At 46.4% G+C, this 72,089-nt stretch overlaps 1 protein-coding gene and 1 non-coding gene across 2 annotated transcripts; both read right to left on the reverse strand.

The window, feature by feature from the left end:
* Positions 1-526: 526 nt before the first annotated feature.
* On the reverse strand, positions 527-46,195 carry TENT2 (terminal nucleotidyltransferase 2). Its single transcript, XM_056541596.1, has 14 exons — positions 45,844-46,195; positions 42,360-42,488; positions 38,601-38,844; positions 32,743-32,857; positions 32,440-32,531; positions 30,258-30,324; positions 27,758-27,824; positions 26,160-26,236; positions 22,193-22,321; positions 18,459-18,502; positions 15,974-16,110; positions 9,034-9,125; positions 3,663-3,742; positions 527-2,739 (listed from the first exon to the last, which is right to left on the reverse strand). Exons 1-14 carry the CDS (start codon positions 45,975-45,977, stop codon positions 2,662-2,664), a joined length of 1,485 nt encoding a protein of 494 aa, XP_056397571.1. The 5' UTR covers positions 45,978-46,195; the 3' UTR covers positions 527-2,661.
* LOC130343291 (U2 spliceosomal RNA) lies at positions 12,857-13,046 on the reverse strand. Its single transcript, XR_008882644.1, has one exon. It is a non-coding gene; the product is annotated as a U2 spliceosomal RNA (small nuclear RNA).
* Positions 46,196-72,089: the final 25,894 nt, after the last annotated feature.

A 72,089-nucleotide genomic window follows, 5' to 3' on the forward strand; every position in this document is an offset into this window, starting at 1 on the left:
ACTGTTAGGGGAAAGTCCCTCATGTGAACATAGCCTTAGAAGAAGTTCACTAAGATTCTTCCTCATGTGGTCATCCTTTATTTCAGCTCACACTAACCACAATAAGCCCTAACAATTTTCAATTCACTGTCTGGCATATGAAACAGCAGCTATTTAGTACAGTAGAATGCCCATTCCATTTACTTTGATGCACCTTAGAGCAGTGTTTCCCAACCAGGGTGCCTCCAGCTGTTGCAAAACTACAACTCCCAGCATGCTCGGACAGCCTTCGGCGGTCCAGGCATGCTGGGAGTTGTAATTTTGCAATAGCTGGAGGCAGCCCAGTTGAGAAAGACTGCCTTAGAGGGTTACAATGCTGTTGGCTTTTTATGAACACAAGAATAACACCTGTAATTTTGGCTGTGAATAGTGTTATACTTTCATTTCTTGGAAATGTACACTGTATATATCAGGCTTATATATTTCACTTTGCACTGCCTTTTTTTTCTCAAAGACTAAAAAGAAAAAAAAAATACATTGTTTTTATTTTAATTTATACATAAACTTTATTCGGAGTGACAATGTACAAAAGAAAACAAAGAACAAGTTTACATAACTCTGCAACAAAATTAAAAGTTATCCCGGTCAACAAATTGACAACAAGCACCATCCGTGCTATAATGGGTCTGAAGGAACATGCTTGGGACCGAACAATTTCTGGTAATCCTTCTCCTAGGCAGGATAAGCCAGTGCCTAGGGACAACCACCCCCAATAGAGAAATTTTATATGTCATTAAGAATATCAGTAACATTACCATTATTTTCCCATCATTTAAGGGTATGCTCACACGTTGATAAATCCCCTGCAAATTTTGTTACCATTCACTTCAATGGGCGCATGGAAAATCAGCAATAGTACCAGATTTGCAGATTGCTGGCAGACTCATTGAAATAGTAGTGAAACTTGTAGCGGGAGCTCAGTTATCAACGTGTGAACGTAACGTTAGGGTAGGTTCACACGTAGCGCAGTGTATTTGAGGCAGCGGGAAAAATGCTGCATATTCTCCAATAAGCAGACAGACAGGGCTTCCCCGCCCTGCACGTCACAGTCAGCACGCTGGCCCTGTCTCCAAACCTTACTGCACAAACAGGCCGACAGCGGGTAGCCCGATGTGTCTGCTTATAGAAAAATCTACACTGTTATTTCCTGCAGTGCAGCGGATGTCCCGCAGCGTTAAATACGTTGCTGTTGCACTACGCGTGACCGTACCCAATCTGCGCTGATCGGTGTGGAGAGGCACAGCTGATCTTAGGTGTCCAGTTGCTGATGCAGCCGTACAACAACCAGCAAGTTCTGTGCATGAGTCTCGCTCATCATAAAAGGGCTTGTGTTAGGAACTCTATTGGCATCTCACACGGGTTACTTAGCAACTGTGCCACCCCGAGTCAGCTGTACCTCTCCACACCGATCTATGATGGGGCAGGAGAACAGCCTAGGGTCCTACATTTTAAATTTATATTATGGAATACATACAAGTATATATAACATAACATAAGGGGGATGGGAACACAATTTTAGCAGCAATATTATACTACTACATGTTTGGGTGGGAACTGGTGCTTTAATGATTAAAAGGACCATCAAGATAATGGATAAAGCTTTTATGCAAAAATAATTGTCAGTAAACACAAAGGTCTTCTTCTCAGGATCTGTTTGGTCTCCTGTCAGTTTTAGGAAATCTTTGTATAGTTCATGAAATAACGTGAGATTATCATTCCTTGAAACTTTGCATTGTGCTGTTCCTCTGTTATTTCTTTTAGAAACTTATTAATAAATTGACAAAACTGGACGCTTACCATTCTGCTTGTCTCTACATTTCCTGACACATAGTACTGAATGCAAAGAATAATCATCAATTGTTCATTTTATAGAGAATTGGCGTTTTTACTAAAACATATGTCAGGAGAGCACACAGGTCCTCTATAAATGAAATCCAATAAAATAGTGATCGAATTTACAATGTTTTATTTCATGATATAGGCACAGAATCTGTATGTCTGAACTCTGTTCTCATAGAACAGTGCAGTTTCTCTCTTAGCACTCTTACTAGATTTTCTATAATCTATATAAAAAAAAAATCAGTACCTACCCATGCAGATAGAAACATCTCACAAAATTTTTAAACTTTTTTTTATTTTTTAAACCTGAACGGAGATAAGGGATTCAAAACAAAGTAAAGGTTCCAGTCAAAAAAAAAATCCCCTGGAACAAAAACTGAAACGGCAGCAGCTACTGAGGTAAACATATTCAAGCTTATATGTACTCTTTTACATTGACGTGTAGTACACTGCCAAAGGAAAGCCGCAGATTGACTCTAGGAGAAGAACATGTTATCAGTGTGTAGTGCAATTCTAGAATTTCTCACAAGGAAAAGACAGCAACGGTCTCACGCTCACAAATATATTAAATCAAGGTCCAGCAAACACCCCCAGATACATACAACAGCAAAATGTACAATAAAAAAGGAACATACTGTGCACACAAAAAATTTAACTTTTTCTAAAAGTTTTTCTTTTTTTATACAGTTTATATTGATGGTTAAAAGTCAAATTCTTGAGGTGTAAGCATATTGCAGAGGAAAAGTAAATTTTTATTTTTATAGGTCCATCTATAAGAGGCTATCATTTCTGCTTTCCAACAACTCTTTGAAGAGGCAGCACACTGTTGAGATCTTTGTTGTCTCTTAATCTCACCCAAGCCTAAAAAGGAGGGAAAATAGAATTTTATTTTACATATCAACTGTATTAAATTATTACGGAAAGAGCAGGATGGCAGCAAAATTTATATATGACTTTTCAGGACTTTTATATTGATGGCAAACTATGATGATAGGACATAAATATCTGATTTGTGCGGGTCCAACTCCTAGCACCCCACAGATCACCAAAGTAAAGGGATTACAGTGGTCGTGAGGGCGCCTCAGGCACAGTTTTGTAAATCCAGTATAGGCTGTCCCTGGTATTGCAGCTTGTCCTGTAAGTAAACGGGATGAGATACAATACAAGGTACAGCTGCTACTTGTGCAGCAGTTGCACAAACTCCAGCAATTCCAAAAAAAAAACTTTTGTCATATCTTGATGGTGGTGCATTAATAAAAAAACGAATTTACCTTGGAACCCCCCCCAGCACCCATTCCAGCAACTTCCAGTCCTCCGATTGTCACTATGGGCTAAGTGTGCTGCAGTAAAGCCTTTTCTAGCAACCTAAAATGGCCCACTATTATTACACACACAGATCTATAATCAGACAAATTGACTGGTGCAGGTGGAATGGCAGCTTGCTTGTAAGTTTGGAAAACCATGGCATGCCTTGTAAAAGGGCTAGGTTCAAGCACTTGCAAAAATACATGCAACGCAAAAAGCTACAGCTAAACATTAGGCCCAGTTCTGCATTGCGAAAAGAATTCGCAAAACCCAAGCAAACTGGGGGAGATTTATCAAGACCTGTGCTGAGGAAAAAGGCTGACCAGTTGCCCATAGCAACCATATTGCTTTTTTTTTTAAATAGGCCTCTGAAAAATAAAATAAGCTATCAGATTGGTTGTTTTGGGTAACTGGTCACATTTTCCTTTGCACAAGTCCCCCCCCCCCCCCCCCAATGTGTCATATTCAACAGCCCTTACCTTCAAGAATTCTTCCTGAATCATGTCAAATTTGTGTTTTTCATGTACAGCTCTAGCAGTGTTTGTTCTGTCAAATGGCTCTACAAAAGAAAAAACACAAAATGGTTTATACAGAATAGACTGTTATAGCAACTATCATGACGAGTGCTTTAAACCTTTGTTTCGTCACATGAGCACAGGTCCAAGACAAAATTGTGTCATAAAACTAGCCTCTTTTTAGGTGCAAATTAAAATGAAAAAGTGTGTGTTTATGGTAACAGATTACAGACAAACCCCATGTGGTCTGATCCTATGCTCATACTACCATGCATCATTTACGTCTTGCAATACACATTTGGTAGATTGAAAAGATACAAAGAGAGGGGGGGGGGGGGGGGGCGAGGCCTGGACGCGCATGCCGGAGGACTCTTGATATGTGAGCGCTGTCTGTCTCTGGCCTTTTAGCAGCCCATACCGGCCACTTTCTACCCTACTTAACATTCCCAGCACTGTCAGCTGTTCCTGATTGCGGTGCACTATGGCCTGGACGAAGAAAGGGAAGAAAAGCCAGCTTAAACTCTCAGTTCTTCCTAGTCGTGGAAGATGGCACCGGCGGCCTGCCAGCTGCTGGCATGGTAGAGTCTCGCGCTCCTAGCGACTCCCCAGCTTCCTGGGGTGCTCGTTAACCGGGGGAGCCTCCTCACAGAGCTCTGCTAGCTCCGCACCTGCAGACTCCCCTTTCCATTATCCTCACGCCTCGCCGGTGGACCTGTACCCCGGTCTCTCAGGGGCCTGCTGCAGCCCACGGAACCTCACCGAAGGGCCTATCTCCAGCTCTCATGGAAGCAGCACTGCTAGCTGTGGCTGCGGATCTTACCTCCATCATCCGGAGCAAAATACGGTCAGCGGTGTCCAGCATACAGCTGCACTCCCTTGGTACCCGCACTTCCCACGTGTAGACCAAAATGGGAGAGCTCACCTCTGCCCACAATACTGTAGTGGACAGTGTAAATGCCACGGAGGATGAAATAACTGCTCTCAAGGCTACAATTGCTGACATGGAGGACCTTTCCAGGAGGAACAACCTCCGGATCCGCGGTATTCCAGAGGTTAAGCTGAAGACGTCACAGGGTTTGTTACAGATTACTTCGCTGCCTTTGGCCTCCCACGCAGGATTTGTTGCTAGATAGGGTGCACTGTCTCCCTAAACCGAAATCGATCCCTGCCGCCTCCCCTCGTGATGTTATAATGAGGGTACATTTCTACCACGTGAAAGAAAAGATTGTCCTGGCTGCTCGCCAACCCTCGACATTACCGGACCGGTTCTCCCGCTTGTCCATTTTCAATGACCTCTTCGCCGCAACATTGGCTCGTCGCCGAGAATTTACCACTATCCTGCGGGCTCATGGCATCCCCTATAAATGGGGATTCCCGACCAAGATTGTCGCCACCTAGGAAGGATCTAAACATGTTCACCGGAGGACTTCTTGGATCTCTGCCATGCCTGGCATCTTTCCTTTCCTTCATCTGCAGAGCATGAGGTCCCCACCCTCCTCGTAAGCGGTCCAATGACTGGACTGTGGTACAGTATGGGAAATGTAAATCAGCTTAAGATTATTTTTTATATGGGTTAATACATACCTAGCCGGATAGGCACACGATAGTATATGGTTTAGTCCTTTTCTCCATATTCCCTCGACAGTGGCTCTCTCCAGGGGTCACTATGGGTACAGCTCTTGTGCATTGCACTATTGTTTAGCACCAGGTTGGTGGAACCTTTTCTTTATGTTATTATTGTTTCGGTGAGTTCACCTGGTGAGATGTTTATTGCTATGCTATTGGAATGTCTAATTATTTGCTCCTAAGAATGTGAATCTAGAGGTATGCTGCTGCCGTGGTTCTCTCCCCCCCACAATGGTTATACAAATTGCTTCACTGAATGACCGGGGACTGAACTCCCCGTATAATCGCTCGCTAGTGTGGGCAGAGGCCAAATGTCTAGGTGCGGATATTATGTGTCTGCAAGAAACGCATCTGTTGGAACTGGATACCGTTAGACTGCGTCACAAAGCCTTTCCTCACATTTTTTTTCGCGGACGCCCGTCACAAAAAGAGGGGTGGCACTGGCCATTAAAAATACCATTGCGGTCTCTGATGTGGTGGTGGATGCGGACAGCAGCAGTAGATCCCTTATTGTACATTGTTCTCTCAATACGGTTGCATACACAATAGTAGTAGTTTATGCCCCTAACAGAAAAAAACATGTCTTTGTGAAACACATATTGAACAGGGTGGCATGCTCCGTAGCAGCACCCCTTCTTGTGGTGGGCGATTTCAACGCTACTTTGTGGCCGTCTATGGAAACCATATCCCCGTCGCCATGCCCTGAACCTACTCCCATCTTCAACACAGTTTCGGGTAGAGAATTATTTGATTTGGAGGATCCATCATCCTAGCGATGATTTTTCTCTCGCATCCTACCAGAACAGACTTTTTTTTAGCAAACATTTACTTGGCGCGATTTCTAAATCCCAAATTCACACCATCACCTGGTCGGACCATGCACCCATCACTATCAGCATAACAGAGGGTCCTTCTCAACTGAGGGCATCGCTGTGGCGTGCCAGCCCATATGTTCAACACCTGACTTACCAACCTAAATTGCAGGACACCATAGCATCCTTTTTTGCTCAAAATAAAGGTTTAGTGGCTAGCGAAGAGACGCTGTGGAGTGCCTTTAAGGCCCCCATTAGGGGGGGGTGATTGTTAGCCAATCTGCCCACCAGACTGCAGGTGAGGAAAAAAACAGCTTTCTTTGCAAACGGAGCTCGCTGACCTACAGACAGAATAAAATGTCTTTCTCATCTGCCACCGCATCCCGCATAGCCACTCTGACCGCTGACTTACACTCCCTGGACCTCTACAAATTTGATCTCGCGCTCAGACGCCTCAGACTAAACTCCTACCGGCATGCTAGTGAACCTGGGAAGGCGTTGGCTAGGCAGGTCCATTTTCAGGAAGCTAAAAGCAGCATAGCCCATCTCTCCCTTCCAGAGGGATCTAGGGCCTTTGACCACCCCCCCCCCCCCCCAAGGCATAGCCAACGCCTTTGCAGCATACTATGAATCCCTGTATAACCTCTCTTCCACAGAATCTCCTACACTACCTACATCTAGCTCTATATCTGACTTTCTCAACTCTGTTTCTCTCCCTACCCTCTCCATAGAAGCTATCACGTCTTTTCCTTTCCCTATCCTGTCCAGATGGACTTGTGGATGAGTTGTACAAACTCCATGCATCTCCTCTTACTCTTCAACTTACTGACCTCTTCAACCATATAGCTAGCAGGGGCACTATTCTAGCCGAGATGCTGGAAGTAGTAATTGTCACACTCTCTAAACCTGGAAAGCCACCCACTGAACCCCCCCCCCCTCCCCCCAATTTTCGTCCCATTTCCCTGTTGAATTCGGACATTAAACTATACTCTAAATCAGTGATGGCGAACCTTTTTGAACAAGAGTGCCCAAACTATAATGCACGCCAACTTTTTTCCCCTCACATGCCAGCACAGCAATTTAATCAGAATACTGAGGTTTAAGTTTAGAAAAAACTCATACCATTGCCATAACTAATTAACATCTTTTGGGGGTGTGTGTGTTTGAGGGGTGCTGTGTGTGAGGTGCTGTGTTTGAGGGGTGCTGTGTGTGGGGGTGCAGTGTGTCCCCCCCCCCCCTCCTTATCCCAAGCTCGTGCAGTATGTCCCCCTTCACACACAGAAATCACCCCTAGTCTTTGATGTAACCCCCCTCCTTATCCCCCGCCCATGCAGTATGTCCCCCTTCACACATAGAAATCATCCCCAGTCTGATGTCACGTTGGTACTAGGGGAGGGGTATCGGTCTCCTACCGCCATTTGCAACACATGTTGGTCCCTAATGTACGCCTTTTTAAAACACAATGGGAACAGGATTTAGGTCTACTAATTAGAGAGGATCAATGGTCGTATATGTATTCACTGCCTTTTAGACTCTGCAAGTGTACTAACCATGTGGAGTCTTCGAGAAAGTTATTGTATCGATGGTACTACACTCCCAACCATTTGTCTAAAATGTACCCGGCAGCTAACCCAGCATGTTGGAGGTGTGATGTTCAAGTGGGGACCTTCTACCATGTCTGGTGGTCATGCACCAAAATCGCTCCATTCTGGCATGTAGTCTTTGACCTACTCTCCAAAGTTCTACACCTTCCTGTGACATGGGATCATAGTATGGCTTTGCTTTCTTCAGCTGCAAGATTTCCCTGCGGACTGCTGCACTATAATTTTTCATGTGCTCACTACTGCACGTACTCTCATTGCTTCCCTATGGAAATCTCAGAACTCTACGGACATTTCTGTCTTAATTGCTAAAGTAAATTTTTCATGCTACATGGAAAGACTCATAGCAGGACGTACTGGGAGAGAACTAGCCTTTATTCAAAACTGGGACAAATGGCTGCACTCTGGACTTAGGGGAACACTTTAACCCGCTACATCTGTGATCCCTGGATTGGGAGTTTCTTTATGATTTCGTACTGAATGTGCTAGGGTTTCAGATGACCTTTTAGGTACTTTGGTTACCAAAGTATATGCATGCCTAGACCGACTCCGCTGCAGAATTGCAAATGGATGTACTACTGTTTTTTTTCCTTTTCTTTGTTTTTTTTTCCTTTTATTATATCTTATTTTATTTCATTGTTATAATGAATGAGGGCATTGCTATGCTCGTTTCTATGTTTTGTATCTCTTAAAACTCAAATAGAACTTGAAAAAAAAAAAGAAAAGAAAACAAACAAGGGGTAGATAGAGTATGACTACAGGATCAGACTACAGAGGGTTTGTTTGTAGTCTGTCTTCATGGAGTTGTATAGGTCTGCAAAGGAACTGTAGACCCAAAGTGATAGGAAGCTTAAATAGGCAATGTCAGTCAGATACAAAAACTTTTGATATGTTGTAAAGCATGCAAAACCAATAGGTTTTACAATTGCTTTCATTAGAAAATTTTCAGTATTTCATACTGAAAAAGCCAGTCAAACAACTGCCCCCCTGCCTGCTTGGACACATACTAGTCCTGCTGTGTCCATGCATCATCACCTATGCCATGGACACACTTCCTTGATGGACAGCTGTGAGCGCAGGTGCTAGACACATAAAAATTACATGTACATGGTCAGGATTAGGTACTGAATGATATTTAAAAAAATATTTTGTTGGATCTGACGGGTACGCTTTAAAGAATATTAGTTTACTTTCCATTAGTTTCCATTGTAAATACCTATGAGCAATTTAAAAAAATTTCAAAATTAGATATAAAAGTAACTTCTGATTTACTGTTTGGCGGAACCGATTTCTTACCTTCCACACAGATGTATTTGTTCCTCCATTCAATGCCATCTGTTCTCTGCAAAGCTTTGCCTTCACGAACAGAAATCATCTTGTTTTTCCAGCTAAGAGAGAAATGCAGCATTACTATGGGTGTACAGAGTGTACCTTCTTCAGAGTACAAGATCAGTCCTAATAGTATTGGAGAAAGTCAAGCAGTGAAGGATACAATACAGAGTATGACAGATCTACAAAAAGGGGATTTTTTTGTACTCACCATAAAATCTCTCTCTCGTAGTCTTCATAGTGGAACACAGATGCTCACACTAGGCAAAAAAAGTCTGCTCCTCCCAGCAGGATATAACCCCCCCCCCCCCAGGCACAGAGATAATCAGTTGTGTCACAAAGCAGTAGGAGGACACTAGAAAGTAACAACAGGCAACAACCTGAGCAGGTAACCAAAAATGGGTGGTTGTTGTTTTCCCCAATGAATGCTACGAGAAAGATTTTACAGAGAGTGCAAAAAAAAAAAAAAAAAAAAAAAAAACTTTTCTCGGTTGCCTCACAGAGACCATGGGACGTCCCAAAGCAGTTCCTTTGGTGGGAAAAAACAACCACCAGAGAAGTAAAGGTCAGACCAGAGACTGAGCCCTATCCTTTCCAAGAAGAAAGTTGTCGAGACCCATAGGAAACCGGGATTCAACCACCCGGAAGCCCCCACAAAACATGAAGGGGAGCTAGGACAGAAAAGTGAGACTGGGGTCCGAGAGCTTACCAAAAACAGCAAGAAACGGATGTCCCAGGGGCCTGCCGAACCGAACTCGTCCTGGTAGGGAGGAAAACACCCCGAAGACAAGACAGAAGATGCTGGACCACATAGGCCTGGCCAAAATTGGGAAGAGAACAAGTCGGAGAGGCTCAAGGGAAAGTCCTGTAAGAAGGCCAGTTGCAACTGAAGGACAGAGGCTGAGGAGGGAGAATGACAAGCAAAAGGCAGCTGAGCACAGCCAGCAAGAAGACAAGACTCAGAAGGTGGAAACCAGAGTCGCCAGAAGGGGACGAAGACAGACTTGTCCGGGTCCGAGCGCACAAGGAAAACTGACCGGAAGGCGGCAAGGAGCACCCGTTGACCACCAAAACTGAGAGGCCAGACAAACACCCACAGCCCCAAGGTCACCTGCGAAAAACCGGATGGAAGAGAGAATTCAAAGAGTACGCTCCATAGTCAAGAAGGCGGAGAAGGGCAAGCGACAAGGTGAACCACGCCCGGCAAGGTGCCCAAATCGACCAAACAGGGCAACCCGGACTACCGGCAGGTCAACTACCCCGAGGCCCTATGCCTCGGGCCCGTCACTCCAGAAAGAGAAGGAGAAATGCAAGCAGGTCGGCAGGGAGGAACAGAACCATCCAGAAAACGGGAGCAGCCACTCGGAGAAACAGAGGATCCCAGATCCAGTAAGAAATGGAGGGACCCAGGAGCCCCAAACCAGGAGAGGCGGACAACCTCAAGCCGAAGAAACACACTCCGGCTGCAGAGCACCTAGACTTGGGCAAGGCGTGACGCAGCGAACAGAGACTGTCTTCCGCAGAAAAGGGCGGAGATGAGAGGGGCCGGAACCCGGCCAGGGCCAGAGACAAGAGTCACTGGAAAGGCAGAAGCTTCAGTAAAACCACCCTGGAAATCAAGGCATGGAAAGGCCACTTGGAAGAGAGAGCCCAAGGCAAGGAGAACCTGAAAAGGCCGAATACCGAGGGAGAAGGACCTGAACGAATCTGGGGAAACAGTGAAATACTCTAGGGAAGAATAGTAGCCAAGAGAAAAAAAGGCACCACTTCCCCTGATATCACCATGCTGCCCAGCACTCGCATACACAAAAGGCTAGGGGATAGAAAAGGCCAATAAAGCAGGGGATCCCAAAGGCCAGAACGGACTGGATGACTGATGGAGTAATATCCCAGAACAAGTCACCGACAGAGGGCACCAAGCGAGAAGTCAACCCAGCCGAAGTGACAAGGCGAGGTAACGTAAGACACCTCCAAGGCGCCCACTCAGTCAGGCAAGCATGGCACAATTCCCACTCCAAAAAGGGAGGGTGACCTGCCACAGCTGAGACTGTCGTGGAACCCTGGGGAGCCAAAGGCAGCCCAAACAGAAGGACCACAAGGAGGAAGGCCTCGAGACACTCCAAGCAGAAGGATCGCTGGAGAGTAAGAGCAGAGATCAACAGAGAGCATGCTCATGCATAAGGAAGCCCAAGGACTGCCAGGACAACTCCCAAGTAAGACCTACCCAGGCAGGGAAAGAGGGCATAGCAAGGGGCTGGAGAAGCTAAGGCATGGACCTGACCAGAATCCACAGTACCCCACCCAGAGGAAGAGGGGGAGAAAACAGAAACCGCCCTAACAGGACCAACAAGTGCCCAAGAGGGTCAAGTGAAAGCTAGGACGGCAACATCTGCAACTAAGTCAAATGCCACAAAGAAAAGAGAGAAGAAGAGAATGAGGGCAGAGAGAGGAAGAGGAGGAACAAAAGGTAACCCTCCGATACGGGGAGGCCGACGGACAACGGCTGCAAAAGCACTAATTGTACAAGGGCCACACAACCACTTGAAGAGGAAGCGTAAGGGCTGAAATTCCGATAGACCCCTCAATAAGCGGAAGGGATCAACGAGATGGCTGAATCAGCCACAGGAGGGAGTATAGAAGACTGGCAGTACTTCACCTAGAACAGGAGAAATGCAAGACCACCGTGAACAAGCGGCCAACGTAACAAACTCTGCCCCAACTCCAGAGGGGCGAGCAAAGAGGGTATGAGCAATGATAGGCATTTTATAGTAGGCAATAGTAGGGTGTAGCCAGACCACTAATACACCCTGTCCCTGGAAAGAAGAATGAGTGATAAATTAGCCGAAGCAGAAGGCCAACTAAGCACGCCATAGCGCCTCCCCTGGGGTGGGGAATGAAAACGCTGGACGAGCCAGTCAGAACCAAGCAAACCCAGACAGGAATACATCTCAGTGATCGCAGAGACACTGACAACTCCCCCGTGGAAGGGGGTAAGAAACTGCACTACTAGCCATAATAGGCTCACCACCACGACCCCTCGTATAGGGGGAGAGCGCTGTGTAGGCTACCGCAGGTAACATGCAAGTGACTAGAAGGCCAGTGATACCCCACCCATGGAGGGGAAAGGTGGATGCCAGTACCATTGAACACTGGACCCCTCGTACTAGAAGCCAAGGCTACATCAAACCCCTTTGACAATGTCCATGTTAGTGAATGCTAGAAGGTTCAGTGCCCCGTAGGGACACCAATGTTGGTTGGCTCCCCCCGGTAACAGGAAACCAGGAGTCAGCATCGGATGAGGGGGAAAGTGAGCTCCCATGGATGCAGGGAGACCTGTGAGCATGCAGGAACACCCACCCGGCAACACCCACATGCCGAGGAGCACTAGGGCTGCAGCTGTGGCAAGTATCACGTCCTCCATGGGCGATTCAAAAGGGCCCAACAAACAGTCAACCCCGACATAGCAGGGTACCAGAGCTACAAGCGCGGATGCGGCAGACCTCCCAACCTCTATGGATAGTGAAGAGGGTCCATCGTACCCCAGTCAACTGTCACTCACAGCAGAGTACCGGAATAGCAGCTGCCTGTCCCCACTGAACCTGCTGCAAAACACAGTAAAAATAGCCAACGGGAGCAAGGAAAAGCAGCGAAAAACCAGAACAAGGTTACTCAGGAACTGGAGCTAGAAGCACCTAGTGCTGACTAAGTCTGCAGCTCATGTGCACATAATGGGACAATGCCCAAGGGCATGGGGCACGATACTTGGAGCAAAAACCAAGCATTCCAACCTGTGGGATGCGCTGAACCTGTTGAAACTGCCCTATCGGTCATGCAGATAAGGTGACGGTGGCAGGCTTAGGATTCGGCCTCCGTCCTCCAAAAATCTATCTAATATAAGGTCCCCAGATATGAGACGTATCAGATGAGAAACTAAGAACAGATACTACACTTGATCCTACTCAAAAAGCCCGAGAAGTGAGCTTCGAAGAGTACTCCAGTAAAAAAACACCCGCAGACTGCCCTACAGATAGGGGCACGGAGAAAGCCACATTATACAGTAAGGCTGCAGTAACAACTTTTGGCCACCAGAGGGGGGCCAAGCACAAGAATGGAAACAGAAGAGCTTTCTCACTTTGCAGAGCAGCTCGCTGGTGCAGAATGCCGCCCCCAGGAGATGCTTGAGACGGCCCAACAAAGTAAAGAGGAGGCTGGGCTAAGAAGAGCGGGGGGAAAAAAAAAAAAAAAAAAAGACAGTGACCTGGCCTGGGCTATAGTGTGAAGAGGCCGATCCCGCCATCACCTGGCCGCATGAACAGAGGTGCCAGCCGCACGATCATGCGGCTGATTCAAGGACTGGGCCAGGGGACTGGTAGTTTGACGCGGCTGGCTCCTCCCCCGCTGGGGAATCATCCTGTCGGGTGAGAAAGCTGCCCCCGAAAGCCTAACACCGGGCAGCAGTAGCGGCTCTCCGGTCAGAGGGTGGAAGAATGGGGCCAGGACTCCGGCAAGTGGGCTGGTTGCGCCCCCACTAGGGAAGTGGTCAGCCACTTGGCACCAGAGACCAGCTGCCCCAGAAGACTGACCCTGGGGCAGCAAAGAATAAAAAAGTGGCCAGGGGGGACATTTAGTGGAGGGAACCCATTAATCCTGTAACTGGCAGAGGGGATGCGGTGGTTCAGCCCACCGTGTTGTCCCCTCCAGAATGGTGCCGAAGGCCATGAGGGGTCCAGCCCAGCACAGCCATGTGTAATGGCGGCTGAGGAGCTGTGCACTACAGAACCAGGGGGACCCCTGATGAACATTAGGAAGGGAGAGGAGGGATATAGTACATACTCCCCCACAGCTCCATCTTCTCATACTCACCCTGGAGTCTTCAGTCAGCTAAATGCTGCGCTGCATCGCGGTAAGCTGCCGTAGCAAGGCAGGCAGGGGCCAGTGGGGGACCCGAACCCAGGGAACTACCGCCAGGAGCTGATCGTTGACGAGAAGGGGTTGGCGGCCCCTTTGTCGCATGTGGGCGATCAGGTAGCGCCATGCTCCTGTCACCAAAACCTAGATAAATAACGAAAAAAAAATGCTAACTAGACGTCCCTAGCTAGAAAATAAGAGCTAAAAGAACAGGTCTGAAGAGCTCCAGACCTGTGTCTGCCTCCTACTGACACTAAGCTAAAACTGATTAGCTGTTCCTGTGGGCAGGTATCTCCTGCCGGGAGGAGCAGACTTTTTTTTTGCCATGTGTCAGCCTCCTAGTGGTCAGCAGAAGAATACCCATGGTCTCTGTGTTCCCCAATGAGGCGACCGAGAAATTACATCTCCACTGGTTATTTTCACCTTTTAAACAAACAGGATCTAAGCGTTTGTTTTGCACTGGTGCATTAAGTTCTATAGGCACACAGCCTTCTCTGAAATCTCTTTACCTTATTCATTGATGGCCTATTAATTAATTAGCAATTAATTACCAGCCCAGAGCTGCGCTGCCCCCATCGGGGAACTAATCACATGTCGCCCGCAATAGATGCCCACCTCGTCCTCCTGTTTGTTGCGGGCCGCCGGCACTGGAACTCTGTACTGTACGCTGTATCCCTTTGCCCGGGCTGTAAAGGATAAACAAAATAAACTTTAACTCACCTTCGGTACCGGCCTCGCCTGCTTCCTGGGGACGGGAACGTTGGAGAGCCGTCAGCCTATCACCGGCCGCAGGGATGTTCCACCTTGGCCGGTGATAGGTTGAGTGCACTGTCATGTAAGAAGCCAGCTTAAATGATAGTGCGCTCAACCTATAACCGGCCGGGAACAAACAGGAGGACGAGGAGGGCATCACTTTCGGGTGACATGTGATTAGTTCCCCGATGTGGGGACAGCGCAGCGCTGGGTTGATAATTCATTCCCGAGGGGGAGGGGTCCAACCGGTATTGCGGTATGGGAAAAATTCATATTGTGCAGGACAAAAATTTTGGTATTCGGTATGAACCGGCATACCGCCCAGCACTAAAAGAATGTACTGTAAGTAGCTGTGCACCATAGGGGGCTCTATAGCAGTGAGCTCTAAAATCATTGTTATCGCTCTGAAGGGTTAATCTGAAAATCATGCAAGTTTTAAATATTTGTATTGTAAGAGTTGCGCTTTAATTGGAAGAAATTACCCCAGCGTCCAAATCCCCCCCCCCCCCCGGCAATCAGACACTTATCCTCTATCCGAAGATTTCCTTTAAGCTCTGGAGGCCTTCCCTTTCTTTTTGAAATGAAACATGGCAGACCACACATTTTATTCCAAATCAAAGGACGGCTATGCTCAGAAAACAACCTAAGCGGGTCTGTGCGGGCCAAAGGAATAAATGGCGTCCGTGCACAGAAACAATTGCAGCAGATTTGTGGTTCTAAAACCTTATCTGTGCCACAGAAGCACTAATCGTGATGTGAACTTAGCATAAAGTCTCCAAGCGGATAATGCATAGAGCACAAAAAAGTCATAAAATAGAAAACTGCCTGTAGACCTCAGAGACAGGATCGGAGGCACAATTTCTGCAGAGTCCCTCCTTCATGTGCACAATGAAAAAGACACTGTAATAACAGCTCCTGGCCTTGCAGAGCAGGCACATCTTTGCATTAAATACTTATCCATTTATTTATATGGCTGGCACATACTGTTGCAACACAGTAAATGAAGCATTAACAGTGAAAATGTTAGGATGGAGAAAAGCCCGATATGTTGGTTTCCGTTTTTTAAAATATGTTTTACTCAAAAGAACACCCCTTTAATTGAGCTGTTACTGTTTATTCATGCCCAGCCATAAATGAACACTTCCCATATGTAGTAAGTGATTGTTTCACATTGAAATTCCCTTGTTTTCCAACATCGCGTGTGCCTGGCATAGTGAAGCTTTACTCTATCATAGCAGCCACTTACTCAAACTCAATGGCATAATATTTCAAGAATCCCACAAGAAGGTCACCCAAGCTTGATCCATTTTTGGAGACATATTTAGGGATATTGCGAGGAGCATGATGGACAAGGTGCAACTGCATAGCAGGGTTAAAACATTCCTGTTAATGAAGAGGGGAAAAAAATAAAAATCAAAAACCGTTTTACTACATTGCACAGATTTTATATTCTGGAACTAACAGATACTGAAACAGCAGTTATTTAACATCAAGATAAATGTGTAATAAAATGAAGGAAACAGAGCTTTTCATTATGGAAAAGAAAAACCGATATCTAAAAAAAGGTCTCTCTCCGTTCTGTACTACCCTTCAGAATTTAGAAGCTGTGACCCTTATGTGTAATGTCAAGGAGCAACATTTGTACTAAGTTCTGTATCTTCCCCTATGGTCACCAGATGGTGTAAAGGGAAGGGAAGACCGTAAGAGTTTTCTTCCTAATGTCACCTGCAGTTTTCTCCCTGCCTGACAGAAAACGGAAGTAAAACCTTTTGTGGTGAACCACATACATAAGCTAAATCTAAGATTCTGTGCTTCAAAGGGGTACTCCGCCCCTAGACATCTTATCCCCTATCCAAAGGATAGGGGATAAGATGTCTGATCGCGGGGTCTCGACCGCCACGCCCCCTTCCATAGACCTGCATCGAGGGGGCGGGGTTGTGACATCACGGGGGCGGGGTTGTGACATCACGATACGCCAACCCCTAAATCGCCCACCAGACACTTAGCAAACTTTGCTCTGTGCAGCAGATGACACGGTGCTACAGGGGAGATTGCAGGGGTCCCCAGTGGCAGGACCCCCGGGATAAGATGTCTAGGGGCGAAGTACCCCTTTATGTCTAGGGACGTGACCCCGCGTTATATACCGGGATTGGGCGCAGGGCGTACAGGTATGCCCTGCGTCCTTAAGAGGTTAAACGCTAATAAATGAAACTATGTAAGAAGTAGTAAATTGATCGCACCCACTGCTCTGTAGCATATTTATTCAAACATATTAGCCCTGATTTACTATTGTAAACCAGACATGTTTTGTTGGGTTGTGCACCAGATTCTCTGTGCCAGAATAGAAAAAAAAACTTGACTAACTCTCCATTTTACTGAGAAAACCCGAAAAGGGGGCATGGCCGCTGTGGAAAGTGAGCGTGGCCCTGAAATTTTCACAAAAACCCAACATATTTACAAAGGTTTCCACAGAAAATGTGGTGAATTTCAGCTGAGGAAATCATTACAGATCAGAGGATGTGGAAAAAGAGAAAAAAAATGTAGGGAAAAGTGCAAAATGTACAGAAACCTTTGTAAATACCGTGGAAAAAAAAAAGTTGTAGGGGATTAAAACCCACAAAGAAAAGTACACTCCACTCTTTGTACCCGCTGAATGGCCCTGATTTACTGGCATGCAGGGGCACCTCCATGGGACGGGTCCGTTACCAGTGACAGGTACGCTTCGTCTAGCCAACGCAAAGCGTTGGCTAGACGAAGCGTGCCTGTCACGGGAAACTGACCCGTCCCATGGAGGCGCCCCTGCATGACTGTACCCACTGAATATGTTTGAATAAATAAGCTGCTACCGAATGCGATCAACTTACTACTTCTTACATAGTTTTGTGGACTTGCCTCTATACGAATCTGCACCACTAGCTGACAGCCTTCGGCCACGATTCACACTGCTGAGAATTGCTATATCGAGTTTACTGACTCAGATCTGAAGTGCCAGACTAGTCCTTCTACATAGCTAATAAATGAAAGTCCAATCCTGATGGTGGAATCTTTAGTTAGTACAAAGAAAATAGGTGGCTCCTGGAATAAAGGATGTGCACTCTTTCTATAAAACAATTGAGTAGGTCAGCCTGCAAACTGTTATGTATGTAAAACCAAATAGTTAGCTATGCTCAGCTATGTATACAATAGCTGAGCTTAGCTGTACATCAGTCCTCACACTGTCATATAATCAGATTTCTGACCCGCTAGTCAACAGTAACTTGTGAAGTGGGGGCATCAATGAGTAACAATAGCTCAGTCATGAACTCCTAAGTAATTTGGGCCCACAATCCCTCTCAGCTATGCAACAGGATCCTTCACTGTTTTTTTTTTTTTTCCCCCATAATAAAAGAAACCTAGTATATATGATCTATCTAGGTTATAGTGTAAGAGGCTCATGTTAAAATCTGGGCTTTTAAGATGCAGAAGAATAGTTTAGGAAAAAATCTTTTTTTACCTTATGTCAATATGACACTTTCAGGGAAAAACAAAATGAGAGCCCTTTTTTGGTTAATCTCATTAAATATCTTTGGAATAAATTACAATTGCAGCTACAAGCCAACATCAGCGCCTGCCCATTACTTAGGCTAAAAGGATGTGAACACAATGTTGTTTAACAAGCCTGTATCTAAATGTATAGGTACAGTATATGTGTGTATATATAAGAATTCACTGGTATTAACAATTTGACTTACTGGGTAATTTTTCTGTAGAGATGGAAGAATGGGTTCAGGTAGCACTAAAAAAAAAAAAAAAAAAAAAAAAATCATCTATACAATGTACATGATTTACAGTGTAAGTGTATCCAATACAGTCCTATTTTGCTGTCTCACAGAGTACCAGAAACCTTTAAGGTATCATCAGAGAAAGGATTAAGGGGTGACACTTGACAGATAAAAAGTTACGCAGGAACCACACAAAAAAAATTCTTGTAAATCTGCATGTATTGAAGCTATGTTCATACTTGCAGAGTCTGTTTGTAGCCTCTGTTGCAAATGCTATCAGATTTGACGAGCAGCATAGTCCTGGTGTCAATATGCATCTTAAGGGCCTTTATAGACTGGGTGATCCCTGCTTGTAAACAAGCACCATTCTAGCAGAGCAGCACTTGTTTAACCCCTTCCCTCTTTGGCGATTTTTCATTTTTGCACTTTTGTTTTTTCCTCCATACCTTTTAAAAATCAGAACACTCAATTTTGCACCTAAAAATTCATATGATTGTTTATTTTTTGCGCCACCAATTCCACTTTGTAATGACATCAGTCATTTTACCCAAAAATCTACAGCGAAACAGGAAAAAAAAAAAATCATTGTGGGACAAAATGGAAGAAAAAACACCATTTTGTAACTTTTGGGGGCTACGGTTTCTACACAGTACATTTTTCGGTAAAAAATGACCCCTTATCTTTATTCTGTATCTCCATACGATCAAAATGATACCCTACTTATATAGGTTTGATTTTGTATTACTTCTGAAATAAATCATAACTACATGTAGGAAAATGTATACGTTTAAAAAATTGTCATCTTCTGATCCCTATAACTTATTTTTCCATGTACGGATCTGAAGTTTTTATCGGTACCATTTTTGTTTTGATCTGACTTTTTGATAGCTTTTTATTCATTTTATTTATGATAATATGAGTAAAAATTAGTTTATTAACGTAAAATATAGTAGTCCTAGCAGGGCCCTTGCTATGGATCTACTAAATATATTAACAAAGAATTTGTACAAAAACAGTTAAAAATAATATTACGTTGTGCAAAAAATAATATTAAAATATAAAATAAAATAATGGGGCAGTCACCAATGGTATAGGAAATTTTGGACAGTTATAATGCTTTGTAATCCATAGAATTGCTTTGTAATCCACAGAGACATAAAGCTAGACGCGTTTCGGGAGTGATCCCTTTTTCAATAGCTATTGAAAAAGGGGTCACTCCCAAAACGCATCTAGCTTATCCACCCCCAGCATTAAGATCACCATTGGAAGCCTAACACCATTTGCAACAGCTGGAATCCCTTGCTTTTGGGACCACTGTGCATATGTGCGCTCTCAAACACAAGGACGACCCCTTCAGTATTGCTAACCTGCACCTGCATCCACTGACCAGCCACACACCGCATCCTTGTTGCCATCAGAATTGGGAAATCCTCGGACTTATCACGCAGACATCCACACTGAGCCGGCCACCAAGCCGAGCCAGTCTGCGATACGGAGCCCAGCAAAATAGGGGCTTCCATCTTAGGTTTCCTGCACACAGCGGAGCGGTGAGTGGTGCAGAAGCACCGGCATATACTTTATTTGATACTCTATTTGTTACTATTTTGCTAAAACTTCAGTGAACTGCAACCATACTTGAAGTATACTCTAAAAGTATCTCTGTGGATTACAAAGCAATTCTATGGATTACAAAGCATTATAACTGTCCAAAATTTCCTATACCATTGGTGACTGCCACATTCATTTTATTTTATATTTAAACTTTTTATTATTTTTTGCACAACGTAATATTTTTAACTGTTTTTGTAAAAATGTGTTGTTAACATATTTAGTAGATCCATAGCAAGGGCCCTGCTAGGACTAATATTTTACATTAATAAAACTAATTTTTACTCATCTACTGGCAGTCTATTTGCACATAGACACCTACCTCACATCTCAATTCTAATATTTATCTAATACAATTTATTTAATATATACCTAGAGGTCTGTATACCACTATATTCTTTATTCCCTTTCTGGCACGTAGGGTTACGTGTAACACAGAAACCTCGGTACATATTAGCAGTGTGAGCCCCCAAAACTCTTTTTTTTTTTATATACAATGTAGCTAATACCATTACATGTAGATTTGTAATATACATTGATTACATTTTTTTTTTATATTTTTGGGTAAAAAAATATGGTTCATGCAGCTATTGCCTGTGTGTCTCTGTGAGGAGACCAAATACAGGAATTGAAGGCAGGACAAGCAGGGCTCTGTGCTGGATCCTGGTTTGTCAATCATCCTGTTGTGTGAGCCGGGGGCATGTCATAGATCCTCGGGGGCACAGAGCCCTGCTCGTCGTTCTCAGGGGCACAGAGCCCTGCCTGTCGCCCTCAGGGGCACAGAACCTGCATTTTTCACCTACACTTCCTGTATTTAATCTCCTCAAAGAGACACACAGACAATAGTTGTAGGGACAAAAATATAAAAAAATATTTTTAACCGATGTAGATTACAAATATACATAATGGTATCTGCGTTATATAAAAAGTTTGTTAACGACAGGTACACTTTAGGGACATCGCGGCCGCTCCATCTGCTCCCTGAGCTAGGCCGAGAGCAGACGCGATGTCTGGACCACACTGCACATGCATGTGCGCCACTGGCAGCTCCCTCTGTGTCTGCTCATAGCAGCAGATTGCTGCAGAGTGCAGGAGACACGAGCAAAACTGGAGGTACAAATTTTTTAAGTCTGTATCAAAAACCCGATAAGCTGAGGAATGAGTTTTCTCATTCGTTGCCTGATCCCTTTTATATGGGTCAGTTATAACTAAACATTCATGTAAACCATTAATTTGGCCGATAATCGTATTGTTTAAAAGGCTGTTCATTCACTTAAGATGTGTGGCTAATTCAACCAAAAACGAACATAGAAACGTAATTAGCTTTAGCTGACCAACAATAGGCCGTCATCTGGAAGGAAGTTAGCTGTATTTGATATTTTTAGATGACAGAGCTTGGGAAAGATGCTTCATTCACAACCGATTCTGCATGGAAGAATGTTCTAAGAACATTCCAATAAGATTATTCATGCAGGTTTAGTCATAGGTTTCGACATTTACAAAGTGTGTTCTTAGCAGAAAAAGCCACAATGGACGGATTCTATAATGTACTTCTATTCAGTATATGTGTACATAGAAATCAGGCCAGTTGTACACAAAAATAAATATATATATACTGCTATGTTCACAAGGAATGCACATCTGGCTGTGTGAATGCACCTTTAAAGCTAGATAGTAAGATGCTGGATGAATATAGGCATTCTGCTCATTTATACTGGTCCAGTTGTTGACTAAGCAGTGACTTGCATAGCTGTAGGCTCAGAGTACTCTGCAAGGCAGCTCAGGCCTCTGCAGAGATTTCTTCCCCCTCACTCGAGCCCACTCCCTTTTCTCTCCACAAAGCCTTCTTGCCTCCTTTGTATGGTTAATCATGCGAGCTGAGTCTTTCTTCACTAATGATGACTGTTCTGCAGAGTCAGTGAACAGCTGTGAGTAACAGGCAGGCCCACAGGGAGAACAGGAACTCTGCATAACACTCAGCCCCCACAAGACCCGGCACACTCTTCACTTTCCAGTCTGAGATCTCAGCACTGTGCCTGTGTGCTGCTCTTATACGTAATAGAACATTTCTGTATATTATACAGCTTTTTACTTACTTTGTAAATAGTGCAAAACCATTAAAACGAGACTATAGCTGCTTAAGGTTCCTCGGCTGGCATCATTTATACCATGGTGACCAGCCCATCGCTTAACAACCAGTACTAATGGACGAACACGGTTCTCTGCTGTGGGATGAGAAAAAAAATAAAATTAAAATAAAACCTGAAACGCACACTCAGCAGTGACATGACACTTGCAACATATCATTACTGTCTTCAATTACTGTTTGTATCAAATGCATAAGGAAAAAAAAATAAAAATGTTCATTTATTTTAGTTTGGAATAGCCATATTAGTCTAGATCAGTGGTCTCCAACCTGTGGACCTCCAGATGTTTCAAAACTACAACTCCCAATATGCCTGGAAAGCCGTTGGCTGTCCGGGCATGCTGGGAGTTGTAGTTTTGCAACATCTGGAGGCCCGCAGGTTGGAGACCACTGATCTAGATCATAGACATCATAGCATGTTGCATAATCTTGTAATACCATACTTATTTGACTGATAGTATTTGTAGAGATAAGCTTTCGGAAGTCCTCCCTCTTTCAAGTCAAAATTTGTTGACAATTCGTGAACAAGTTGGTTGGTTTATACCAGAAATCTTCAACCTGCGGACCGCCAGATGTTTCAAAACTACAACTCCCCGCATGCCCGGACAGCCATCGGCTGTCCGGGCATGCTGGGATTTGTAGTTTTGAAACATCTGGAGGTCCGCAGGTTGAAGACCACAGGGAGGGAGAATTTCTTAACAAGCTCAAATAAGGATATATTCATGTGAGATGGCATTTTATAGGACCAGACATTCCCTATGCAATGTTATAAAGTCTACACCGTTAAAGGGGTATTCCAGCGTAGAACTTTTTTTAAGCCATTATTCCCCAGCTGCCTTCACATAAAACCACCACCTTAACTGCTGCCCCTCCCAAGATGCCCCAGCATTGCCGCTCCATTCCTCCAGTGCCACCTGGTTGCTGGTGGTCGGTGAAGGATATTGCTGATCAGCTAATCACCAGCAACCAGCTGATCAAAAGTGTGACCACCATCAACCAGAAAGAAGACTCCACCAGGGGAACCATACCGGGGCCCCAGGGGAAGGCAGCAGGTAAGTCCAGGTGGTTGTGCTATATGCCAGCTGCCGGGAATGATGATTCAAAAAAGTTCTACCCCTTTAATAAAAAAATTAAAACTCGGCTATGGAAGAACAACATTTCTCTCTATGACAATACATGTTTCATTGTTACCCAATGGTTTCATTTTAGCAGAGAAGCCAGTTTTCCATGTGAACACCTGGAAGAGTGCTCTGGTGAGTAAACACCTAGGTTTACCAATTCGAAGCTTAAACAGCACAACTACATCATTACATTTGTCACTTATTTGTACTATTTGATACAAGGTGGTGTCTGGTTTAGGATCACAGTGATTGATGAGATGTTAAAGAGTTTATACCAAAATTTAAAGTCTCCTATTCACAGGAATGTGTTAGAAAGAGACTATTGTTTTAAAATCACATTTCTATGTTAAACCCAACCCTCCTTTTTTTTCAGGTTAATATCTATATAAAAAATAATCCTGATATTTTTGCAGCTCTCACAGCTTCACAATAGGCGGAATTCTAGTTCTGTAGATCATCTAATTACAATGAAAAGATGACACCTCTGTAAGGCTCTGCTCACACAATTATGTAAATGCAAAAGAGAAGTAGCAGCGGCTGATCGGGCACGGCTATATAAACACTATTCCCAACAAAGTGATCCATGACACTGGATTTAGCTGTTCGGGATATGCTCGTAGGTGCAGAGCAAAAGCAGCATCAGCGTGACTTTGCGATCTGCTCACATAATGCTATTGTTATATGTTTCAGTCTGCGCTTTCCTATACAGAAAAAAATGTAATACATATAAAAATAGTAGAGGTGCACCGAAATGGAAATTTCATAACCGAAACAAAACCGAAATAAAAAAAAAAAAAATGTCCGGCCGAAACCGATACCGAAAATGACTTCTCCCCGTCCTCTGGTAAAATGCAGCGCTCCGCTCATTAGATTAGATTCCCCCGCAATAGTAGGCAGCTCCCCCGCAATAGTAGGCAGCTCCCCCGCAATAGTAGGCAGCTCCCCCCAACAATAGTAGGCAGTTCCCACACAATATTAGGCAGCTCCCCCCAACAATATTAGGTATACTAACATATACTGGCCCAACAGAGCTCAAAAGGACTATTTCCTCAGTTAGGAGGATGGGGGTCCTATGGATACTTCTGGTGTTTGACTGCCCCCCAAAACACACATTATAAAAAAAAAAAAAAAAAAAAAAAAAAAAAAAAACACCACAATTAGAAAACAAAAACAGATACAAAAAGGATATGTGGGTTTAACTAGTAAAACAACATAGGTAATACATTACCTTTAAAAGGGTAGTCCCGCAATTTGTACAATTCTTTTTCAGCTCCACATGCCCGGGGCTGCAGCAATTAAAAAGCATAAGCCTTGACATCCCTTGTGCCGCTCCAGTGTCACGGTCCCATCCTCCATTGAGGCCTTTTTCATGCTTGAGGCCCAACAGATAACACTGCAGTTTAGCCGTTTATCGCTGTTCGCAGCAGTGTGCCACCTCGGCCAGTAATAGGCTGAATGGCAGTATGGTGTATTGAGCCCTAGTCATCGTCCTGATGCCTGTGCCCAAAACACCACACTGCCGCTCAGTCTATCACCTGCCGAGGTGGGACACTGCTGCAGACCACAACTAGCTGAACTATAGCGTTACCTGTTGGGCCCCAGAAGCATGAAAAATACTGCACCGGAGGATGGGACAGTGATACCTGCAGTACAGGAGGAGCTGCAACAGTTAAAGGAGAACTCCAGAACATAAAAATTGTCCCCCATACAGCCGGCAGTAAAAAAAATAAAAAATAAAATGTACATACCTTCCTCCGCTCCCCCGGGGCCTTCAGTAACCGGCTCCGGCCTCCGCCGTGATCCTCTTCCTGGTTGCCGGTGGTCGGAGAGTCTTACTGCGCACCGCCCGCAGCGAAGTCCCGACTCGGCCGGCGATAGGCTGAGCGGCAGTGTGACTTTTTGGCCCCGGCCGCAGGTGCTGGTGTAGTGAAGAATTGTGTGTCCTGAAGAGTTTTCACACTGCCGCTCAGCCTATCGCCGGCCGAGTCGGGACTTCGCTGCGGGCGGTGATTGGCTGAGCGCAGTAAGACTCTCCGACCACCGGCAACTAGGAAGAGGATCACGGCAGAGACCCCGGGGGAGTGGAGGAAGGTATGTACATCTTTATTTATTTTATTTTTTTTACTGCCGGCAGTATGGGTGACAATTTTTATATTCCGGAGTTCTCCTTTAAGCGGAGTTTTTTTTTTTTTTTTTTTTTAAAGGAAAACTGTAAGCTTTACCCCCCCCCCCCACACTAACCAGCGGTACTGGCTGGTAGTGCGGAGGATGCTGATCAGTTTGATGCTTACAGTGCCTGGATGCTCCGATCGGCCCTAATCCTCTATTTTCTGGATATGCTAATGAGGTGCTAACCGGCACCGGACGGGCTAACTGGCACTCTGACGTCAGTGCCGCCCCACTCATCAATATTCCTCCCCACCCTCCGCCTCTCCCTCTTCTCCCCACTCTAATGGAGAGAGGGGAGGAATATTGATGAGCTGGGCGGTGCTGCGGCGAGTGGCACTGACGTCAGAGTGCCAATTAGCCCGCCCGGTGCCAGTTAGCACCTCATTAGCATATCCCGAAAATAGAAGATTAGGGCCGAATGGCGCTGCGGATCCGGGAACAGTAAGCAAACTGATCAGCGTTCCCCGCACTACCAGCAAGTACCGCTGGTTAGTGCAGGGGGAGAAAGCTGACAGTTTTCTTTTAATTACTGCAGCCTGGGCATATGGAGTTCAAATTTTTTTCACCCCTTTAAGCCAGCTTCTAGATATTGCTACCTAACCAGAGAGACATGGATAAGTAACTTACTGTGTGCATAGGTTCTTAGAAGGAATGTATTTCTGATTCCCACGACATTGTTTACATTCAAGTCAAACTCCACACCACTAACAGAAGAGAAAAGAGGTGATGTATGATAATATTCAGCAACATTAGGACCACCAAATAAAACCATGTACAAAAAGCAATCATATTCTGATCTCATGTGACTGCATCATAATCGGCACTGTATTCTAATGAACAAAGTAAAACAATACCAACATAAGAAGCAGAATGTCTATACTGACCAGATCACTACAGGATGACTGCACTTTCCCTACATTACATAGGGGAAGAGGAAAAAAAAAAGCAAGAGATAACTGATCAATATCTTCCTGTGTTGAACTAAAATTATTGGCACTGGCTATAGCTTGCCAACCATTGGTACACAAACCATGCGGCTCAACTCAGCATGCGCTCCCGCATTTACAGGCCTATGGCTTAAAGGGGTAGCCCACTTCATAAAAACATACCCATGGTGCTCCGGTCTCTACCTTAGGAGACACTCTCTTGCTAAACAGAAGTGAAGGCCTGCTCAACCAATCACTGGCTAAAAGGGGGTCCCAGGGGTTTGGTAAAGTAGAAGTATAAAGTATTGGGATGCTTAAAGGGAACCCATGACATTGAAAATGCAGCCAATCCTAAAGGAATCATGTTCTAGGAGCTGGTCAGATTAATATATAGTTAAGTGGAAAAGTACCCAGCCTTTCAAATACACTCAATGCAGAACACATGAACAGGTCTGTAGGCCTCTTACAGCCAATATATACCAAAAGAGTTTCCTTTGGCATATACTGGACCATGTTTTGTCTGCAACACTTTCTATGCTGTTCTTTTCAATAGAAGACCTTGCATGTTGTCTACCACTGTGTGCCTGTCTAGCAGCATGTGTGGTCCCAATATATGGATTCAATGGAAGCATAAGACAACATGTGAACAGAGCCTTACTGGGTTTGGACAGGTGTAGAGCTGTAGTACATGTCCAAAAAGTGCTCTCCATTGTGCAGCCTGTCCAGATCTTTTTCAAGGACTACTTATAAAGTGTTTTTTTTTTCTTTTTTAAAAGTAGTATATCAGTTACTTCTGAATGCTCTGTTCTGATAGCTTTTATTAACTTAAAAAAAAAAGTGCAGCTCTCACTAAGGGCATGTTCATGTGTGCATATTTGGCAGCTGATTGTGTTACTATTGAAAAATATAAGAAAAATCAGCAACAAAATATGCATGTGAACGTACCCTAAGGTTTTTCTGCTTTTAGAATTGGGCAAAAAGCATTAGGCAACAGTGTTATGCAGGATCAGAAAAATAAACTGCTGCTTTTGTGCTCACATAAGCCTGGTATTGCAACTCAGCTCTATTGAAGTGACTAAAGCAGAGTTGTAACACCACACAACCTGAGAACTGGTGCAGCACTGAAAGCAGATATTTATTTTATTTTTATTTAAACCTGGATAACCTCTTCATGGAGCGCTATACCATGTATCACTAGATCTAAGGTGCCTCTTTAAAGCTATTATACCATAAGACTAGCTTTGATAAATTAGGAAACCTATTACATTAATGGATTTCACACAAAAACAAGCAACTTACCTGACTTTGTCCCTGAATTTTACAATTGGCACTTTTGCTCTGATTAGCTGAGGTCTCTCAATATATCCTGGTGGTGGGAAAATAAAATAAAAATATCTTAAATCTTAAGACAATCTACAATGAAATATAAACAGGCAGATTTTTTATTTAAAAACAAAAGAACAATTATGGATCTTCACATGCCTGCTTAGCCAATCCCTGCATGCAGCGGTATCCTGCCAAGTCAGTGAGTGGACACTTCCTTGTGCCAAGACCAGGCAGTGTTTTCTATTTTTTTCAGCCAACTCTAAGCACATTTGCAAATAAAAGTAATACCAAGACAACCCTTCAATACAAGCAGAACGCAGGGAGAGCATTGGTAGATTCACATGATTTAACCCACATAAGTCTACCTGCAATTCCCACACAGCAGCTCTGTGGAGAAGATCAGTGTCACCACCTACATGTAACGGAAAGACAATAGCCTTCATTTATCAATTAGCATGAGACAAAAATGTGTCTTCTTTGGCCATAGTAACCAGAGCTCAGGTTTCATTGTCTGGTAAAATTAAAGCTGAGCTCCAATTGGTTGCTATTAGTAAAGCAGGCGCATTTTTGTCTCATGCAGATTGATTAATCTGGGCCCATACGTCAGAGAGAGACCCAGAAAAATACAAAGTAAGGGAGTCCAGACATGCTACAGACCTACTGAAAAATCCAAAATACATGTGGCTTTACTGTCAAATTTAAAGCAGTGTTTTCAAAGCAATGTGCCTTCAGCTGTTGCAAAACTGCAACTATCAGCCAAAGGCTGTTTGGGCATGCTTAGAGTTGCAATTTTGCAAGAGCTGGAGACACACTATTTAGAAAGCACTGATCTAAAGCAAGTCTGCTTCAAGAATTTATTCTTTAAACCTTTAGCATGGGAAGTGCATTATGAAGATTTTCCATGTCAGTAACAGGGAACCACTTCTGAAAGGCAAGCCTCTGTCAGAGTTGTCTGGTAGCAGACTGTCACTCTCCCCTATTAACCCCTTAAGGACTCAGGGTTTTTCAGTTTTTGCACTTTCGTTTTTTCCTCCTTACCTTTTAAAAATCATAACCCTTTAAATTTTCCACCTAAAAATCCATATTATAGCTTATTTTTTGCGTCGCCAATTCTACTTTGCAGTGACATTAGTCATTTTACCAAAAAAATGCACGGCGAAACGGAAAAAAAAAATCATTGTGCAACAAAATCGAAGAAAAAACGCCATTTTATAACTTTTGGGGGCTTTTGTTTCTACGCAGTGCATATTTCAGTAAAAAATACATCTTATCATTATTCTGTAGGTCCATACGGTTAAAATGATACCCTACTTATATAGGTTTGATTTTGTCGCACTTCTGGAAAAAATCATAACTATATGCAGGAAAATTTATACGTTTAAAAATGTCATCTTCTGACCCCTATAACTTTTATTTTTCGTACAGGGCGGTATGAGGACTCATTTTTTGCGCCGTGATCTGAAGTTTTTATCGGTATGATTTTTGTTTTGATCGGACTTTTTGATCACTTTTTATTCATTTTTTAATGGTATAAAAAGTGACCAAAAATGACTTTGGAATTTTTTTGCGCGTACGCCATTGACCGTGCGGTTTAATTAATGATATATTTTTATAGTTCGGACATTTACGTACGCGGCGATACCACATGTTTATTTTTACTTTTTTTTTTACACTTATTTTTTTTATGGGAAAAGGGGGGTGATTCAAACTTTTATTAGGGAAGGGGTTAAATGACCTTTATTAACACTTTTTTTTTTGCAGTGTTATAGGTCCCATAGGGACCTATAACACTGCACACACTGATCTTTTACACAGATCACAGGCGTGTATTAACACGCCTGTGATCAGTGTTATCGGCGCTTGACTGCTCCTGCCTGGATCTCAGGCACGGAGCAGTCATTCGCCGATCGGACACCGAGGAGGCAGGTAAGGGCCCTCCCGGTGTCCTGCAAGCTGTTCGGGACGCCGCGATTTCACCGCGGCGGTCCCGAACAGCCCGACTGAGCAGCCGGGTCACTTTCACTTTAGAAGCGGCGGTCAGCTTTAACCACCGCTTATAAAGGGTTAATACCGCACATCGCCGCGATCGGCGATGTGTGGTATTAGCCGCGGGTCCCCGGCCGTTGATGAGCGCCGGGACCGACGCGATATGATGCGGGATCGCGGTAAATATACGTCCTGAGTCGTTATGGGGTTAAACAAACACACACACTGTCAGCGCTCATGTTTGGTGGGAGGTCAAGAGACTGTGGCTGGCCAATGGCTATTAAATGTGTATAGCCAGCATATGTCCAGAACATAAAAATATAATTTATATATATTATATATATATATATATATATATATATATATATATATATATATATATATATATATATATATATATAAATAAAAAAAACTTTAGTGTAATTTACAAATGTGAACATTTTATGTAAACTGGGAATGTATATTTATTTAATTGAAAATCACTTACCAAGTCTAGTGTAGAAGTGTTTTTGGAGTAAGCTGAGTATATGCCTGGCTTCTGTTTTCTGATTAACCTGTGTTGGGAAGGAGAAAAAATAAAAAAAATCTAAAAAAGAATAATTCAGAAATAGGTTTAAAAAAATTCTAATATCTAGTCACAAATGACAACTTGGGTACATGTTAATTAACCTCTCCAGGATTTTGATTTTATTTCGATATTTGTAGACCATGGCATCTATGGGGTTAACACTATATGATAGATGGCAAGGTCCTGCAGTAGATCGACTGCGGGACGTATAAGTTTATATGCAAAATCATACCTGCACATAGGATGCATGCAAACGTCCTGGGAAAGCCACTTTTGATATGTCCCGAGACCCGCTGAAAATTAGTCAGGGAAGCAGACGGCATTTAGCTCTGCTACCTGACAGCTGTGAGACCCATACCCATTTATGCATGGATATGGAAGGATCTCTTGGCCGGCTGGGAATAGATATGCCAAAAGTTTTTAAAGGGGTTGGCCAGAATAGAAAATCAAAGCTAATTTCTTCAAAAAACAGCACCACCCCTGTCCTCAGGTTGCGTGTAGCATTACAACTTGTCTCTATTCACTTCAATGAAACGGAGCTGCAATACCACACATAACCCGAGGACAGAGGTGGCGTAGTTTTTGGAAAATATTTAAAAACAAAAAAATTTAAATATTTTAATATTCTCTCAAGTGCAGTTAAAAGAGGTAAGATCTCTCTTTATGCGGTGCAGGGTTTGTTATATCTGCCTTACAGATCCCCTATCCTTTGGAGATAAGGGGGATAAGAAGTAAAATTCTGGACTACCGCTTTAATATTAATTGACATACTGGAAGTGAGGAAAAAATGACATGAAGGAAGTAAATGTGCTTATGCTGCAAAAAAGATACAATGATTAGGTCACACTGCCTTTCTTGGAAAACTAATACTTATTTTAGGTTTGTTGCTTTAGCATTCAGAATTTGGAACAAACTGTTCTGAAAGCTGGAGCCGGCACTGGGAGCTTGTGATGTCATAGCCCCGCCCCCTCAGGGCATCATGCCCCACCCCCTCAATGCAAGTCTATGGGATGGGGTGTGACTTGCATTGAGGGGGCGGGGCTATGACGTCACAAGCTCCCAGTGCCGGCTCCAGCTTTCAGAACAGTTTGTTTCAAAGGCTGAGCAGCGGAGTATCCCTTCAAGATATTCTGCAAAAACTATTTTTGGCAATTCGCGTCTACATTAGAATAGATACTCAGCAACTACATACATCCACTTCTATCTTTATTAGAAGATCATGCAAGGTGTCACTCATTGACAAAGTGTAGTTCCAGCTATTCATTTTCTGCTTAGAGTTCCTCCACTTCGAACTTAAAAGGCAGAAGACATCCTAGTGGGTGCTCCCTAAGCAGACATACAACAGCGGGAGTCTCCCCTGCAAAACACTTTTGCAGAAAGACACCAGAGCAATTTTCATTCCAATAATACCTACGTATGTTGCTGTAATTATACAGGGTTGATGAGTTATGTGCTAAAGGTGCTGGATAGCAGAGTAAGACCAACAAATTATTCTACCGTAGCTAAGGTATTTAGATTGAGGGCTAGAGTAGCTTACTGAATCTTCATGGTGATGCTATAAAACTATGTAGCACTATTAGCTCACAAAGCTATGCAGCAGTACAAATACAGTAAAACAAGGTAAGTAAAGCCTAACATTTAATAATAAGAGGCACAAGCCAATGTCAACCAAACATAATACAGGCATACTTCTGCACCTATAACTGCTAATTACAACTGTATTATAGACCATTACGCCATTGGTTCTGGTGCTTCGGCCAGGAATTTCAGCTGTAACGCAAATGCAGAATCACATGAAACATTGGCCATGAGTGGGCTAACTTTATATAGAGTAAATCAGTTTCCAAAAGCTTGAAAGCAGCAAACACTGCAATTTGGACTTTAATGGTCCACATGGAACCAAATTACGTGGTTATAAGGCCATTATAGATTAACTATTCATTTCAAAAACTATTTATGGGACTGCAGACGTGTGGACAATGGTGTTAGTGCAAGGACTTTGATTCTTGACATTCTTTCTTGTGTAAAATGTGTGTGTGTACATATATATGTATGCTGTATATAGTGTAATGCAAATATCACTAATGCTTCTGGAACTCACCGGCTCATCTTTTATAACTAAGCACAAATCTGCATCGCTGCTTCTTGTGCCAAACCCGTTGAGTGATGATCCGACCAGGTACAGTCTGCTCTCTGCAAAAAGTACAAGTGTATACAAGTCAGAACAGGCAAATAGAACTGCAATACTCAGTTTTTACCAAGCAGTGTGCCTCCAGCTGTTGCAAAACTACAACTCCTACCATGACCGGACAGCTGTTTGCTAGAAGTTGTAGGTTTGCAACAGCTGAAGATGACCGCTTGGCGAAACACAGCTCTACAAAAACATTCAGGGACATGTACATACGGGGAAATATTTGCTGAATTTCCCTCTGGAGTTCCGCCCGACAGATATCTTTCTTCTTCAAGTCAGAAACTTGCTGCTGACAAGCCCGAAACAAGTCCAGAATCTGCTGACTTAGCTAAGATGGAGAAACAAGAAGATTGGTCTTACAGCTTATTTATAAAGTATTAACATTCTATACAGAGAATTCACTCATACTGGCTCCTGGCACCAGTGGAGCTCACAGTGAGACTTCTCATGCTATATACATATGCCAGAAATTATTGTAACATCAGTGGCCTATACCTAAATGCATATATGTATGGCACTAAGCTGCAAAATGCTTTAGAAAAATGAGAAGATTAGATATGAGATTACACGTAGTCCTTTAAGAGTTTATGCAAGGAGCAAAACCTGTGTAAAGAAAAAAAGTTGACTAGTTGCCCATAGCAGCCAATAAGGAGATATTTTGTACTCTCGTAGCCTTCATGGGGGGGGGGGGGGGGGAGAAACACCTATACAGATGGGTATATGCTCTTGCCACTAGGAGGCACTGACACTAGGAAAAGAAGTCTGCTCCTCCCTGGCAGGATATACCCGGCCACTGGAAGTGAGGTAATCAGTTTGCCACAAATAAGTAGGAGAAGCCCGCCCACCGCGAGCACCTGGGAGGTGACATAATTCAACTGGTGTAATCCAGGCGACAGGAACGCCCTCCATTTCGAGAGAACATGGACCCCGAAGGAGAAGATTGAAGGGAATAATGGCCAAGAAGAAGCAGAATGTCCAGAAAAGGGGAATCCCAGAATACCAGCGCAACAGACATGGGAAATGGAGGTTCCCGAGTCACCTGGAAGATGTACACGGAAGAATAAACGGCCAAGAAAGGAGCAGAAGTCGCTGAAAAGGAGTATCCGGAACACCGGAGCAGCAGATATGGGATTTGGAGGTTCCCAAGTCTCTCAGAAGACTTACACCCGAAGGATAAGGAAACCCAATGTCCAAAAAGCGCTCCAGGAGACAAAGATCCGTGCCGAGACAGAAGTAGTGCGGTACAGAAAGACCGCCCCATAAATGAGATCTGGGCAGGACTGCTACACATGCACAAGACCTCAAACATCACTAAGGATCAAAGAACAAGGAGGGCCGAACTAGAGAAGAAGGCACGCCACAGCGTCCCCGGATAGTGGCCAAGACAAGGAGACCAACCGGTCCTGGGCCCCAGCGGTCCAGAGCACTCCGAAGCAACAACCAGTCAGGATGGGAACGGAGGGTGAATAAAAGGGAACCCGGCTGGAACTCCCAGGCTCTGGGCACAGAAAAGGTAACTGTAGAAAACTGTGGAGTCGGTGTGACACTACTGACACCGTCAAGGGAAGGAGGAACACAGGAGATTAAGCCGGGGGGTTGGGGGAGAAGGAGAGCAATGACAGGACCCAAACGACAGACGGAGGCTAGACCAGCTGTCGCTGAGCCACACATTATAGCAGAAACCCCTCTGAGGGGAGTGCCAAGGCTGCCTGAGCAGAAGTAGATAACCAAGAAACAGCAAGAGAGAGCCAGGTTGCAATAGTGGGCAGTAAGCACACAGGCAGAGAGAGAGAAAAGCTCTACTGAATGCTCTCCGCGAACAACAAGGGCCCAGCCAGATAGCCCATCTATAAAGTGGGATGAAAGAGATGACTCCATCTCGGTAGTAGAAAGGGGTGGTGGAGATGAAACTCTGGCACTGACCAATGCCAAGCCCCCTGTTTCCCGTGTAAGGAGGATTGTCAAAGTGCACCAGGCACTGTAGGAGCAGGGACAAGCTGCCCTGCAGCAACGGAGAAAGTACTGGGTGGACGAAGCCCCCAGGAACTCTGCAAGAACATATCGAGGAGCCAATTTGTGCCCCCAGAGGGATCGGAATCCTGGACACTGGAGCTGAGCAAAGATGCAAAGACGTGACTACAAATGCAAGGAAGCAGCGCACACACACAGCAACCAACATCATTGAGAGGAACTCCTCATTGGGGTCAAACCCCGGGCTAGAAGGGCACCAACAGAGCCAGTCTAGTCGTGTGTAAGGCAACCGAGCAGGTGCCTGAGCCACCCTGCACAAAAATCCAGGAAGATACCTGGAGGCATAAGGGGGGCGCTGAACAGTCTTGACGTCCCACCAGGCCCAATGCCAGAACAGAGGTACTCAACCACCGCAGACCTGTGGAAACAAGATTACAGGAAGGTCCAAAGCACACCCCAACGACAGAAGGGAAGGTGGGCTCTACACGTGCCGAGGGCCCCAACATACGTAGGGACACAGACACCTCTCGATAGTAGTGAGGAACCATGATTGCAGACACGAAAGGAATCAAAGACATCCAGGTCCGCAGTATAAAAGACAGGCTCAGCACCCAATGGTGTGTAACAACCAAGCCCCTAGCAGTCCAACGTGGCACTCTTAGAAAGGCAGAGTGCTGCAGTTGCCGTGAAAAGCCATGGAACCTGTAGGAAACGCCCACACCCCATTTCCTAATGGTGCCCTACACCAGGACTGCTGTCGCAGATGTAAGAGATGAAGGAGATATGTGGGGCAGGAAACATGCAGAGACAGTCTGAATGGTATAACCGGTTCAATGAACCCACAGAGAGACACTTTGTGGAACTTCACACGGAAAGTGAGTCACCGGGATGCAGGAAAGGGGGAGGTGACCCTGCAGATAGGGGGAGAAACCCTGCAGATAGTCTGGCTATATGGCATAGGGACCATGGCCACACCTGGTCCCGCAGTCAGAACCACACATTGAAAGTGTGTTACCAGCCTTCACCCGTGAGAACAGCAGACATGCAGAGAGAAACCTGGTAAAGCAGGGAACCCTGCGAACCAGTATGTGGTTCATTGCATAGGGCACATGGAGCAACATGGGTTGACTCACTCAACTACACCTCGGCAGTGGGATACCTCGGCAAATGTATGGTAGTTGACCCGACATAGCAGTAAATCATGGCAGACCGGATTCCTGAACGTACAGGATCACTCCTTCGAACCATCCCACAGAAAGTGGGGTACCGCAGTATGGCTGATATGATGGGCGACCTGTTGGTGCCGGAGACCATGCAGACGAAGTCTGGCTGACTGGCATCATCCATGTACACTTAAAAGAACCCTCATCCAGAGTCCCCCCCCCCCCCCCCCCATGCAGAAAGGTATGGGAAAACACCGCCAAGCACGTGGCAGCCCAGTGGATAGAATCACCGTCACCCTGGAAGATCAAGGGAGGTTGAGGAGACCTAGATTGCATCAGTCATCCTGAACAGGGTCGATAGGACACAGAGTCACTTCTTCGGACACCACGCCATAGCAGTGGGACCGTAACTCCTGAAGGGCAGCCTAGAGGTGTCGGAGATCATTAAGACCACTGTCCAGCTTACTGGCACAGGGTCCTCTTGTACCTATAACGAAACCCTTAAGGACTCCTCACATTAGAAGGAGGGGTACAGGAACTCCAGCCAAGCACACGGCAGCCCCATGATGGGAGACCGGTGGCGGCAGAGCACACAACAGTCTGGCTTATCAATAGAGAACACCCCCAAGCGCTAGTGCCCTATTGTAGCATATGGAGGCTTGGGGCCATGGATAGTATCCCCGCCATCCTGGGAGATCAGTAGATTGTATCCCCGTCGCCCCTGCACAAAATCCATTGTACACGTCGGGTCACTCCTTCGGACACCACTTGTTAGCAGTGGGGAGCCGTAATTCCAGCCGTGGATGAGACAGCCATGTGATGAGTGACTGTTGGCAGAGGAAACCACGCAGACCCCTGTCTGTGGTATTTGGTCCAGTCCATGTCCACATAGGAACACGTGCTTGAAAACCTCGCACTAGAAGGGGGGGGGGGGGGGGGGGTCCAGCACACTAGCCAGAGATTCCGAAGACCTATAAAGGACCTGTGGGAGAAAATTTATACCACCGCGGTTTCCCAGCACCTTTCCAGGAATAAAGACCACAAAGCGCACACTTGATGTCTAAAGACAAAAGACAACGAAACACCATGGAAAGGCCCTCAGCTAAGGTCAAGGATGCAGATGCATCTGCAGGGGCATCCCACCGGTGTCTCGCCCTGGGGAAGGGGTTGGAATGAGGCTGTGGGCGCGGCAGACATGTCATTGCAGAAATGCCACGCACAATATCCCTGAGCTGGCGAAGAGACCTTAGCCTCTTCAGGTGATAAAACAGGGTGGCGGAAGCAAATATTAAAGCGGCCCACCAAGCCCCATCCCCCACCCGAGAGCCCCAATAGAAAAAAAATGTCAGGGATAACCCCCGACGACAACCCCCAATAATCCTTAGGATTAACCCCTATCAGGATAAAAGCGGGGGGTGGGCGGGCGTTGATAATTGCTGCAGATGGGGCTGCCGTTAGCGTGACCAGGAGGCCGCCACAGGTTAGCCCAGCATAGCCACGTGTAATGGCGGCTGAGGAGCCGGCGCTGAGGAAAAGGGACCTCAGGATGGAGAAACCCTAGCGGAGTACAGAAGGGGAGGGGAGAAGGGGAGGATGTTAGACATACTCACCAACAGACTCCAACTTCTCAAACTAACCCAGGCGTCTTCAACCAGCTTATGGGCACGCTGCATCATACCAGGCTAACATAGCGAGGCGAGCAGGGGCAGTGGAGGACCCGGAGCCAGGGTACAACCTCCAGGCGCTGGCGAGAAGGGGTTGACAGTACATACTCTATGCCTGTGCCCCTTTGTCGCATATGGGGGGGAACAGGTAACGCCATGCTCCTGAACCCCCAGCTGAAAAAGGAAACCAAAAGGTAGAAAATAAAAAACTAAACAGCCCTTACTAGAAAATAAAAAAGGACCAGGCCTGGGGAGCTCCCAGACCTGTGTCTTGCCTCCTACTGACACTAGCTAAAACCGATTACCTCACTTCCAGTGGGCGGGTATATCCTGCCAGGGAGGAGCCGACATCTTTTCCTAGTGTCAGCACCTCCTAGTGGCAAGAGCATATGCCCATCAGTGTAGGTGTCCCCCAATGAAGAGCGACCAAGAAAATATTTATTTTCTTTTATTCTTAAAATGGAAGTAGTATACTAATTTGTTGCTTTGGAAAACTGGACCCCTCCTCTGCACAGGTTTGATAAATCTCCCCTATTATCCTTCATTGCATGAAGGTCAATGTACACTCAATATCGCCCCAACATTATGCGGCTATTGTGCCATGTGGGCACGGTTTCTCCCGCATGTGGCTGTCACATAAAAGTATCTGACCAGTTATCAAAGCCCAACTCCTTAAAGGGCAACTGTCACCTAAAATAAACTTGTGAATCGGCACACAGTACAGTAGGACTTTACAAGCATAATTTAGCCATACGTGTTGATAAAGCAGGCTGCTGTATATTTAAATTTAATCCGTCTGGGAGTTGATTGAACAGTTTGTGAGGCGGGGCCTGGGGTCAGCTATGCTCTTTCGACTACGTGACACTGTCGACTGACACACAAGGCTTGCCTGCCCACGGCAACCCTGGGTACTACTTCTGCATGCACCATCTGTCAATCAACAGCGCAACCTAAGTGGCAAGAGGCGGTGTGGCCCTGGAGCATAGAGGATTCTGGGCCCCACCTCTTCAACAGTTTGGCCTATTAATTCTGCTTAATTAACCCACAGCTAGAATATGCTCATGAAGCCCTACTGCACTTGTGCAGCTTCACAAGTCTATTTTAGACAACAGCTGCACTTTGACGGTGCATCTACTGCGAGTTACGCTACCATTGCCTTCAATGGTTCAACTAAGTGTCAGATTGGCAGGAGATCCAATGAAGAGACTCCACTTGGTTTTGTATGTACTTACAAGTGCAAATTGTTATGAAAAAGAATCATTCCTCATCTTACCTTGTCATTAGCAACTGGCCAAGTGGTTTCTACTTCATCATATAGCCAATTGTCTCCCACAGATGGAACTCGGCCATTTACATCAGGGCTCTGAGGGGCCTGCCGTAATGGCACCCCTGGGAAGGAGAACTGGAGGTCATCTCTTAAAGGCACTGACTGGTGAATGAGAGAAGACGTCTGCTGAGGAGATTGAAACCTCTGCCTCTTAGGGTCATATTGATTAATCCCCTCGTCACTTCTCCTCCTAAAAAAAAAAGCAAAAAAAAAAAAATGCATCTTTCTGTGCTTTGACTGCACAAACCACCACCAGATGACAAGTGTAAAGAGGTGTATCATGGACAATCAGCGTGAAGGGCACCACTTATATACACGTGAGAAGGCAAACTATGGGAGGAGCTTACCGTAAGAGTGATTCAATATGTAGAATGTGTCTAAGTAATAATGGTAATCTGGGCAAAAGAGAACCCAAATTCACTGTGCACATCTTGACACTGGACATATATGAAGATTGACTACAATGCTATATTTATATCAGGTTTTCTTTTTTTTCTTTTTTAGAACAGGTTGTGAATAGCATTATGTACATACTATTTGACAGCATGCTAGCACATTATTATCCAAGTAACTATGGCAGAGGCTGTGTTAGGGAAAGACCTAAACTGGACATGCACAACAGACGTGTTAATGGGAATGGTGTAAGGAGAATTCAGAAGTAGCTGTTAGTCCATAGGCTCTCATTTATTTAGGATTACAAAGACAAGCTGATTTCTTTAATACACAGCATCATCCGTCCTCAGGTTGTATTTGTGGTGTTGCAGCAAAGTGTATTGAAGTAAATGGAGCCAAGTTGTAATACCACACACAAACAGAGCACAGGTGAGGTGTAGTTTTTTGAAGAAAGCAGCTGTTTTTCTATTCCTGGATAACCTGTTTAATTTGGGAGTACTCACGTCTCCATCCCTTTAAGTACAACATTCTTTCCTTCATTTGAGTCCATGGTGTAGCTTTATCATCAGACCCTACTCAAATGCCATTTAGGGCTGATGGGAGGGGGATGACATTTTGGAGGGTGAGAAATTGGTATGGGAAATACTTTGTTAAGGTGCATTCACACACACGACATTTGAAATTGTAGACCTAACAATGCAGGTCTACAGTCGTAAAGTCCACCATTGTGGATCCGCAACTGCAGATTTTACATTCTTTTGTGCTTTTGACTGTCATGTCAAAGCAATTGCTTTGTAAAATCTCTAAATGCGAATCCGATGTGTGATCGCATCCTTAAGAGCGATAGCTGTTGGCATAAATGTTCAGCAGATAGCAATTTTATGTGTATGGCCAGCAGGCTTAAAGGGATATAGTCATCAAAAGTTATTCCCCATCCACCGGCTCGGCAGTGTTCAGAAGCCACATAGAGGCTGAATGGAGTCACACTGTATATTCATTCATTATGATATTGGGATCGGTAGGGGTCTCAGTGGCTGGCTCACTACCAATCAGGCATTCATAACTTTCTATGATGAGAATACCCATCGTTAAGCTAGCCTTGTTTAGATAGAGACAGATAAGAAAACAGTCTTAAACAGCTACATTTTTTCTAAAAGCTATTTTGATTCAACAAGCAGCTGTAACAGCCCCGTGGAGATCCTCACTACTGCGTACCCCCGAGAACACTTATCCAGGTGTTACACATGAGACATTCTGTGACTTGTTTAGAATGAAAAATACAATAAAGCCAAGACCACATGCAACACTCCCAGCATAAAAAGTGGTAGTACAAGATAAATTTTAACCCCTCAATGATTTTTTTTTCCAGCCTATTTTACTTTAACACCTAGTTTAACCCTCTAATTGTTGTCGTCAACAGTGATCACTGGAGGCTCTCCTCTTCCACTGGGTCAATGGGTTGCCCAGGGACATGACTGAAGACTGGGAGAACCACGCGCAGTCCGTCCTGGAGACCAGAAATGACCTCAGAGCAGTTATCCGGCACATTTGTTGGCAGCATTATCTTTTTATGAGGAGTGTTTAATCTGTCACTGCATCTATACTGAAAGGAAGTTTAAAAGGCATTGATTCCATAATGGGGAAAAAGCTAAAATATTTAGCCTCTTATGGTGGCATAAGTAGCAAAAAGCTAAAATATTTTCTATCTTATGGTGGCAGGTCCATTGTTGGCCGCACATTCCCCATTCACATCAAACTGGACTGAGCTGCAGTATCAGACACTGCCACACTTGTACAGATGTTACCATGTCAGGTATTGCAGAGAAGAGGATCTCACTAATCTAGTTTAGGGCTAACAATTAAAATACCTGGAAAAAACTGCTTAAGACCCTTTAACCAGCAGCAGGTTCAGGGACAAATTTGCTGTGAGATACACTACAGTTCATTTCAACAAGTCCTCTGACAGTCTACAAAATATGACACTATTGCTGACTGTCCGTGGGCCTATACAAATGAATGGTCAGGTAACTCGCAGTGGATTTCCTGCTGCTAGTTACAGGCATGTGAACGCACCCTTAGGGTATGTTCACACAGCAGAATCTCCGCGAGTGGAATTCCACGAGTGGAGATTCCGTCAGGCGGACCGCAGGGCACTGCGCAGTCACCATTGACTGCAATTCCGTGCAAAGAATGAACATGTTCTTTCTTTGCACAGAACAATTTCAGCGGCAGAATTGTCCGCCGCTGAAATTTCGCAGTGTGAAAGGGTCTCACGGTAGACCCGTTCACACTGATGGGAATGTTCACTGCACGGAATTCTACTCACAGAATTACACTCACGGAATTCCACAGTGTGAACATACCCTTACAATGTCTTCATAACTCATTCAGTTAGGGTGGTTTCATAAGCGCTGATTTGATGACTTTTTTTGATGCAGTTAAAGGGGTAGTCATATGACAAAAAGTATTTTTGATGCTTGCTCTCCAGCAACTCATTTTCAGGAAGGGGGTGTGGGCAAGGAGAGACGTTACAGGCTGTCACCATACATTTTTCATCATAGAGCAAAGCATTTAAAGCATTATAGTGATTTAAACTAACTTTTGACATGCCACAAGATTGGTCAGTGTCTCCCTATTGGGACCACCACTGATCATTATTCATAGTTGGGTGACTATAATAGAGCCCGCTATAACAGAGGCGCAATATAATAGAGCACATGTTCAGTCAGTCAAACTCTGCGCTTCACCGAACGAACAATTGGAGGGGTTTTCAGCACTGAGACCACAACCCCTCTTAACTTTTGACTGTGCAACATGTCAAAAGTAAATATAAAAGCGGACCTGTCAGCAAAAAAAATATATGGGTGCATGTAAAGCAATGGATAGGCAGTGCTTGCAATCAGGATTCTAGGCATATATCTTATCTTTATAGTCTTTTTCAATGGAAAGCTATAGCGGGCCCATTCACACTATGGAATTTCCACCCAGAGATAATCTGCTTGGAAATTCTGTAGTGAAAATGGACCCTAAGCCATGTTTGGGAACACCCCCTGGACTTTTGGGGCTCATTTGCATAACAAAAATGCTAATGTCAGCACTAAAAAGGGCTATAGAAATAAAAAAACGCATGACTAAAATTCTGATGACTAGCCCAATCTAGCTATGTGCTTACTTACACTCGTCTTCCTTCTGACATTAATGCTTTAAGTAGGATTGGATTATTTAAAAAAAAAAATTAAATAAATGGAAAATAAAAATGACCATTGTAAAGTAAACATAAAACAAAAACAGGTAACAATTGATCACACTTACTTCCTGTTTTGGAACTGGGAAGGTGAAGAGACCGGACTGATTAAGGGGCTGCGATTCCCATAGGACCATGGCTGTGGGGACACTGGAGTCATCGCCAGGATGTTTCCACTCATCAGCATCCTAGAGAGGCTAAAAGACCATCATGTTATCAGACAGGTCACAATCAACACACACATCATGTATACAATGTATTACAGGTGGGCACTTGTGTGATACCTTGCAGGCAGTCAGCTGAGGGACAGTGCTACATATTCATCACAAAAGCCTCTGTAGTTTTAAAAGCGTTACGGTCATTAAAAACTAACTTTTACATGATGATGTCCGGCGCCTCAATGCAGCTTTTACCCGTTCCCTGTGGCAAGGCAAATGCCCCAGAACAGCATTGCAGAAACTGATGCTGTGTAATAACATTAATGCTTATGAAGAAATATAAAATCCCATCCCTTCCCCAATATCGCGCCACACCCCTACCCCTTAATTCCCTGGTTGAACTTGATGGACATATGTCTTTTTTCGACCGTACTATGTAACTATGTAAGTGGAGGGGAATTTCCCGAATATCAGAGGTTACAACGTAGCTTGCCTATTCCGTCATGTGATGAATTGGCTGCATGGCTCTGCCTTCTACTCAAATCAGAGGGTGGAGAGGACCTTGGCGGCACCGTGGTCCCTCCCAGCATTACTGCACACCTCCTATGCTAAATTGACTGCTACGGTCAAGGGGTCAACGCTGCTCAGGGACACCATCATGGCGTGGAAGGAGGTGCGGAAGATTTTTGCCCTACCCTTCCTTCTCTCAAAAATAATGCCTTTGCTTGATCACCAAGAATTTCCGCAGAGTAGATCCTCCTTCTGGTTGCGCCACTGGTGTACTATGGGAGTGACGAATGTAGGGTCACTGATGTACAGGAGCACAGATGGATCACTCCAGATGAAATGCTCGCCTCTTTTTGGCTCCCACACTCCTACATGCCAATCAGGCGTTAACATTCTGCACATCCAGACTTAGGGACCTCACGCAGGAGGCACCCAAGCATGACTTAGGAAATATAGATGAGTCGAGAAGAGCAACAATATCTACGCTCGACCTTGGTTTCTATGCTCGTTTTTCTAAAATAAACCTGGAGAAGATTTTCCGCACTTTGGAGCGGTGGATGACGGCATTGCGGCCATGATTCTAGCAGGTTGGGGGGCGGTTCGCAAACATGTCATAAATGAAAGATGGCGGGAGACTTACTTCAAAATGGCACACGCTGCCCTTTATGGATTTAACATCCTCCCTTCACTGTCCTTCCCGGATAGGATCACTAAGTGTCCTAAATGCCAGACACCACTCACAAATCTTTACCATGGGGTGTGGGACTGCTTGTTTTCTGTGGAATATTGGAGGAGGGCATGTTCCTACATCTGAGACCACTGGCGGGTGCAGCTCCCATTTACACCTCAAACCTTGCTAGTCCATCAGCTGCATCTGCCGGAGGGGGGAGGAGAGGGTCCCTAGGTTTCTACACATTGTGCTAATGGTTGCTCTGAGATGTCTATTTAATACCTGGTTGGATGCAAATACTACAGATTTGCCAATGCTATGGTCTCAGCTGAAGATTTTCCTGAGGGTTGACAGGCTGGACGCGGAGACACACAAGGAGATTCTTCTAGAAATGGCGTTCATTTATTGTGTCTCACTATAACTTCCAGGGGATAGCTGATAAAAGTTCGTCCTTTCCAGCATACTACCTGGTATATTGTTGGGGCGCTTAAACGTACTCTTGGCACCTTGCGTTTGCCAGATGCGTGATACACCCTGCACCCAGTGTCGTCCTTGCTATTTCTTTGCACAGTCCCTTGGAAGTCAGAGGGAGCCATTAATTTTTGTGTTGGGTGGTTCTGTTTTTGCCGATTTCTGTACTGCACATTTCTCCTGGTCACAGGGAAGTCAGTCGCTGTTTATATTCTTTTGTGTATTTTGTTTACCGGGATTGATACATTGTTGCTATGATTCCTGATTATTTTTATTTTAATAATTAAAATTAAACACCCTTTCCGCACATTCCAAAAAACAAACAAACATATTTGGTATCAACACATGGGAACTGTCTGAAATATTAAAACACAACATTATTGATTCTGTACGGTGAATGGCATGTAAAGGAAAATAAAATGGCAAAACTGTATTTTGTTTCTTTGTTGTTTTTTGGGTGACAAAAACAAAATAAAAAAAGTGATAAAAAAGACTAATCCGTGCCAAACTGCAATTTTTTGTTTTATCTAGGGATCGTTATCGGTATGGCCGATATTATCGGCCGATAATCACGATTTTGGGCATTATCGGTATCGGCAATTACCTTGCCGATAAGCCGATAATGCCCCGCACCGCCATCCTCCACCCGGAATGCCGCTGGACACTACAGGAAGGATGGATGGATGGCCCGGACCACCCTGACAGGTAGGGGGAGAGAAGCGGGTGGTGGCGGCGGCGGCGGCCTACGGCACCACAAAAGCCACTGCAGTGCATTGATTTAAAGCGCCCGCTTTAAATCAATGATCTGCAGCGGTGTGGAGGGGGGATAAATAGCCGATAACTTAAACCGGAATATCGGTATAAGTTATCGGCTATCGGCCCTAACCTCCACCGATGGACAGCGATGGACGGTGGCATCCAGGGCAGCGGTGACAGTCCGGAGTGGCGGGGACACGCGAGTACAACTTCCTCTACCAGTGGTCTACAACCTGCGGACCTCCAGATGTTGCTAAACTACAACACTCAGCATGCCCGGACAGCCGTTGGCTGTCCGGGCATACTGGGTGTTGTAGTTTCGCAACATCTGGAGGTCCGCAGGTTGTAGACCATTGTCCTATACTTTACATTGCACGGATCCCTCAACATGCGATGGTTTCGACAAACGATGGTCTACATGTTGAGGGACGTGTGTGTATATATATGTGTGTGTGTGTATGTATATATATATATATATATATATATATATATATATATATATTTATATACACACACACACTTTTTTCTTTTTCTAATAGTCGAACAAAACCTAAATAAGTTGGGTATTGTCGTAATCGTATTGACCTACAGAAGATAGATAACGGGTCATTTTATTCTTAAAGTGCACTGCATTGACACAGAAGCTCCCAAAATTTGCAAAAAAGTTGTTTCACAGTAAATTTGGTGGTAAAATGAGAGGTCATTACAAAGTAGAATTGGTGGTGCGCAAAAAAAAAAAGAGTCCTCATACGGGTCTGTAAGTGGAAGATTAAAAACGTTATGACTATTAGAAAGCGAAAAGGAAAAACAAAAAAAAATCCCTGCATCCTTAAGGGGTTAAACGCAGTGTAACAGAGACAAAAACGCAGTGTGAACCCGGCCTTAAATAACCTCTGACAGATCCGCCCAGGTCTGGTGTGTCCACAACCCTCTGATAACCAAAGGGTTAACCTCAGTGCGGTGTATGGCGCCCCCTATCCCCGGACTCACTTGGCATTCTTCTGGTAGGTGAGGTGGGCCTGCAGCAGCTCCGGGGGCACAGCCAGCGACAGATCCCCGGGGTGCTGGGGGATGGAGCGGGAGGGGTGCGGACTGCGGCCCACACTGGGGGGGTTAGGGAACATGCTCCTCCCGGCTAGGGCCGCACATCAGCCTGGGCTCCGCCAGGCCGCAACCCGGGGAGAAGCGGTGACACACCAGCCGAGAACAAGTCCTGGGCGCCGTATACTGCGACTTCCTGCTCGGGCTCCGGGGGAAATGGCGGCCACCAGGAAGAGACGGGTGAGAGGGCGGCGATACCGCGAGAGTCAGGGCGGAGCGGGCGGCATGGCAACCGAATCATATCACGTGGTCGCGACATGTCAATCAGGCGTGCGCAGCGTGTGGAGCGCCCCCTGCTGTATGCGAAGTTACCTGAACAGCAGCTCTGGAGCTCTTCAGCTGTTGAAAAACTACAACTCCCAGAATTCCATAGAAACTTGCGGCTGCCTGGGCATGCTGGGAGCTGTAGTTTTGCTACAGCTGAAGAGCTCCAGGTTGGTGAATAGTTTTGTGCTACGAAATTGTATCCAGCTGTATATTCATATTCTTAGCATTTCAATTCCTCAGCAATTTCAAGACCTCTGTTTGCTCTCAATGAATACAGACATTTGAAAACCATAAGCTAGACATAAAGAACGTGGAATGGGCACTCTCATTAAAAACAAATTTTTGCTATTGCACACCTTATGGTAAATAAAAAATAATTCTAATATACTTTGTTTAAACAAAATGAAGTTTTCTATGTTTTATTTGTTCTTAAAAAAAAAGCTCAAGAGCACATTTCCCCTATCTTATACACAGACTATGGACCGAAGTCCAAACACAGGAAGTGCAGCCTGGAGTGCTGAGGGGAGGGTGTCCAGCCTCATCCAATCCAATCCATTTTAGGAACTGTCCATAGTAGGAGCAAATCCCCATCGCAAACCTCTCCTGCTCTGGACAGTTCCTAAAATGGGCAGAGGTGTCAGCAGAGAGCACTGTGGTCAGACAGAAAGGAAATTCAAAAAGAACTTCCTGTGGAGAATATAGCAGCTGAAAAGTACTGGAAGGATTAAGATTTTTAAATAGAAGTAATTTACAAATCTGCTTAACTTTCTGGCACCAGGTGATTAAAAAAAAATATATATTTTCCAGTGGAGTACCCCTTTAACCCCTTAAGGACGCAGGACGCAAATGTACGTCCTGGTGCGGTGGTACTTAACGCACCAGGACGTACATTTATGTCCTGTGCATAACCGCGGGCATCTGAGCGATGCCCGTGTCATGCGCGGCTGATCCCGGCTGCTGATCGCAGCCAGGGACCCGCCGGCAATGGCCAACGCCCGTGATCTCGCGGGCGTCCGCCATTAACCCCTCAGGTGCCGGGATCAATACAGGTCCCTGCATCTGCGGCAGTGCGCGATTTCAATGAATGATCGGATCGCCCGCAGCCATTCAGAACACCGCACGGAGGTCCCCTCTCCTTCCTCCGTGCGGCTCCCGGCGTCTCCTGCTCTGGTCTGTGATCGAGCAGACCAGAGCAGAAGATCACCAATAATACTGATCTGTTCTATGTCCTATACATAGAACAGATCAGTATTAGCAATCATGGTATTGCTATGAATAGTCCCCTATGGGGACTATTCAAGTGTAAAAAAAAAATGTAAAAAAATGTAAAAGTAAAAAAAAAGTGAAAAATCCCCTCCCCCAATAAAAAAGTAAAACGTCCGTTTTTTCCTATTTTACCCCCAAAAAGCGTAATTTTTTTTATAGACATATTTGGTATCGCCGCGTGCGCAAATGTCCGAACTATTAAAATAAAATGTTAATGATCCCGTACGGTGAACGGCGTGAACGAAAAAAAAAAATCCAAAATTCCTACTTTTTTAATACATTTTATTTAAAAAAAATTATAAAAAATGTATTAAAAGTTTTTTATATGCAAATGTGGTATCAAAAAAAAGTACAGATCATGGCGCAAAAAATGAGCCCCCATACCGCCGCTTATATGGAAAAATAAAAAAGTTAGAGGTCATCAAAATAAAGGGATTATAAATGTACTAATTTGGTTAAAAAGTTTGTGATTTTTTTTAAGCGCAACAATAATAGAAAAGTATGTAATAATGGGTATCATTTTAATCGTATTGACCCTCAGAATAAAGAACACACGTCATTTTTACCATAAATTGTACGGCGTGAAAACGAAACCTTCCAAAATTAGCAAAATTGCATTTTTCGTTTTAATTTCCCCACAAAAATAGTGTTTTTTGGTTGCGCCATACATTTTTGATATAATGAGTTATTACAAAGGACAACTGGTCGCGCAATAAACAAGCCCTCATACTAGTCTGTGGATGAAAATATAAAAGAGTTATGATTTTTAGAAGGCGAGGAGGAAAAAATGAAAACGTAAAAATGTTATTGTCTGAGTCCTTAAGGCCAAAATGGGCTGAGTCCTTAAGGGGTTAAGGACTCAGCCCATTTTGGCCTTAAGGACTCAGACAATTTAAGTTTTACGTTTTCATTTTTTCCTCCTCGCCTTCTAAAAATCATAACTCTTATATTTTCATCCACAAAAAATCACAAACTTTTTAACCAAATTAGTACGTTTATAATCCCTTTATTTTGATGACCTCTAACTTTTTTATTTTTCCGTATAAGCAGCGGTATGAGGGCTCATTTTTTGCGCCATGATCTGTACTTTTTTTTATACCACATTTGCATATAAAAAACTTTTAATACATTTTTTATAATTTTTTTTTATAAAATGTATTAAAAAAGTAGCAATTTAGGACTTTTTTTTTTTTTTTTACATTCAAGCCGTTCACCGTACGGGATCATTAACATTTTATTTTAATAGTTCGGACATTTACGCACGCGGCGATACCAAATATGTCTATTAAATTAATTGTTTACGCTTTTTGGGGGTAAAATAGGAAAAAACTGACGTTTTACATTTTTATTGGGGGAGGGGATTTTTCATTTTTTTTTTTACTTTTACTTTTACATTTTTTTCATTTTTTTTAAATACTTGAATAGTCCCCATAGGGGACTATTCATAGCAATACCATGATTGCTAATACTGATCTGTTCTATGTATAGGACATAGAACAGATCAGTGTTATCGGTCATCTTCTGCTCTGGTCTGCTCGATCTCAGACCAGAGCAGAAGACGCCGGGAGCCGGAAGGAGGAAGGTGAGGGGACCTCTGTGCGGTGTGCAGCGCTGCGGGCGATCCGATCATTCATTGAAATCGCGCACTGCCGCAGATGCCGGGATCTGTATTGATCCCGGCACCTGAGGGGTTAATGGCAGACGCCCGCGAGATTGCGGGCGTCGGCCATTGCCGACGGGTCCCTGGCTGCGATCAACAGCCGGGATCAGCCGCGCATGACACATGCATCGCTCCGATGCCCGCGGTTATGCACAGGACGTAAATGTACGTCCTGGTGCGTTAAGTACCACCGCACCAGGACGTACATTAACGTCCTGCGTCCTTAAGGGGTCACTCCTGACACCCACTGCGATCGTCTTTCATCCCTGAGATGCGGAGTGGCTTTATCCTGCGCTCGCATCTCTGTTCTGTAGTTCGGCCGGCCACTCACTCATTCATATTTCTTGCTGAGAGCTGTGATTGGCTGCCACCATCCGCCCAGTCCCCACTCTGGGCGGAAAATATGAATGAGTGATGTGAATTTCTATTCACATCACTGGCCGGCCTGGAGTATAATGCAGAGATGCGAGCGATGTATAGAGCTGCTCCACATCTCTGCTATATTATGGACAATCGCATCGGGTGTCAGGACTGACACCCGGGGTGGTATGTCTATTAGTACAGGAACTACTACTCCCATCATGGAACAGTGTGTTCCATGCTGGGAATAGTAGTACTACCTAAAAAATATAATAAAGAAAGAAAAAAATAAATAAAAGAAAAACACACACACACACTACATTTTCTTTATTGTCGGCTACATTTTTAGTGCCCAGCCCACCCACATAATTTATCCCTGTTTAAAAATTAATGAAAATGTCGTTATAAAAAATATAAATTCCGTTAAATCCTTTTTTTTTTGGAACCCAACAAATTTTGAAAAAACGTCAAAGGGGCCAAAAATGCATTTTCCACTCAAAGGCCGAAAAAGCCAGAAAAAACACATGGAAAAAACGCCAAACACAGAAAAATGATGTGGTGTTTTTTCTCGCGTTTTTTTTCTTGCGTTTTTTTGGCCACAAAAAAAAACAAGTCGAAACTTAGCCTTAGACTTCTTGACACTCTGATTGTGAAAAACTGCCACTAAGCCCAAAACCACAGAAAAAAAGAATGAAAAAATGCCAAGTGTTTTTTTTTTTTTTTTTTTTTATGAATCCATATTAACTTTTAGCTTACATCTGGTCCCAGTGTTTTTTTGTTTGTTTGTTTGTTTGTTTTATCAAAAAACTCTGTGCAGCACTTTTATTCAGGTTTAGGCTATGTTTCCGCCTGTTTTTGTTTTTTATTTATTTATTTTTTAAAAGCTCACATTCCGCACAATGTGAAAAAAATTAAAAAACATTGCGGCCAGATGTAAGCTAAAAGTCAATAGGGGTTTATGAATAGCCCAAACCCACTTTGTTCCTTTGGTGTTTTTTATTTTTTATTTTTGGCATTTATTGCTGCTTTGGCCCCGGTGGCAGTTTTCCAAAATTGCAGCATGTTGAGTATGTGTTGTTTATTTTGGGACAAAATCTTTGCGTTTCTTTCCCATAAAAGTCCATGGGAGTAAAAAAACAAAATGACATAAAAACAATATGTGAGTTTAGCATTGGCATTTTCCTTGCATTTTCCCCCATTTCCTCAATAGAAATCCTTAAATGGGCACTGTCAGATAAAAAAACAACAACTTTTTATATGTTGTACATCTTGGCAAAATATTAACCTTTCTAATATACTTCATAAGAAAATTTTATTTTATTTTTATAGAAATCATGGCTTATAAAATCATGGCTTTGTCCAAGCTGAAGCACAGCATAGACAAAGTCCAGTAAGTGAGAGTAAGCTAGCACTCCTCTGTGCTCTCTCCTGTCTGATAGTACTCCTCTGTGCTCTCTCCTGTCTGATAGCACTCCTCTGTGCTCTCTCCAGACTGATAGCACTCCTCTGTGCTCTCTCCTGTCTGATAGGACTCCTCTGTGTTCTCTCCGGTCTGATAGCACTCCTCTGTGCTCTCTCCAGACTGATAGCACTCCTCTGTGCTCTCTCCTGTCTGATAGGACTCCTTTGTGCTCTCTCCTGTCTGAAAGCCCTCCTCTGTGCTCTCTCCTGTCTGATAGTACTCATCTGTGCTCTCTCCTGTCTGATAGCACTCCTCTGTGCTCTCTCCTGTCTGATAGCACTCCTCTGTGATCTCTCCTGTCTGATAGTACTCCTCTGTGCTCTCTCCTGTCTGACAGGACTCCTCTGTGCTCTCTCTTGTCTGATAGTACTCCTCTGTGCTCTCTCCTGTCAGACAGGACTCCTCTGTGCTCTCTTCTGTCTGACAGGACTCCTCTGTGCTCTCTCTTGTCTGATAGTACTCCTCTGTGCTCTCTCCTGTCTGATAGGACTTCTCTGTGCTCTCTCCTGTCTGAAAGCACTCCTCTGTGCTCTCTCCTGTCTGATAGTACTCCTCTGTGCTCTCTCCTATGTGTTAGAACTCCTCTGTGATCTCTCCTGTCTGATAGTACTCCTCTGTGTTTTCTCCTGTCTGATAATACTCATCTGAGCTCTCTCCTGTCTGATAGCACTCCTCTGTGCTCTTTCCTGTCTAATAGTACTCCTCTGTGCTCTCTCTTGTCTGATAGCACTCCTCTGTGCTCTCTCTCTCCTGTCTGATAGGACTCCTCTGTGCTCTCTCCTGTCTGATAGAGCTCCTCTATGCTCTCTACTGTCTGATAGGACTCCTCTTTTCTCTCTCTTGTCTGATAGAACTCCTCTGTGCTCTCTCCTATCTGATAGTACTCCTCTGTGCTCTCTCCTATGTGTTAGAACTCCTCTGTGCTCTCTACTGTCTGATAGGACTCCTCTGTGCTCTCTCCTGTCTGATAGTACTCCTTTGTGCTCTCTCCTGTCTGATAGCACTCCTCTGTGCTCTCTCCTGTCTCATAGCACTCCTCTGTGCTCTCTCTCCTGTCTGATAGGACTCCTCTTTTCTCGCTCTTGTCTGATAGGACTCCTCTGTTCTCTCTCCTATCTGATAGTACTCCTCTGTGCTCTCTCCTATGTGTTAGAACTCCTCTGTGCTCTCTACTGTCTGATAGGACTCCTCTGTGCTCTCTCCTGTCTGATAGTACTCCTTTGTGCTCTCTCCTGTCTGATAGCACTCCTCTATGCTCTCTCCTGTCTGATAGCACTCCTCTGTGCTCTCACTCCTATCTGATAGGACTCCTCTTTTCTCGCTCTTGTCTGATAGGACTCCTCTGTTCTCTCTCCTATCTGATAATACTCCTCTGTGCTCTCTCCTATGTGTTAGAACTCCTCTGTGCTCTCTCCTATGTGTTAGAACTCCTCTGTGCTCTCTTCTGTCTGATAGGACTCCTCTGTGATCTCTCCTGTCTGATAGTACTCCTCTGTGCTCTCTCCTGTCTGATAGCACTCCTCTGTGCTCTCTCTCCTGTCTGATATTACTCCTCTGTGCTCTCTCCTGTCTGATAGCACTCCTCTGTGCTCTCTCTCCTGTCTGATAGGACTCCTCTTTTCTCGCTCTTGTCTGATAGGACTCCTCTGTTCTCTCTCCTATCTGATAGTACTCCTCTGTGCTCTCTCCTATGTGTTAGAACTCCTCTGTACTCTCTCCTATGTGTTAGAACTCCTCTGTGCTCTCTCCTGTCTGATAGGACTCCTCTGTGATCTCTCCTCTCTGATAGTACTCCTCTGAGCTCTCTCCTGTCTGATAGCACTCCTCTGTGCTCTTTCCTGTCTAATAGTACTCCTCTGTGCTCTCTCCTGTCTGAAAGTACTCCTCTGTGCTCTCTCTTGTCTGATAGCACTCCTCTGTGCTCTCTCCTGTCTGATAGGACTCCTCTGTACTCTCTCCTGTCTGATAGAGCTCCTCTATGCTCTCTACTGTCTGATAGGACTCCTCTGTGCTCTCTACTGTCTGATAGGACACCTCTGTGCTCTCTCCAGTCTGAAAGGACTCCTCTGTGCTCTCTCCTGTCTGATCGTACTCCTCTGTGCTCTCTCCTATCTGATAGAACTCCTCTGTGCTCTCTCCTGTCTGATAGGACTCCTCTGTGATCTCTCCTGTTTGATAGTACTCCTCTGTGTTCTCTCCTGTCTGATAGTACTCCTCTGTGCTCTCTCCTGTCTGATAGTACTCCTCTGTGCTCTCTCCTGTCTGATAGCACTCCCCTGTGCTCTCTCTCCTGTTTGATAGGACTCTTCTGTGCTCTCTCCTGTCTGATAGAACTCCTCTATGCTCTCTCTTGTCTGATAGGACTCCTCTGTGCTCTCTCCTGTCTCATTGGACTCCTCTGTGCTCTCTCTCCTGTCTGATAGTACTCCTCTGATCTCTCTCATGTCTGATAGCACTCTTCTGTGCTCTTTCCTGTCTAATAGTACTCCTCTGTGCTCTCTCCTGTCTGATAGTACTCCTCTGTGCTCTCTCCTGTCTGATAGTTCTTCTCTGTGCTCTCTCTTGCCTGATAGCACTCCTCTGTGCTCTCTCTCTCTCCTGTCTGATAGGACTCCTTTGTGCTCTCTCCTGTCTGACAGAGCTCCTCTATGCTCTCTACTGTCTGAGAGGACTCCTCTGTGCTCTCTCCTGTCTGATAGGACTTCTCTGTGCTCTCTCCTGTCTGAAAGCACTCCTCTGTGCTCTCTCCTGTCTGATAGTACTCCTCTGTGCTCTCTCCTATGTGTTAGAACTCCTCTGTGATCTCTCCTGTCTGATAGTACTCCTCTGTGTTCTCTCCTGTCTGATAATACTCATCTGAGCTCTCTCCTGTCTGATAGCACTCCTCTGTGCTCTTTCCTGTCTAATAGTACTCCTCTGTGCTCTCTCTTGTCTGATAGCACTCCTCTGTGCTCTCTCTCTCCTGTCTGATAGGACTCCTCTGTGCTCTCTCCTGTCTGATAGAGCTCCTCTATGCTCTCTACTGTCTGATAGGACTCCTCTTTTCTCTCTCTTGTCTGATAGGACTCCTCTGTGCTCTCTCCTATCTGATAGTACTTCTCTGTGCTCTCTCCTATGTGTTAGTACTCCTCTGTGCTCTCTACTGTCTGATAGGACTCCTCTGTGCTCTCTCCTGTCTGATAGTACTCCGTTGTGCTCTCTCCTGTCTGATAGCACTCCTCTGTGCTCTCTCCTGTCTGATAGCACTCCTCTGTGCTCTCTCTCCTGTCTGATTGGACTCCTCTTTTCTCGCTCTTGTCTGATAGGACTCCTCTGTTCTCTCTCCTATATGATAGTACTCCTCTGTGCTCTCTCCTATGTGTTAGAACTCCTCTGTGCTCTCTACTGTCTGATAGGACTCCTCTGTGCTCTCTCCTGTCTGATAGTACTCCTTTGTGCTCTCTCCTGTCTGATAGCACTCCTCTATGCTCTCTCCTGTCTGATAGCACTCCTCTGTGCTCTCACTCCTATCTGATAGGACTCCTCTTTTCTCGCTCTTGTCTGATAGGACTCCTCTGTTCTCTCTCCTATCTGATAATACTCCTCTGTGCTCTCTCCTATGTGTTAGAACTCCTCTGTGCTCTCTCCTATGTGTTAGAACTCCTCTGTGCTCTCTTCTGTCTGATAGGACTCCTCTGTTCTCTCTCCTATCTGATAGTACTCCTCTGTGCTCTCTCCTATGTGTTAGAACTCCTCTGTACTCTCTCCTATGTGTTAGAACTCCTCTGTGCTCTCTCCTGTCTGATAGGACTCCTCTGTGATCTCTCCTCTATGATAGTACTCCTCTGAGCTCTCTCCTGTCTGATAGCACTCCTCTGTGCTCTTTCCTGTCTAATAGTACTCCTCTGTGCTCTCTCCTGTCTGAAAGTACTCCTCTGTGCTCTCTCTTGTCTGATAGCACTCCTCTGTGCTCTCTCCTGTCTGATTGGACTCCTCTGTGCTCTCTCCTGTCTGATAGGACTCCTCTGTGCTCTCTCCTGTCCAAAAGTACTCCTCTGTGCTCTCTACTGTCTGATAGGACTCCTCTGTGCTCTCTCCTGTCTGATAGGACTCCTCTGTGCTTTCTTCTGTCTGATAGGACTCCTCTGTGCTCTCTCCTGTCTGATAGGACACCTCTGTGCTCTCTCCAGTCTGAAAGGACTCCTCTGTGCTCTCTCCTGTCTGATCGTACTCCTCTGTGCTCTCTCCTATCTGATAGAACTCCTCTGTGCTCTCTCCTGTCTGATAGGGTTCCTCTGTGATCTCTCCTGTTTGATAGTACTCCTCTGTGTTCTCTCCTGTCTGATAGTACTCCTCTGTGCTCTCTCCTGTCTGATAGCACTCCTCTGTGCTCTTTCCTGTGTAATAGTACTCCTCTGTGCTCTCTCCTGTCTGATAGTACTCCTCTGTGCTCTCTCCTGTCTGATAGTGCTCCTCTGTGCTCTCTCCTGTCTGATAGCACTCCCCTGTGCTCTCTCTCCTGTCTGATAGGACTCTTCTGTGCTCTCTCCTGTCTGATAGAACTCCTCTATGCTCTCTCTTGTCTGATAGGACTCCTCTGTGCTCTCTCCTGTCTCATTGGACTCCTCTGTGCTCTCTCCTGTCTGATAGTACTCCTCTGAGCTCTCTCCTGTCTGATAGCACTCTTCTGTGCTCTTTCCTGTCTAATAGTACTCCTCTGTGCTCTCTCCTGTCTGATAGTTCTTCTCTGTGCTCTCTCTTGCCTGATAGCACTCCTCTGTGCTCTCTCTCTCCTGTCTGATAGGACTCCTCTGTGCTCTCTCCTGTCTGATAGAGCTCCTCTATGCTCTCTACTGTCTGAGAGGACTCCTCTGTGCTCTCTCTTGTCTGATTGGACTCCTCTGTGCTCTCTCCTGTCTGAAAGCACTCCTCTGTGCTCTCTACTGTCTGATAGGACTCCTCTGTGCTCTCTCCTGTCTGATAGGACTCCTCTGTGCTCTCTGCTGTCTAATAAGACACCTCTGTGCTCTCTCTTGTCTGATAGTACTCCTCTGTGCTCTCTTCTATCTGATAGAACTCGTTTGTGCTCTCTCCTGCCTGATAGGACTCCTGTCACGATGCCGGCTGGCAGGTAGTGGATCCTCTGTGCCAGAGAGGGATTGGCGTGGACCGTGCTAGTGGACCGGTTCTAAGCCACTACTGGTTTTCACCAGAGCCCGCCGCAAAGCGGGATGGTCTTGCTGCGGCGGTAGTGACCAGGTCGTATCCACTAGCAACGGCTCACCTCTCTGGCTGCTGAAGATAGGCGCGGTACAAGGGAGTAGGCAGAAGCAAGGTCGGACGTAGCAGAAGGTCGGGGCAGGCAGCAAGGATCGTAGTCAGGGGCAACGGCAGAAGGTCTGGAACACAGGCTAGGAACACACAAGGAACGCTTTCACTGGCACTAAGGCAACAAGATCCGGCAAGGGAGTGCAAGGGAAGTGAGGTAATATAGGGAAGTGCACAGGTGATTACCCTAATTGGAACCACTACGCCAATCAGCGGCGCAGTGGCCCTTTAAATCGCAGAGACCCGGCGCGCGCGCGCCCTAGGGAGCGGGGCCGCGCGCGCCGGGACAGAACAGACGGGGAGCGAGTCAGGTAGGGGAGCCGGGGTGCGCATCGCGAGCGGGCGCTACCCGCATCGCGAATCGCATCCCGGCTGGCAGCGGGATCGCAGCGCCCCGGGTCAGAGGACGTGACCGGAGCGCTGCAGCGGAGAGAGAGAAGCGAGCGCTCCGGGGAGGAGCGGGGACCCGGAGCGCTCGGCGTAACAGTACCCCCCCCCTTGGGTCTCCCCCTCTTCTTAGAGCCTGAGAACCTGAGGAGCAGACTTTTGTCTAGGATGTTGTCCTCAGGCTCCCAGGATCTCTCTTCAGGACCACAACCCTCCCAGTCCACTAAAAAAAAATTTTTTCCTCTGACCTTTTTGGCAGCTAAGATTTCCTTGACCGAGAAGATGTCCGAGGAGCCGGAAACAGGAGTGGGAGGAACAGATTTGGGAGAAAAACGGTTGAGGATGAGTGGTTTGAGAAGAGAGACGTGAAAGGCATTAGGGATACGAAGAGAAGGAGGAAGAAGAAGTTTATAAGAGACAGGATTAATTTGACGCAAAATTTCGAAAGGACCAAGATAGCGTGGTCCCAACTTGTAGCTAGGGACACGGAAGCGGACATATTTAGCGGAGAGCCATACCTTGTCTCCAGGGGAAAAAACGGGAGGAGCTCTTCTTTTCTTATCCGCGAATCTCTTCATGCGTGAAGAAGCCTGTAAGAGAGAATTTTGGGTCTCTCTCCATATGATGGAAAGGTCACGAGAAATTTCATCCACAGCGGGCAGACCAGAGGGCAAGGGAGTAGGGAGGGGGGGAAGAGGGTGACGGCCGTACACCACGAAAAATGGGGATTTGGAGGAAGATTCAGAGACCCTGAAGTTATACGAGAATTCGGCCCATGGGAGGAGATCTGCCCAGTCATCCTGGCGGGAGGAAACAAAATGTCGCAAATAATCACCCAAGATCTGGTTAATTCTTTCTACTTGTCCATTGGACTGGGGATGATATGCAGAAGAAAAATTTAATTTAATCTTGAGTTGTTTACAGAGAGCCCTCCAGAATTTAGACACGAATTGGACGCCTCTATCCGAGACAATCTGCGTAGGCAACCCGTGAAGACGAAAAATGTGTACAAAAAATTGTTTAGCCAACTGAGGCGCAGAAGGAAGACCAGGAAGAGGGATGAAATGTGCCATTTTGGAGAATCGATCAACGACCACCCAAATAACAGTGTTGCCACGGGAAGGGGGTAAATCAGTAATAAAATCCATACCAATCAGAGACCAAGGCCGTTCGGGGACAGGCAGAGGATGAAGAAAACCAGCGGGCTTCTGGCGAGGAGTCTTATCCCGGGCACAGATAGTGCAGGCTCGCACAAAGTCCACAACATCCGTCTCCAGAGTCGGCCACCAATAGAAGCGGGAGATGAGTTGCACAGATTTCTTGATACCCGGATGACCTGCGAGATGGGAGGAGTGACCCCATTTGAGGATTCCGAGGCGTTGGCGAGGAGAAACAAAGGTCTTTCCTGGAGGAGTCTGCCTGATGAAGGCAGGAGAAGTGGAGATCAGGCAGTCGGGTGGAATGATGTGTTGCGGAGAGAGTTCAACTTCTGAGGCATCCGAGGAACGAGAGAGAGCATCGGCCCTAATGTTCTTATCGGCAGGACGAAAGTGAATCTCAAAATTAAATCGGGCAAAGAACAGAGACCACCGGGCCTGGCGAGGATTCAGCCGTTGGGCAGACTGGAGGTAGGAGAGGTTCTTGTGGTCGGTGTAGATAATAACAGGAGAACTTGATCCCTCCAGCAGATGCCTCCATTCCTCAAGTGCTAATTTAATGGCTAGAAGCTCTCGATCCCCGATGGAGTAGTTCCTCTCCGCTGGAGAGAAGGTCCTAGAGAAAAAACCACAAGTGACAGCATGCCCGGAAGAATTTTTTTGTAGGAGAACAGCTCCAGCTCCCACTGAGGAGGCATCAACCTCCAATAGGAAGGGTTTGGAAGGGTCGGGTCTGGAGAGGACGGGAGCCGAAGAAAAGGCAGACTTAAGTCGTTTAAAGGCGTCTTCTGCTTGAGGAGGCCAGGACTTGGGATCAGCATTTTTTTTGGTTAAAGCCACGATAGGAGCCACAATGGTAGAAAAATGTGGAATAAATTGCCTGTAATAATTGGCGAACCCCAAAAAGCGTTGGATAGCACGGAGTCCGGAGGGGCGTGGCCAATCTAAGACGGCAGAGAGTTTGTCTGGATCCATCTGTAGTCCCCGGCCAGAGACCAAATATCCAAGAAAAGGAAGAGATTGGCATTCAAACAGACATTTCTCAATTTTGGCATAGAGTTGGTTGTCACGAAGTCTCTGAAGAACCATACGGACATGCTGGCGGTGTTCTTCTAGATTGGCAGAAAAAATTAGGATATCGTCCAGATATACAACAACACAGGAGTATAACAGATCACGAAAAATTTCATTGACAAAGTCTTGGAAGACGGCAGGGGCGTTGCACAGGCCAAAGGGCATGACCAGATACTCAAAGTGTCCATCTCTGGTGTTAAATGCCGTTTTCCACTCGTCCCCCTCTCTGATGCGGATGAGGTTATAGGCGCCTCTTAAGTCCAATTTAGTAAAGATGTGGGCACCTTGGAGGCGATCAAAAAGTTCAGAGATGAGGGGTAAGGGGTAGCGGTTCTTAACCGTGATTTTATTAAGACCGCGGTAGTCAATGCAAGGACGTAGGGAGCCATCTTTTTTGGGCACAAAGAAAAATCCGGCTCCGGCAGGGGAGGAGGATTTACGGATAAAGCCCTTTTTTAGATTCTCCTGGACGTATTCGGACATGGCAAGAGTCTCTGGGGCAGAGAGAGGATAAATTCTGCCCCGGGGTGGGGTAGTGCCCGGGAGGAGGTCGATAGGGCAATCATAAGGCCTGTGAGGAGGTAGAGTCTCAGCCTGCTTTTTGCAGAAAACATCCGCGAAGTCCATATAGGCCTTAGGGAGACCGGTTACTGGAGGAACCACAGAGTTACGGCAAGGGTTACTGGGAACCGGTTTTAGACAGTTCTTGGAACAAGAGGACCCCCAACTCTTGATCTCCCCAGTGGACCAATCCAGGGTTGGGGAATGAAGTTGGAGCCAGGGAAGTCCAAGGAGAATCTCCGAGGTGCAATTGGGGAGGACCAAAAGTTCAATCCTCTCATGATGAGATCCGATGCTCATAAGAAGGGGCTCCGTGCGGAAACGTATGGTACAGTCCAATCTTTCATTATTTACACAATTGATGTAGAGGGGTCTGGCGAGACTGGTCACTGGGATGTTGAACCTGTTGACGAGAGAGGCCAGAATAAAATTTCCTGCAGATCCAGAGTCCAAGAAGGCCACAGTAGAGAAGGAGAAGGCAGAGGCAGACATCCGCACAGGCACAGTAAGACGTGGAGAAGCAGAGTAGACATCAAGGACTGTCTCACCTTTGTGCGGAGTCAGCGTACGTCTTTCCAGGCGGGGAGGACGGATAGGACAATCCCTCAGGAAGTGTTCGGTACTAGCACAGTACAGGCAGAGGTTCTCCATACGGCGTCGTGTCCTCTCTTGAGGTGTCAGGCGAGACCGGTCGACCTGCATAGCCTCCACGGCGGGAGGCACAGGAACAGATTGCAGGGGACCAGAGGAGAGAGGAGCCGAGGAGACGAAACGCCTCGTGCGAACAGAGTCCATATCTTGGCGGAGTTCCTGACGCCTTTCAGAAAAACGCATGTCAATGCGAGTGGCTAGGTGAATAAGTTCATGTAGATTAGCAGGAATTTCTCGTGTGGCCAGAACATCTTTAATGTTGCTGGATAGGCCTTTTTTGAAGGTCGCGCAGAGGGCCTCATTATTCCAGGACAATTCTGAAGCAAGTGTACGGAATTGTACGGCATACTCGCCAACGGAAGAATTACCCTGGACCAGGTTCAACAGGGCAGTCTCAGCAGAAGAGGCTCGGGCAGGTTCCTCAAAGACACTTCGGATTTCCGAGAAGAAGGAGTGTACAGAGGCAGTGACGGGGTCATTGCGGTCCCAGAGCGGTGTGGCCCATGACAGGGCTTTTCCGGACAGAAGACTGACTACGAAAGCCACCTTAGACCTTTCAGTGGGAAACAGGTCCGACATCATCTCCAGATGCAGGGAACATTGGGAAAGAAAGCCACGGCAAAACTTAGAGTCCCCATCAAATTTATCCGGCAAGGATAAGCGTATCCCAGGAGCGGCCACTCGCTGCGGAGGAGGTGCAGGAGGTGGCGGAGGAGATGACTGCTGAAGCTGTGGTAGTAACTGTTGTAGCATAACGGTCAGTTGAGACAGCTGTTGGCCTTGTTGCGCTATCTGTTGTGACTGCTGGGCGACCACCGTGGTGAGGTCAGCGACAACTGGCAGAGGAACTTCAGCGGGATCCATGGCCGGATCTACTGTCACGATGCCGGCTGGCAGGTAGTGGATCCTCTGTGCCAGAGAGGGATTGGCGTGGACCGTGCTAGTGGACCGGTTCTAAGCCACTACTGGTTTTCACCAGAGCCCGCCGCAAAGCGGGATGGTCTTGCTGCGGCGGTAGTGACCAGGTCGTATCCACTAGCAACGGCTCACCTCTCTGGCTGCTGAAGATAGGCGCGGTACAAGGGAGTAGGCAGAAGCAAGGTCGGACGTAGCAGAAGGTCGGGGCAGGCAGCAAGGATCGTAGTCAGGGGCAACGGCAGAAGGTCTGGAACACAGGCTAGGAACACACAAGGAACGCTTTCACTGGCACTAAGGCAACAAGATCCGGCAAGGGAGTGCAAGGGAAGTGAGGTAATATAGGGAAGTGCACAGGTGATTACCCTAATTGGAACCACTACGCCAATCAGCGGCGCAGTGGCCCTTTAAATCGCAGAGACCCGGCGCGCGCGCGCCCTAGGGAGCGGGGCCGCGCACGCCGGGACAGAACAGACGGGGAGCGAGTCAGGTAGGGGAGCCGGGGTGCGCATCGCGAGCGGGCGCTACCCGCATCGCGAATCGCATCCCGGCTGGCAGCGGGATCGCAGCGCCCCGGGTCAGAGGACGTGACCGGAGCGCTGCAGCGGAGAGAGAGAAGCGAGCGCTCCGGGGAGGAGCGGGGACCCGGAGCGCTCGGCGTAACAACTCCTCTGTGATCTCTCCTGTCTGATAGTACTCCTCTGTGTTCTCTCCTGTCTGATAGCACTCCTCTGTGCTCTTTCCTGTGTAATAGTACTCCTCTGTGCTCTCTCCTGTCTGATAGTACTCCTCTGTGCTCTCTCCTGTCTGATAGCACTCCTCTGTGCTCTCTCTCCTGTCTGATAGGACTCCTCTTTTCTCTCTCTTGTCTGATAGGACTCCTCTGTGCTCTCTCCTATCTGATAGTACTCCTCTGTGCTCTCTCCTATGTGTTAGAACTCCTCTGTGCTCTCTACTGTCTGATAGTACTTCTCTGTGCTCTCTCCTGTCTGATAGCACTCCTCTGTGCTCTCTCTCCTGTCTGATAGGACTCCCCTTTTCTCTCTCTTGTCTGATAGGACTCCTCTGTGCTCTCTCCTATCTGATAGTACTCTTCTGTGCTCTCTCCTATGTGTTAGAACTCCTCTGTGCTCTCTCCTGTCTGATAGGGCTCCTCTGTGATCTCTCCTGTCTGATAGTACTCCTTTGTGTTCTCTCCTGTCTGATAATACTCCTCTAAGCTCTCTCCTGTCTGATAGCACTCCTCTGTGCTCTTTTCTTTCAAATAGTACTCCTCTGTGCTCTCTCCTGTCTGATAGTACTCCTCTGTGCTCTCTACTGTCTGATAGCACTCCTCTGTGCTCTCTCTCTCTCTCCTGTCTGATAGGACTCATCTGTGCTCTCTCCTGTCTGATAGAGCTCCTCTATGCTCTCTACTGTCTGATAGGACTCTTCTGTGCTCTCTCCTGTCTGATTGGACTCCTCTGTGCTCTCTCCTGTCTGATAGGACTCCTCTGTGCTCTCTCCTATCTGAAAGTACTCCTCTGTGCTCTCTACTGTCTGATAGGACTCCTCTGTGCTCTCTCCTGTCTGATAGGACTCCTCTGTGCTCTCTCCTGTCTGATAGAACTCCTCTGTGCTCTCTCCTGTCTGATAGAACTCCTCTGTACTCTCTCCTGTCTGATGGTACTCCTCTGTGCTCTCTCCTGTCTGATAGGACTCCTCTGTGATCTCTCCTGTCTAATAGTACTCCTCTCTGCTCTCTCCTGTCTGAAAGTACTCCTCTGTGCTCTCTCCTGTCTTATAGTACTCCTCTGTGCTCTCTCCTGTCTGATAGCACTCCTCTGTCCTCTCTCTCCTGTCTGATAGGACTCCTCTGTGCTCTCTCCTGTCTGATAGAACTCCTCTATGCTCTCTCTTGTCTGATAGGACTCCTCTGTGCTCTCTGCTGTTTGAAAGCACTCCTCTGTGCTCTCTTATGTCTGATAGGACTCCTCTGTGCTCTCTCCTGTCTGATAGGACTCCTCTGTGCTCTCTCCTGTCCTATCAGACAGAGGAGTGCTAGCCCTCCCTCTCTTAGGCTGCATTCACATTACTTTTGTTACATACACGGACTGGATCTATCTGGGAGATGGGAAAACCGGGCGCACTCGGATCTTAGCTGGACCCGGCCCCCAACTCATTCACTTGAATGAGCATACCGGAGATATATAGTGACTCCGGTCGGCTCATTTTTGCCCCTTACCCGGTTTTATAACTGGACTTGAAATCGTAGTATACCACAGTGTTTCGTCCAGTCACAAGACTAGATACGGTGCAAAAATGAGCTGACCAGAGTCACTATCTGAATGAGATGGGGGGCGGGTCCAGCTGGTATACGGGAGCAACTGGTTTTCCCATCTCTCAGACGGATCCGTTCCGTGTATGTAACAAACATAATGTGAATGCAAGAGAAAAACACTTAATACCTTGGCGCTATGGAAAAAGTAATGTGCCCCACAGAGGATCTTTTTTGGCCCAATTAGCTCTTTGTAGTGACGTCACTCCCAGCTACGGGACTCAAACTTCCTTCACTCTGCAGCACGCAGGTAGAGATGCAGCCGGCCAGGGCTGATCTCCCTGCGACTGCACGGATCACCATACACGCCTGGACCATCTGCAGAAACATCACTTCTGACACCCATTGTGATCCTCCTGTATAATGTATAGATGCGGGCGGGCCAGCCGGCCGCTCTTCTATGGTACCCTGCACTGCCGTGTAAATACACCTATTCATATTTCCCGCAGAGAGCTGTGATTGGCCGGATGGTTCCAGCCAATCACAACTCTCTGTGGCAAATATGAATATGAATTAATTTTTATTAATGTGCATAAAGAAGCCAAGGAAAGATGGAAAAATCTCCAAAAGGCATCAAATTACAGATTAGACATTTTTATAATATGTCAACAAAAGTTAGATTTCATTTCCATCATTTACACTTTCAAAATAACAGAAAGCAAAAAAATGGCGTCTGCAAAAGTTTGGGCACCCTGCAGAGTTAATATCTTGTACTGCCCCCTTTGGCAAGTATCACAGCTTGTAAACTCTTTTTGTAGCCAGCCAAGAGTCTTTCATTTCTTGTTTGAGGTATCTTTGCCCATTCTTCCTTACAAAAGTGTTACAGTTCTTTGAGATTTCTGGTCTGTCTGTCACGCACTGCTCTTTTAAGGTCTATCCTTAGATTTTCAATTATGTTGAGGTCAGGAGATTGTGAAGGCCATGGTAAAACCTTCAGTTTACGCCTCTTTATGTAATCTCCTGTTGATTTCGAGGTGTGTTTAGGATCATTATCCATTTGTAGAAGCCATCTTCTCTTTAAGTTCAGCTTTTTCACAGATGGCATCAAATTAGCTTCCAAAATTTGCTGAAATGTTATTGAATCCATTTTTCCTTCTACTCGTGATATGTTCCCTGTGCGACTGGCTGCAATACAACCCCAAAGCATGATTGATCCACCCCCATGCTTAACAGTTGTACAGAGGTTCTTTTCATTAAATTCGGTTCCCATTCTTCTCCAAACGTACTGTCACGATGCCGGCTGGCAGGAGGTGGATCCTCTGTGCCAGAGAGGGATGGCGAGGACCGTGCTAGTGGACCGGTTCTAAGACACTACTGGTTTTCACCAGAGCCCGCCGCAAAGCGGGATGGTCTTGCTGCGGCGGTAGTGACCAGGTCGTATCCACTAGCAACGGCACCTCTCTGGCTGCTGAAGATAGGCGAGGTACAAGGGAGTAGGCAGAAGCAGAGTCGGACGTAGCAGAAGGTCAGGGGCAGGCGGCAAGGTTCGTAGTCAGGGGAGATAGCAATAGTTCTGGTACACAGGGTATAAACACACAAAGAACGCTTTCACTGGCACTAAGGCAACAAGATCCGGCAAGGGAGTGCAAGGGAAGAGACTAGATATAAGCAGGGAACAGGTGGGAACCAATTAAGCTAATTGGGCCAGGCACCAATCATTGGTGCACTGGCCCTTTAAGTCTCAGGGAGCTGGCGCGCGCGCGCCCTAGAGAGCGGAGCCGCGCGCGCCAGCACATGACCGCAGGAGACGGGAACGGGTAAGTGACCTGGGATGCGACTCGCAAGCGGGCGCGTCCCGCTGTGCGAATCGCATCCCCAACGGCCATGGCAGAGCAGCGCTCCCGGTCAGCGCTGACCGGGGAGCTGCAGGGAGAAGGACGCCGTGAGCGCTCCGGGGAGGAGCGGGGACCCGGAGCGCTAGGCGTAACAGTACCCCCCCCCTTAGGTCTCCCCTTCTCTTTATCGGGTAACTGCCTCCCCTGGGATGAGGACACCGGGAAAGGATGGAGGGATTCCTCAACGGCAGGCAGAACCGCAGGAGTAGGAATGGGGAGAGAGGGCAGAGGGCGGGACCTGGCACGGGGCAGTGTGACACCAGGACGAGGGCCATGAGGGGACACAGAAGCTTGCCTGATGGAACTGGGAGGGGGGGAAGGGCATTTCCTGTGGCAGGCAGAGTTCTTAATGACCTTAGGGGGACCAGATACAGGAGGAACCACAGAGTTACGGCAAGGGTTACTGGGAACCGGTTTTAGACAGTTCTTGGAACAAGAGGACCCCCAACTCTTGATCTCCCCAGTGGACCAATCCAGGGTTGGGGAATGAAGTTGAAGCCAGGGAAGTCCAAGGAGAATTTCCGAGGTGCAATTGGGGAGGACCAAAAGTTCAATCCTCTCGTGGTGAGATCCGATGCTCATAAGAAGGGGCTCCGTGCGGAAACGTATGGTACAGTCCACCCTGGCTCCGTTGACCGCGGAAATGTGGAGTGGCTTGACAAGACGGGTCACCGGAATCCGGAATTTATTCACAAAGGAGTCCCGAATAAAATTCCCAGAAGCTCCAGAGTCCAGGCAGGCCACGGCTGAGAGGGGAGAGCTGGCTGAAGTGGAAATCCGAACAGGTACCGTGAGACGTGGAGAAGCCGACTTGGCATCAAGAGACGCCACACCCACGAGAGCTGAGTGCGAGCGTGCGTTTCCCAGACGTGGAGGACGGATTGGGCAATCCACCAGAAAATGTTCAGTACTGGCACAGTACAAACAAAGATTCTCTTCCTTACGGCGATTCCTCTCTTCCAGGGTCAGGCGAGACCGATCCACTTGCATGGCCTCCTCGGCGGGAGGCCTAGGCGCAGATTGCAGTGGAGACTGTGGGAGAGGTGTCCAGAGATCTAAGTCCTTTTCCTGGCGGAGCTCTTGATGCCTCTCAGAAAAACGCATGTCAATGCGAGTGGCTAGATGAATGAGTTCATGCAGGTTAGCAGGAGTCTCTCGTGCGGCCAGAACATCCTTAATGTTGCTGGATAGGCCTTTTTTAAAGGTCGCGCAGAGAGCCTCATTATTCCAGGATAGTTCAGAAGCAAGAGTACGGAATTGTATGGCGTACTCGCCAACGGAGGAATTACCCTGGACCAGGTTCAGCAGGGCAGTCTCAGCAGAAGAGGCTCGGGCAGGTTCCTCAAAGACACTTCGAATTTCCGAGAAGAAGGAGTGTACAGAGGCAGTGACAGGGTCATCGCGGTCCCAGAGCGGTGTGGCCCATGACAGGGCTTTTCCAGACAGAAGGCTGACTACGAAAGCCACCTTAGACCTTTCAGTAGGAAACTGATCCGACATCATCTCCAGATGCAGGGAACATTGGGAAAGGAAGCCACGGCAAAACTTAGAGTCCCCATTAAATTTGTCCGGCAAAGACAGGCGGAGGCTAGGAGTGGCCACTCGCTGCGGAAGAGGTGCAGGAGCTGGCGGAGGAGATGGTTGCTGCTGCTGTAGCTGAGACTGAATCTGCTGTAGCTGCGACTGGAGTTGCTGAGTCATGGTGGTCAAGTACGACAGCTGGTGATCTTGTTGGGCAATCTGTCGGGCTTGCTGGGCGACCAGTGTGGGGAGGTCGGCGACAACAGGCAGAGGAACTTCAGCGGGATCCATGGCCGGATCTACTGTCACGATGCCGGCTGGCAGGAGGTGGATCCTCTGTGCCAGAGAGGGATGGCGAGGACCGTGCTAGTGGACCGGTTCTAAGACACTACTGGTTTTCACCAGAGCCCGCCGCAAAGCGGGATGGTCTTGCTGCGGCGGTAGTGACCAGGTCGTATCCACTAGCAACGGCACCTCTCTGGCTGCTGAAGATAGGCGAGGTACAAGGGAGTAGGCAGAAGCAGAGTCGGACGTAGCAGAAGGTCAGGGGCAGGCGGCAAGGTTCGTAGTCAGGGGAGATAGCAATAGTTCTGGTACACAGGGTATAAACACACAAAGAACGCTTTCACTGGCACTAAGGCAACAAGATCCGGCAAGGGAGTGCAAGGGAAGAGACTAGATATAAGCAGGGAACAGGTGGGAACCAATTAAGCTAATTGGGCCAGGCACCAATCATTGGTGCACTGGCCCTTTAAGTCTCAGGGAGCTGGCGCGCGCGCGCCCTAGAGAGCGGAGCCGCGCGCGCCAGCACATGACCGCAGGAGACGGGAACGGGTAAGTGACCTGGGATGCGACTCGCAAGCGGGCGCGTCCCGCTGTGCGAATCGCATCCCCAACGGCCATGGCAGAGCAGCGCTCCCGGTCAGCGCTGACCGGGGAGCTGCAGGGAGAAGGACGCCGTGAGCGCTCCGGGGAGGAGCGGGGACCCGGAGCGCTAGGCGTAACACGTACCTTTGCTCATTCCGGCCAAAAAGTTAAATTTTAACCTCATCGGTCCACAGAACTTGTTTCTAAAATGCATCAGGCTTCTCTATATGTTCATTTGCAAAGTTCAAACGCTGATTTTTGTGGTGAGGACGTAGAAGAGGTTTTCTTCTGATGACTCTTCCATGAAGACCATATTTGGTACAAGTATCTCTTTAGAGTGGAATAGTGTACCACAACTCCAGTGTCTGCCAGATCTTTCTGGAGGGATTGTGCAGTCAAACGTGGTGTTACGCACCTGTATGCAGGGCTGTCACGAACTGGATGTGGATCCTTCACCTGTGTGGCTGATGACTCGAACCGTATCGGGGAGCGGAGTCTAAGGTGCCGCTGGTCTTCACCAGAGCCCGCCCTGTCGCTACCCCTGACACGGCACAACCACACAGGTATCTGGGCAAGGCAAGGCAGAGGCGTAGTCAACGTAGCGGAAGGTCAAGGCAGGCGGCAAAGGTTCGGAGTCAGTAAACGTAGCAGGAAGGTCTGGAACACGGGTATGGCAAAACAGGCTATGGGAACGCTTTCTCTTAGGCAATGAGCACTGAAAATCTGGCAGGGGGTGTGGGAGGTGCAACAATTTATAATTTGCTGTTCAGGTGCATTACTAATTATGGGCGCACTGGCCCTTTAAATCTCAAAGCACCAGCGTGTGCGCGCCCTAATGGACGGGGCCGCACGCAACGAGGCTGAGAGGAAGTAGCAGGAGTGGAGCAAGGTAATAGACGGGCCGAGACTCGCATGCGGGCGTGTCCCGCGATGCGAATCCTGGCCCCGCCGGGAGACGGGGATACAGGGACTCTGCGCTCCCCGCCGTGCTTGTGGCCGGAGCGCAGAGTGTAACAGTACCCCCCCCCCCTTTGGTATCCCCCTCCTTTTGCAGGTCAGGAATTTCCTGAGAAGGTCCTGGTCCAGAATGTTGTCCTGCGGCTCCCAAAACCTCTCCTCCAGACCGAATGCTTCCCAATCTACCAGGAAAAAATGCTTTCCTCTGACAAATTTGGAATCCAAGATGTCCTTAACAATAAAAACATCAGAGGTAGCAGAGATGGGAGAAGGTGAGATGTCCTATTTTGAAAATCTGTTGTAGATGACTGGTTTCGAGAGGGAAACATAGAAGGAATTCGGGATTCGGAGGGTGGAGGGCAGATGGAGAGAATAGGCCACAGGATTGAGACTCTTCTTGACTTTATAGGGACCCAAACAGCGAGGACCAAGTTTATAACTGGGTATCCTGAACTGGATATATTTAGAAGATAACCAGACTTTGTCACCTGGAGAGAATTCAGGAGGAGGTCGTCTTTTCTTGTCTGCTTGGAATTTCATGCAAGAAGTAGCATTTAGAAGAGAGCGACGTGTCTTCTGCCAGATGGATGAAAAATTCCACAGTTGTTCATCAACGGCGAGAACTCAGACACGAATTGGACACCACGGTCAGAGACAATATGGGAAGGAAGTCCATGTAAGTGAAAGATATGCTGAAGAAATACCTTAGCAAGCTGTGGTGCTGAAGGAAGTCCGGGTAAAGGTAAAAAATGCGCCATCTTTGAAAATCAATCTACAATCACCCAGATGACTATATTGCCTCAGGAAGGTGGAAGGTCGGTAATGAAGTCCATAGAAATTGTTACGCCGAGCGCTCCGGGTCCCCGCTCCTCCCCGAAGCGCTCGCAGCGTTCTCTTAATCGCAGCGCTCCGGTCAGACCTGCTGACCGGGTGCGCTGCGATATTGCTCCCAGCCGGGATGCGATTCGCGATGCGGGACGCGCCCGCTCGCGATGCGCATCTCGGCCCCCGTACCTGACCCGTTCCCCGTCTGTGTTGTCCCTGTGCGCGCGGCCCCGCTCCTTACGGCGCGCGCGCGCCGGGTCTCTGCAATTTAAAGGGCCAGTGCACCAATGATGGTGCCTGGCCCAATCTCCCTGATTAGATTCCACCTGTGCACTCCCTATTTATACCTCACTTCCCCTGCACTCCCTTGCCGGATCTTGTTGCCCTTGTGCCAGAAAAAGCCTTTCCTTGAGTGTTCCTAGCCTGTGTTCCAGACCTCCTGCCGTTGCCCCTGACTACGATCCTTGCTGCCTGCCCTGACCTTCTGCTACGTCCGACTTTGCTCTTGCCTTATCCCTTGTACCATGCCTATCTCAGCAGTCAGAGAGGTTGAGCCGTTGCCGGTGGATACGACCTGGTTGCTACCGCTGCTGCAAGACCATCCCGCTTTGCGGCGGGCTCTGGTGAAAACCAGTAGCAACTTAGAACCAGTCCACCGACACGGTCCACGCCAATCCCTCTCTGACACAGAGGATCCACCTCCAGCCTGCCGAATCGTGACAGAAATATTGGTCCTGGGAAGCTCAGGAACTGGCAAGGGCTGAAGAAGTCTCGCTGGCTTGGAACTTGGAAGGTGTCTTGTCGTGAGCACATACAGAGCAGGACCAATCAAAGTCAGCAACATCCCGTTTTAAGGTAGGCCACCAGTATTGCCTGGAGATGAGCTGTAGGGATTAATGAATACTGGGATGGCCAGCCAGAAGAGAAGAATGTCCCCATTTCAAGACTCGAAGTTTCATACGGGGAGATACGTAAGTCTTTCTGGGAGGCAGATGCTGAAGACTTGCAGGAGCCACAGATATGAAATGTTCAGGAGAAATAATATGCTGCGGAGGAGATTCATTGTCATGCACATCAGAGGACCTGGAAAGGGCATCGGCTCATACATTCTTTTCTGCAGGACGGAAGTGGATATAGAAGTCGAACCTGGAGAAAAATAGCGACCACCGGGCCTGCCATAGGTTGAGTCGATGGGCGGTCTGCAGATAGAGCAAGTTTTTGTGGTCAGAATAAATCGTAACAGGATGTACAGAGCCCTCCAGAAGGTGACGCCATTCCTCCAAAGCTAACTTAATGTCCATGACCTCACGATCTCCAATGGTATAGTTCTTTTCCGCAGGGGAGAAAGTTTTGGAGAAAAATCCGCAGGTTAAAGTTTTCCCCTTATCAGACTTTTGCGTTAACACTGTACCTGTTTCAGCTGAAGAAACATACACTTCCCGGATGAATGGCTTGTTAGGTTCGGGTCTAGAGAGAACAGGAGCAGATGCAAAAGCCGACTTTAACTGTTTAAATGCTTCTTTGGCCTCAGGAGTCCAGACTTTAGAGCTAGCTGTCTTCTTGGTGAGTGCAACGATGGGGGGCTACCAGAATAGAGTAGTGGGGAATGAATTGCAGATAGTAATTGGCAAAGCCGAGGAAGCGCTGAATCGCTTTCAGACCAGTGGGTTGTGGCCAGTCCAGAACTGCGGATAATTTGTTGGGATCCATTTGAAGACCTTGACTGGTAACAATGTAGCCCAGAAAAGGGTCTTTTTAAAGGTGCACTTCTCTAGTTTAGCGTAGAGATGGTTTTCCCAGAGACGCTGTAACACTTGGCGGAGGTGGGAGCGATGAGACTGGACATTGGGCGAATAAATGAGTATGTCGTCAAGGTAGACAATGACACAGGAGTACAGAAGGTCACGGAAAATATCGTTGACGAATTCCTGGAAGACTGCCGGAGCATTACAGAGTCCGAATGGCATCACAAAGTATTCAAAATGTCCGTCACGAGTATTGAACGCAATCTTCCATTCGTCCCCTTCACATATATGAATCAGATTATAACCCCCACGAAGGTCCAGTTTAGAGAAAATCTTAGTCTCCCCGCAGACGGTCAAACAATTCTGAGATTAAAGGAAGTGGGTAGCGGTTCATTCCAGTAATTTTATTCAAACCTCTGTAGTCTATGCATGGTCGCAATGACCCGTCTTTTTTCTCTACGAAGAAGAAGCCGGCTCCTGCTGTGCGGAAGACTTTCTGATGAACTCCTTCTGGAGGTTCTCCTTGATGTAATTAGACATGGCCAAAGTTTCAGGAACCGATAATGGGTAAATTCTGCCCCTGGGAGGTGTGGTGCTGGGTAGCAAGTCAATTGGACAATCATAGGGACGATGAAGTGGTAACACTTCGGTTTGCTTTTTACAGAAGACATAAGCATAGTCCTGTAGAAAGAATGGCAAACTGGGCATAGGACGAGAAGAGGGAACCACTTTAGAGACTCGAATGTAGATACAGTGGGTGTTGCAAAGCAGACCTTAGCAAAGAGCTTCTCCAGTCTTCAAATCCAGCTGTGGGGCATGGAGTTGCAACCATGGTAGATCAAGAAAGAGGGGAGAAGTACAATGTGGGAGAACATAGTAGGTCAAGTTCTCCCTATGCGAGACTCCAACCTGCATAGACAATGGTTCTGTGTGAAATAGCACGGTACAGTCCAGTCTTTCACCATTGACCTTAGAGATGTACAGAGGCTTTAACAGGTGGG

This window comes from Hyla sarda, chromosome 1 (assembly GCF_029499605.1).
Source record: "Hyla sarda isolate aHylSar1 chromosome 1, aHylSar1.hap1, whole genome shotgun sequence".
Lineage (NCBI taxonomy): Eukaryota > Metazoa > Chordata > Amphibia > Anura > Hylidae > Hyla > Hyla sarda.

Bases quoted from the DNA above. Each gene is read 5' to 3' on its own strand.
- TENT2 (XM_056541596.1), bottom strand. From the start codon at position 45,977: ATGTTCCCTAACCCCCCCAGTGTGGGCCGCAGTCCGCACCCCTCCCGC. The intron at 32,858-38,600 runs GTAAGATGAGGA...TCTCCATCTTAG, and splicing joins GGCCAGTTGCTAATGACAAG to CTAAGTCAGCAGATTCTGGA. The intron at 16,111-18,458 runs GTAAGTCAAATT...CTTCATTAACAG, and splicing joins CTCTACAGAAAAATTACCCA to GAATGTTTTAACCCTGCTAT.